This window comes from Petaurus breviceps, unplaced genomic scaffold, assembly GCF_028583685.1.
Source record: "Petaurus breviceps papuanus isolate PSGF00001 unplaced genomic scaffold, PetGlider_PUasm1.0 118, whole genome shotgun sequence".
Lineage (NCBI taxonomy): Eukaryota > Metazoa > Chordata > Mammalia > Diprotodontia > Petauridae > Petaurus > Petaurus breviceps.
Window position 1 is genome coordinate 14,422,918 of NW_027185616.1, and position 72,089 is coordinate 14,495,006.

At 38.6% G+C, this 72,089-nt stretch overlaps 2 pseudogenes; both read right to left on the minus strand.

The window, feature by feature from the left end:
* Nucleotides 1-24,477: 24,477 nt before the first annotated feature.
* LOC138161040 (transmembrane protein 87B pseudogene) lies at nucleotides 24,478-25,282 on the minus strand (annotated as a pseudogene).
* Nucleotides 25,283-25,374: 92 nt separating this feature from the next.
* Nucleotides 25,375-29,433, minus strand: LOC138161044 (transmembrane protein 87B-like; annotated as a pseudogene).
* Between the last annotated feature and the right edge of the window lie 42,656 nt (nucleotides 29,434-72,089).

The window sequence follows — 72,089 nt, forward strand, 5'->3', positions numbered from 1 at the left end:
AAGGACAGAATTATAACTGAAGGATTTCTCACATTCACCATACCTAGAGTATGTTTTCTTTGAGCAGTTTCCATTGCATTTACTTAGGTTTGAATTTAGTCTGAAGTTATTTCTGTGCCTGTCATATTTATGGAGATTCTTTGCTATTTGTTCTCCCTCTTGAGGGGAAGAGACTGGCCCTTGCCTGAAGTTTCTGCCACATTCATTATATTTGTGGCCCCACACTGAATTCAAAGAGTTCCTTTGGGTGATTTTTACTTGCTGAGGAAACTCCTCATTGCTCTGCTGACTCTATAACCCAGCATCACATTTACAGGATTCTTCCAACTTGGAACAACAGGCACCTTCTCTTGAGAGTCTTTCCTGGGATGATGGATCCATAGAAACTCCCAGCTTTGGAGTTTCAGGCCTAGACTTCCAATCTTCTCATGCTTCTCTTGCTTCTTGTATCTGAATGTCAAATTTTCTATTCAATTCTGGTTTTTTCAGCAAGAATGCTTGAAAGTCCTGTATTCCACTGAATGACCATATTTTCCCCTGAAACATGATACTCAGTTTTGCTGGGTAGGTGACTCTTGGTTTTAATCCCAGCTCCTTTGCCCTCCAGAATACCATATTCCAAGCCCTTTGATCCCTCAGTGTAGAAGCTGCCAGATCCTGGGTTATCCTGATTGTGTTTCCACAATATTCAAATTGTTTCTTCCTGGCTGCTTGTAATATTCTCTCCTTAATCTGGGAATTCTAGAACCTGGCTATAATATTCCTAGGAGTTTTCTTTTTGGGATCTTTTTCAGGAGGTGATTGGTGGATTCTTTCAACCTCTATTTTGCCTTCTGGTTCTAAAACATCAGGGCAGTTTTCCTTAAGGATTTCTTGGAGGATGATTTCTAGGTTCTTACTTTGGTCATGGCTTTCAGGCAGTCCAATATTTTTTAAATTATCTCTCCTGGATCTATTTTCCAGGTCAGTGATTTTTCCCATGAGATATTTCACATTGCCTTCTATTCTTTCATTTGTTTGGATCTGTTTAACAGCATCTTGATTTCTCATAAAGTCATTAGCTTCCATTTGTTCCAATCTAATTCTGAAGCAATGATTCTCCTCATTGAGTTTTTGAGATTCTTTTTCCGTCAGGCAAATTTGGCTTTTTAAGGCATTCTTCTCCTCATTGCCTTTTTGGGCCTCCTTTGCCATTTGAGTCAGTCTGTTTTTTAAGGTATTATTTTCTTCAGTCAGGCTGTTGACTCTCATTTCATAATTTTCTTGCATTGTTCTCATTTCTCTTCCCAATTTTTCCTCCACTTTTCTTATTTGGTTTTCAAAATCTTTCTTAAGGTCCTCTATGGCCTGTAACCAGCTTGTATTTTCTTTTGAAGCTTTTGGTGCAGGAGTTCTGACTTTGTTGTCTTACTCCTGTTCCATGCCTTGCTCCTTCTTATCCCCAAAATAGGAGTGTAATGTTGGAATCTTCTGTCTGCTTTGTTTCCTTTGCCTGCTCATTTTGTCACTCAATGATTTGACTTTTGGGCTTTTTGCCACAGTAGGACTCTGCCACCAGACAGGGGAGTTTTCGTCCCAAATGCTGGGGTTTTCTCAGCTGCCGGAGGTATTAGATGGGTGCCCTGTCTGAGGTCTCCACATGTTCTGGCAAGCTGGACACACACCCCAGGACCTCCACCCTAGACTTCAATCCAGATCCAAGCAGGTTAAAGCAAGAGCGATTACCCCTCAGACTGGTGCTTGGTCCCCCTACACTCTGCAGGCCAGGAGCTGAAGCCTCCACGTGGCGCTGGCAGGCTGTGCTGGCTTCTCAGCAGTTTCTCGCCCCGCGGGTAAAAGCCATGCACTCCCACTTACTGGGTCCCAAAGTCCAGAATGCACTGGCCTCTCACCTTGTCCTTCGCATCTATGTGTTGATAAATCTGGAAATGGCCACAGCTGCTGCTGATCTGGAGTCCCTCTGGCAGGCGGCTGATCAGGCCCACCCTGGGGCTAAAGCCTCAGCGTGGTGCTGGGCTTGGCTCCCAGAGCGCTGCGCTGGCCGATTCCTGCCGGCCTGCCGGGCTGTTCTCAGCGGGAGGTTAGCTTCTCTGTGTCATTTTGTGGGTTCTGCAGCTCCAAAGTTTGTTTAGAGTCCCCTTTTTACATGGATTGGGGAGGGTGGAAGCCGGAGCCGCGGGAGGGTTGTGCTTCTACTCTGCCATCTCCCCCCCATTTTTTTTTTTTTAAAAGGGTGTGGATTAGGTAGTAGTTAGAAGTAAATTAGACATATAAGGAGGGATAGGGTAAAAAAGAGACTGAGAAGGATAATTGTGTGGAAAAATAGGATGGAGGGAAATACACAACTAGTAATTATAACTTTGAACATGAATAGAATGAACTTGCCCATAAAACAGAAACAGTGGGATGGATTAAAAACCGGAATCCAACAATATATTTATAAGAAACACATTTAAAAAGGAGAGATACATACAGGGTTAAAATAAAAGGTTGGAGTAGAATTTATTATGTTTCACATAATGCAAAAAAAAACCAGGGGTAGGAATCATAATGTCACATAAAGAGCAAGCTAAAATAGATTTAATTAACATTTTATCTAAACAGAGAAATTATATTGTGATAAAAGGTACCGTAGAAAATGAAGCAACATCAATGTTAAACCCACAAGATTCAAATGCTACAGGATCTAAATTTTTAAAGGAAAAGTTAAATGAATTACAGGTGGAAATAGTATTACAGGAGTGGGGATTTTTTGCTTTCCCCTCTTAGAATTAGACAGATCTAACAAAAAAAGAGAAAGAAGTCAAGGAGGTAAATAGAATTTTTGATAAGCTAGGTATGTTAGATATCCAGGGAGAATTGAATGGGAAAAGAAAAGAATATTTCATTTTCTCAGTGGTATGTGGTACCTTTACAAAAGTTGACCATATATTAGGACATAAAAGATTTAGAGTTAAATGCAGAAAATCACACATATCAAATGCAATAAAAATTGTATTCAACAAGGAACCATGAAAGCACAGATCAAAAATTGAAGACTAAACATAATTTTAAAGAATGAGTGGATTAAAGAACAAATCATAGAAACAATCAATAATTTCATTAAAGAGAATGACAACAGTGAGACAATATATCAAGACCAATGGGATGCAGCAAAAGCAGTAATCAGAGGAAAATTTTTATCTTTAAATGCTTATATCAATAAAATAGAGAAAGAAGACCAATGCATTGGGTATGTAGTTTATAAAAACTAAAAAAAGAACAAATTAAAAATTTCCAATTAAACACCAAATTGGAAATCCTAAAAATTAAAGGTGAGTAAGAAAACTATTGAATTATTAGATAAAACTAGGAGTTAGTCTTATGGGAAAAAAGACCCAATAAAATAGATAAACCACTGGTTAATATGATAAAAAAAAGAGAAGAAAACCAAATCAGTAGTATTAGAAATTAAAAAGGTGAGTTTACTGTTAATTAAGATGAAATCAAGGTAATTATGAGGATAATTATTTTCCTAATTATATGCTAATAACTTTAACAATTTAAGTGAAATGGAAGAATATTTGCAAAAATATAAACTGCTTACATTAACAGATGAGAAAATAGAATATCTATTTCTTTAGAAAAAGAAATCGAATAGGCCATAAATGAGGAAAATTCTTAACATAACTGATATCAATAATAAAAGTAAAAAGAATGATATGATTATATCAATAGATGCAGAAAAAGCTTTCAATAAAATACAGCAGTCATTCCTTTTAAAACACTTGAAAGCATATGTTATATATTAGTTTTTCTTTAAAATAACAAGAAGCACCTACCTAAAATAATGCTTGTAATGGGGATAAGCTGGAAATCTTCCCAATAAGAAACAAGGATGTCCATTGCCACCTATATTATTTAGTATTATATAGGAATCCAAGCAGCAGGAGTAAGAGAAGAAAAAAATAGAAGTAATCAGAAAGGGCAAAGAGGCAATAAAAACACTTTCTTTTGGAGGGGGGAAGGCAAGGCAATTGGGGTTAAGTGACTTGCACAAGGTCACACAGCTAGTGTGTCAAGTGTCTGAGCCCAGATTTGAACTCGTGTACTCCTGACTCCAGGGCCAGTGCACTATTCACTGTGCCACCTAACTGCCCTCAAACCATTTCTTTTTGCAGATGATATGATGACATACTTGGAAAATCCTAAAGATTCGACTAAGAAGTTAGTTGAAACAATCATTTTAGCAAAGTAGTGAGATAGAAAATGAACCCACATAAATCATCAGCATTCTTTTTTTTTTTTTAAAGCAATTGGGGTTAAGTAACTTGCTCAAGGTTACATGGCCAGTTATTTCTGGGTGTGGTGCTGAGTATCTGAGCCCGGACTTGATCCAGGTCATCCCAACACTGGAGCCGGCGCTCTTACTTGCTGAGCCACCTGGCCGCCCCTAAGCAATTGGGGTTAAGTAACTTGCTCAAGGTTACATGGCCAGGTGTTTCTGGGTGGGTGCTAAGTGTCTGAGCCCGGGATTCGATCGATCTCCAGGTCTTCTCAACACTGGAGCCGGTGCTCTTACTCGCTGTGAATGATCAGCATTCTTATATATCGCCAACAAAACACCACAAGAAGAGATAGTAAGAGATACCCCATTTAAAAATAACTGTATATGTGTAAAATACCTGGGAGTATGCCTGCCAAAACAAACTCAGGAACTACATGAACATAATTCTAAGACACTTTTTATACAAATAATGCCAGATCTAAATACTTGAAGGAATATTAATTGTTCATGGTTAGGCAGAGCCAATATAATAAAATTCATTTGGAAGAATAAAAGGTCAAGAATATCAAAACAACTAATGAAAAAATGTAAAGGAAGGAGTTTTAGTGGTACCATATCTTAAATTGTAAGGCAAAAATTATCAAAACTATCTGGTACTGGCTAAGAAATAGATCAGTGGAACTGAGTAGATATACAATACACAGTAGTAAATGATTATAATCACCTTGTGTTTGATAAATGTAAAGATTTAAACTTGAGATAAGAATTCATTATTATTTTCATTTGGTAATCATTCATTGGTAAAAGTTGTTGGGAAAATTGGAAAGCAATCTGGCAGAAATTGATCATAGCCCACTATCTTGCACCATTTACCAAGATAAGGTCCAAATGGATATAATGACCTTGCTATAAAGGGAAACAGAAGAAAATTAACAGAACATTAGAACAGACTTTTGGATAGAAGAACAATTTATGAATAAGCTAGAGATAGCATTGTGAGGTATAAATGGGTATTTTTGATTACATTAAGTGAAAAAGATTTTGTACAAATAAAACTAACGTAGCCAAGATCAGAAGGAAAGCAGAAAATTGAGAAAAAGTTTTTATAGACAGTTTTTCAGATAAAGGTCCAATATCTCAAATATATAAAGAACTTTGTTAGATTTATTAGAACACAAGTCACTCCCCAACTGATAAATAAATGACATGAACAGGCAGTTTTTTGATGAAGAAAACTAAACTATATATAGTCATATGAAAAAATGCTATAAATCATTACTTATTAAAGAAATACAAGTGGAAACAAGCTTGAGATATCATTTTATATCTATCAGATTGGCAAAAGTGATAGAAGGGGAAAGCAACAGATATTGGAGGGGATATGGAAAAACTGGGACACTAATTCACTGTTGGTGGAACTGTGAACTGTGGATCCAGCCATTTTGAAGACCAGTCTAAAATTATGCCCAGAGAGCTATAAACCTGCGCATACTGTTTTATCCACCAGTATCACTACTAGGCTTTTTTTTTCCTATGATGATTAGAGAAAAAGGAAAAGAACTTATATGCTAATATATATATATGTATGTATGTATATATATCAATCAACTCTCTTTGTAGTGACAAAGAACTGGAAATTGAGGGAAAGCCCGTCAATTGGGCAATGGCTGAACACAAGTTATATGGTATATGATTGTGGTGGAATATTACTGTGCCATAAAAAATGATAAGCTCAATGATTTTAGAAAAACATGGAAAGACTTGCATGAAATAATGAAGAATGAAGTGAGGAGAGCCAAAAGAACATTGTACATAGTAGCAGCAATAATGTTCTAAGAACAGCCTAGAACAACTGAGTCATTTTCAGGATTGTAAATGAATCATTTACAAAGGACCTAAGAATTAAGATGCTATCTACCTCCAAAGAAAGAACTGATAAAAAGAAACACATGTAGTATGGTTTTACATACATACACACAACACACATTTCTGTCTAATGTTAGCTTTCTCTACTGTTGAGGAAGAGAGGGAGAAAAAAAATGGGATCAGAGAATAAAAGAAAAATTGGAAGCACAGAAAAGCAAAGTAGCTTTGAAAATGATGTGTAATGCTTATTACATAGTTTTTTTTAAAGTAAATGGTGTGAAATGGAAATTCATGCTTTCATATTGAACCCTTTCTTTAATGTGTGCATAGACATTTATTAGTCTTTATGTATTTAAGTTCAAAATGAATAAAAATTTAAAAATACTCTGTATTCTTTTAGTTCTGCTCTTTCTGCATCCCTTCATGTAAATATTTTTATTTTTCTTTGAATTTTTCATATGTTGCTCATTGTGGTCTGCTAGCAGGCCATTGAAGGGCAGTGCAATATAGAGTTTAGAGGTGCCCTCAGCATCAGCAAGATCTGTGTTCAAGGCCTTACTCTGAGCCACCTTGGCCATGTAACCCTAAGCAAGTCTTAACTTCTCAGTGCCCTAGGCAATTCTCTAAGACTTTCAGTTGCAGAGACAGTGCCAATAAACAAGGGTAGAGGGAATTTATTTATTCACAGTTTTTTTTCAAGAATAAAACCAAAGATGTGAACTGAAAAAAAAAATCCCATTATGTTCTTATATCATCTGTTGTCATTTCCTAGTCATTAGACACCCAATTTATTTATTTATTTGTTTTTATTTTTATTTATTTTATTTTTTTTTAAAAGCAATTGGGGTTAAGTAACTTGCTCCAGGTTACACGGCCAGTTATTTCTGGGTGTGGTGCTAAGTGTCTGAGCCTGGATTCGATCCCCAGGTCATCCCAACACTGGGGCCAGTGCTCTTACTCGCTGTGCTACCTGGCCGCCCCTATTTATTTGTTTTTGTGTGGGGGCTATTACAAATACATGCTGTTGTTTTTTGTTTTTAAGTTGGTAACCTTCATGGTATATAGTTCCTATAATAAGTTGCTTACTCAAAAGTGATGAATACCTTTAACAGAAAAAACATGGAATTAAGCAAAGGTTCATTCAATTTACATCCTACCAGCAGTGTAAAAGCACACATATGATTATACCATTGTTATACCAACATTGGCTTTTCTAGTCCTTAATTATCTTTGTTAATTTGGTGGTCAGATTCCAAGTTACATTATTTTGGGTTTTGGATTATTAGAATTGTGACTTTTGGGAAAACTATTCATTTCCATACCCTTTTGGATTAATTGCTTTGATAATTTTGGATGTTTTATTATTGTTTAAGAGAAATAAATCTTTTTTGCCTCGGTTTTTCATTCAGCTACCCAACATTTATTAAGTGCTTACTATGTGTTAGGTTGTGTGCTAAGCATTAGGGATATGAAGCAAAGCAAAAATAATCCTTGCCCTCTCCCCCTTCTAATGGGGGAGAAAAACATGACAATGTCTAGGTTCATAAGGTGTATGTATGTGTATATACATATATTCACACTCTCACACACATAAATATATATATATATATATATATATGTATACACATGTGTGTGTGTGTGTGTGTGTATCTCAGAGGGAAAGGCACTAGCATTTTAGGGGAGGGGAAGACTAGAAAAGGCCTGCTGCAGAAGGTTGGATTTGATCTGAGCCTTGAAGAAAGTCAGGGTAAATAAGAAAATTTTTTTCCTGTGGATTTATTGCTTTTTATTGGGCAAAGGCTTTTGGTTCACATAATCAAATTCATTTATTTTCTCAGATTCCTCTGTTCTAGCTAATACAGAACTTTTTTCATTTCCTTGTCCTATTTTTTTAAAAATTAGATCACTGATCCAGTTGGAATTTTTTGTGGTATTTATAGTGTGATATTAGTCTGTTGACAATTCTCATCAAACCATTACAACTTGCTCAGCAACCTTTTGTAACCTCTAATTATAAAACACTAGACTATTATATTTATCAGAGTATCATTCATTATTTAATGTATTCTAATTTATTGAAAAAAATCTAGTACCAGATAGTATTGGTTGCTACTTTATAATGTAATTTGACATCTGGTTCTAGAAATTTCTCTTTTTTCTTTTTCTTTCATAGCTTCTCTTGATATTATTTTTAAAATGAGATAGCTATTAGCAATGGATGGGAAAATTAAGCTTAATGACCATAATTTTTCAATTGATTAACTTTCATAAAATATTAGAATATAGCAGAATGGATTAAAAAGCAGATCCCAACAATTTGTTGTCCACAAAAATCACACCTAAAACTGATTCATACAGACTTAAAGTGAAGGGGGAGAGGAATTTACCATATACTAGCAGTAATAAAAAAAATTCAGAGCAGCAATCTTGATGTCAAACAAAAAGATATATATGACTAATTGAGATGGGAAAGTACATTTTGCTTAAAGAAATGATAACAAAAATTTCGCTAAATATACACGTTTATATTTGTTGATTGGTATAATGCCTAAAATCTTAAAATATGTATTAAATTACAGTGAGATAGAGAAGTTACTAATTGTCAGGGATGTAAACACATTCCTTTCAAGTAGTAAGAAAATTAACAGAAAGACAAACTGAGGAAAAAATTAGGATAACTAGACAAAACATTGTTGACTATTGAATGGAAATAGTAATAATAATTATACCTATTACTCAGCACTGTACAGCATCTTTGAAAAGTCTGGTCATGGTTAAGGCCAAGAAGAAATTTTAAGTTAAAGCAAAAGGATATGGGATTATCTGTTTTTAAAAATTTAGAAACATTCCTCATTTCCCCAATGAATTTATGATCTCATCAGTTCATCAATGTGTATGATCCTTTTAGCAATGTTAGTTGTGACATGATCACATCTGCCTGCCATCCTGTGTGACTTATCCATGTCCTCTTGACCACAGGAGACCAACATAATGTCCTAGAGGTTCTTCTTCTTTTTTAAAATTTTATTTCACATTTTTATTTTTTAAAATGAATTAATTTTTAGTTTTCAACATTCATTTCCACAAGATTTTGAGTTACAATTTTTTCTCCCCATCTTTTCCCTACCTCCCACCCCAAAATAATAAGCCTGCTGAATACCCCTCCCCCCAATCTGTTCTCTTTTATATCTTCCTCCATCACTCCCTAACTTTCTAGTAGAACAAGATTTCTGTACTGCAGTGCCTGTATATCTTATTTTGCAGTTGCATTTAAAGAACAATTTTTTTAAACATTTGTTTTTAAAACTTTGAGTTTCAGATTTTTTCCCTTCTTCCCTTCTCATCCAACCCCACTGGGCAGATAAGCAATTCAATATAGATTGTACATGTGTAGTTACACAAATCATTTCCACAGTAGTTATATTGTGAAAGACTAACTACATTTCCCTCCATTTTATCCCACCCCACATTTACCCTATTTTCTTCTTTGACCCTATCCCTTTTCAAAAATGTTTGCTTCTAACTGCCCTCTCCCCCAATCTGCTCTCCCTTCTATCATCCCCCCTCTTATTCCCTACCCCCCATTTTCCTGTAGGGTAAGGTACCCAATTGGGTGTGTATGTTATTCCCTCCTTAAGCCAAATTCAATGTGAATAAGGTTGTACCATTCCCTTTCACCTTCCTGCTCTTCCCTTCCATTGTAACAGTTTTCTTTTGCCTCTTTTATATGAGATAATTTACCCTAATCTATCTCTCCCTTTCTCCTTCCCCCAATAAATTCCTCTCTCACCTCTTAATTTTATTTTTAGATATCATCCCTTCATATTCAACTCATCCTGTGCCCTCTGTATATGTATACATGAACATACATATGCCCACATTCACATATATATTTATATACACATATACCCTCCTATACACACATATATGTATGTATACATATATACACATATATATTCCCTTCAACTATCCTCATACTGAGAAAAGTCTTGAGTTACAATTATCAGTTTTCCATGTAGGAATGTAAATAGTTCACCTTTAATAAATTCCTTATGATTTTTTTTCCTGTTTACCTTCTCATGTTTCTCCTGCTTCTTGTATTTGAAAGTGAAATTTTCTGTTCAGCTCTGGTTTTTTTTTTCATCAAGAATGCTTGAAAATCCTCTATTGCAATGAATGACCATATTTCCCCCTGAAACATGATACTCAGTTTTGCTGGGTAGGTGATTCTTGGTTTTAGTCCTAGCTCCTTTGACCTCCAGAATATCATATTCCAAGCCCTTCGATCCCTTAGTGTAGAAGCTGCTAGGTCTTGTGTTATCCTGATTCTGTTTCCACAATGCTCTAATTGTTTCTTCCTGACTGCTTACAGTATTTTCTCCTTGACCTGGGAACTCTCTGGAATTTGGCTATACTATTCCTAGGAGTTTTCTTTTGGGGATCTTTTTTCAAGAGGTGATTGGTGAATTCCTCTTGTTCTAGAATATCAGGGTAATTTTGCTTGAAAATTTCTTGTAAGATGGTGTCTAGGTTCTTTTTTTGATCAAGGCTTTCAGGTAGTCCAATAATTTTAAAATTATTTCTCCTGGATCTATTTTCCAGGTCAGTGGTTTTTCCAATGAGATATTTCACATTGCCTTCTATTTTTTCATTTGTTTGGATCTGTTTTATAGAGTCTTGATTTCCATAAAGTCATTAGCTTTCATTTTCTCCAATCTAATTTTGAAGGAATTATCTTCTCTAGTGAGTTTTTGAAATTCTTTTTCTATCTGGAAAATTTGGATTCTTAAGGCATTCTTCTTCTCACTGGCTTTTTGGGCCTCTTTTGCCATTTGATTTAGTCTCTTTTTTAAGGCGTTATTTTCTTCAGTGTATTTTTGGGTCTCCTTTAGCAGGCTGTTGACTCACTTTTCATGATTTCCTTGCATCATTCTCATTTCTTTTCCTAATTTTTCCTCCATTTCTCTTACTTGATATTCAAAAACCTTCTTGAGCTCCTCCATGGCCTATAACCAGTTCATATTTTTCTTGGAGGCTTTTGATGCAGGATTTCTGACTTTTTTGTCTTCCTTCTGCTCCATGCCTTGATCCTTATTGTCCCCCCAAAAGGATTCTATGGTCTGTTTATGCTTTCTCTGCTTACTCATATTGCCAGCCAATTACTTGACTTTCAAGCTCTTTGCCACAGTAGAACTGTGCTTCCAGAATGGAGATAGCCTTATCCCAAATTGCTGGGGTTTTTGCAGCTGCCAGAGCTATTAGGAGGGCACCCTCTCTGTGGCCAGCACAAGCTCTGGCACACTGGCCACACACCCCAGGACCACCACTCAAGACAGCGATCCAGATCCTAGCAGGTTAAAGCAAAAGTACTTAGCCTTTGATTGGTCACTTGGTCCCCGTATGATCTGCAGGCCAGGAGCTCCTGAGGCAGCCATGCAGCAGGGCTGCACAGTGACCATGCCTCTGCCACTTCTCATCCCTGGAGCAAGGGCCAGACCATGCTCTTCTGTCCCCCCCTGTTCCAATAGAGTTCTCCACTGTCCTTTTACTTTGTCTTTGGCATTTATAGGTTGAGAAGTCTGGAAACTGCCACAGCTACTGGTGATTCACTCTCCTGAAGTCTGCTCTGTTGGTAGGGGCCACCCTGGTGCCAGAACTGTGGGGCTCATATGGGACTGTGCTTGGCTCCCAGCTCAGTGTGATAGAGTCTTCCTGTCTGCCTGCCTGGCTGCCTTCAGCAGGATTTGTTTCTCTCTGTCTCTTTGTGGGTTATATAGCTCTAAAGTTTTTTAGAGTCACTTTTTTACATGTATTGGAAGTTATTGGAGTGGGAGCCCACACCAAGTTTGTTCTTCTACTCCACCATCTTGGTTCCACCTTGGTTCTTCTTCTTTGTATTCAAAAGATATCATTGGGACACTTGAGCAGTTCATTGTCAGCCTTGCTCTTACTTTGTGTCTAACTATCCAATTTTTCTTGTGATCACGATACCCTATCCTGTGATTCTTCTTTGTAAATCTTTATTTTATATATGTTATAGCTTGCTTAAATTTACCCTGTTTCTCTCTCTCTGACTGAACCTCATTATAATTCTATGGAGAATATAATGTTCTGTGACCCAAAGTTATAAAACAATACCAGGTGGTAGATTATTGTTTGTTTAACTTTAAAATTATTATTATTTTTAATATACTTTAAAATTAATTTTGAGTTCCAAATTTTCTCCCTCTCACACCTCCCTCACCTGCTGAGAAGGCCAGTAATATGATAATAATTATACATGTGAAATCACACAAAACTTGTTTCCATATTAGCCATGTCACAAAATAAAAAAAATAAAATGAAAAAATTATATTTCAATTTCTACTGAATTCATTGATTATCTCTCTGTAGGTAGATTTTTCATCATCAGTCTTTTGGAATTGTCTTGGATCCAAATTGTAATTAATGATCAGAGCAGCCAAGTCTTTCACAGTTGATCATTATTATAATATTGGTGTTACTGTGTATAGTGATCTTCTGGTTCTGCTCCCTTAATTTTACATCGGTTCATATGGATCTTCCCAGGTTTTTCTGAAACTACCACCTCATCATTCCTTATAGCACATTCTTATATTATTCTATCATAATCATATATCACAATTTGTTCAGCCTTTCCCAACTTATGGGCATCCCCTCAGTTTCTATTTCTTTGCTACCACAAAAAAAGTGTTATAAATATTTTTTGTATGTGTAGATTCCTTTCCTCTTTCTTTTATCTCTTTGGTAAACAGACCTAGTAGTGGTATTTCTGGGTCAAAGAGTATGCACAGTTGAATAGCCCTTTGGGTATAGCTACAAGCTGTTGTCCAGAATGGATGGACCAGTTCACAACTCCAGCATTTGTCATTTCTGATAGTTGTGAGGTGGTACATCAGAGTTGTTTTAATTGGCATTTCTCTAATAGTGATTTAGTGCATTTTTTTCATATGAGTATAGATAGCTTTGATTTCTTTTTACGAAAACTGTCCTTATCAGAGAAACTTGTTGTAAAAAATTTTGATGTTATTTCATTGCCTATGGTACCTTTTTAAACAAAAATATGGTTTCCCTGATTATCTCTTTTAATTAGGTATGTTTTTGCTTTTGCTTTGTCTGAGATCATGATTGCTATGCCTGCCTTTTTTACTTCAGCTAAAGCTTAAAAGATTCTGCTCCAGCCCTTCAACTTGTGTGCATGAGTGTGTGTTTCTGTTTTAAATGTGTTTGTTGTAAACAACATGTTGTTGGATCCTGGTTTCTAATCCATTCTTCTATCTGCTTCCATTTTATGGGTAAGTTCATCTGTAAAGCCAATCATGAGCAGTTCTCCTGAGGACTGCTGCTATGAATAACTTTAAAGTTTTAATCACATAGTGTAATAAACTCTATTCAGCAATAAATTAAAACAAAACATTCAAGAAAGTAAAGCATAACATTTACAACAACATAGCATAGCAACTTATTACTAAGGTAGATAGATACATAGTCTGAAACAAAACTCATCATTCAGTATATCTATAGTCATCTTTAAGGGGTAGCAGTAAATATAAACACCATCCACCCTTAGGTCACAGTAAATTCCAGTCTCCTCAAAGTCCTCTTTCATCTTGACTTGAGGTTGACTTCCTAACCCCAGAGGCTGGTTTCCAAAGTTCAGGCTCCTTCTGCATAGGCTGTCTGCTCCCAACTGTTGCCTGGATTCACATGTAGGCAGCTCTCTGCTCCTGTTCCACATCTCAGCTTATGGGGACTGCTCCACTCCAAGCTCTTCACAGTTTCTGTTTCTAGGAGAACAAAGCTTAACAGGGCTACAACAATATTTACACACATTACCCGATGCTATCATCTCAATTCACTTTTAGTGTGAGAAATAAACATAGAACAACAAACAGAGCACCATCATCACAAACATTCTGTCTCTCAGTTCTGCCTGCTCCCAGCTCTGCTTCTGCTCTTATCTGCTTCTTCCTGTTCTACCCTTTTTGCAAGTTTCTCCCACCATGGGCTCCCAGTGAGTACATTCAGCCTATTAAGGGCAGGAAGATCTTCAAACTCCCTTAGGCCTATTAAAGACAATACAATGTATACTGTTTCCAATCAAAGACTTGATACAATCAAAGGTGAGTCTCAAAGGCACTTGATTAGCTAGAACTCAATCCAGAAAACCAGTAAAAAAATCTCATTTTGATTACCATTACGTTATTCCGTTCACATCCACAGTTATGATTAAGAATTGTGTACTTCCCTCCATCCTATCATGACAAAATTTGGTTTCCCAGAGAAGTTCATCAGTATTGTATGCCTGTTTCACAATGGCATGCTTGGAGGGCTTCTGGATAATGGATAATGCCATTGTGCTTTTTCAGTCACCAACGGAGTGTAGAGGGGCTGTATGCTTACTCCCATTTAAAAAAAATGATGTTTCCATTGATGTTACTGGATGCTTTCAACAAAGACAAAGATGGCATCAGAGTCAGCTATGGCACTGACAATAAATTATTTAACTTGAAAGGACTACGAGCCAAGACTAAAGTGCAGGGAGAGTTGGTGTGCAACTTTGTATTCTCAGATGATTGTGCATTCAGTGAAGCCATTGAAGCTGAGATAAAACACAGCATGGATTGATTCTCTGCCACTTGTGATAATTTTGGTCCAATGATTAACAAGAAAACAGAGGTTCTTCACCAGCCAGCACTGTACCATCCATATGTGAAACCACCAGTTATAGCAAATGGAGAAATTTTGAATGCTGTGAATAAGTTCACTTACTTGTCAGTACACTTTTCCAGATGATGCACACATTGCCAAAGCTAGCTCAGTGTTTGAAATGCTACAAAAGAAAGTGTGGGAGAGAAGAAGTACTAGGTTGAAGGGGAGGCTAGGTAGCACAGTAAGTAGAGCACTGGCTCTGGAGTCAGGAGGACCTGAATTCAAATCCGGCCTCAGACACTTAACACAAAAACTAGCAGTGTGACCTTGAGCAAGCCACTTAACCTCAATTGCCCTCCAAAAAAAAAAGTACTAAGTTGCCTACCAAACTGAAGGTCTACAGAGCCATTCTGCTGACCTCATTGTTGTATATTTGTGAAACCTAGACAGTCTACCAGCTCACCATGCTAGGAAACTGAATCTCTTCCATTTGAATTGTCTTAGGAAGATTCTGAAGATCACCTGGCAAGACAAGGTCTGTATAAGGAGATAAGGCAAGACATTTAGAACCTTTCTCAAGTTGAACTGCCAAGCATTCAAACTCTACTGCAGAGAGCTAACCTCCAATGGGCTGACCACATTGTTTGAAAGTCAAGTGTGTATTTGCCTAAAAGACTATCATTCAGTTTTTAGAAGATGGATAGGGCTTCTAACATGTTTACTTGAAAAGGAATTTCAACTAAATATAGTAAATTCTTTCTGAACATATTCACTTGTTTAGTTCTTAGGTACTTGAAGACTAAGAACTACTGGAGCTAGAAAAACAATGAATCACCTATACCACCTCTTTGTTTTGTTACAGAATAGACGGTCAATCTTTTAAGCTATGAAACATAAGAAAATTCTCTTTTGACTTTTCTATGTGTAAAATTACAAAGGCAGCTATTTATCAGGAAAGTAATACTAATTAAGACTGTGGTTTAGAGGACTATTATTAAGTCACTATTAATATGCTAACTTCCTCCTTGAGTGGTCATGAATCTGTAGGGGAAAATTGAATACTTTTGAGTTGGACAGTGAGAAAATGGGAATTCTTCCTTCTCCTGCTTCATCAATAATCCAGTGAAAACAAAGAAATGATAGTAGGGTTAGTTAGAGGCAAACAGACATGGGCTATGTAGTCAAATGACTGAAGATCAAATCCCATGTCTGGTATTCACATTCTGAGTGGTTTGTCACTTACTCTTCTCTGGGCCTCAGTTTCCTCATCTACAAATGAAGGAGTCTAAAGGTTTCTGATGTCCTATACTGTCCCATTAGATTGTAAACTCCTTAAGGGCAAGGACTGTCCTTTGCCTTTTCTTTTTTATCAGTAGTGTTTATCATTAATGTTTTATCACTAATTTTCTTTTTTATCACAGGGCTTGGCACATAAAAAGTGCTTAATAAATGTTTATTGACTAACTTGACTGACTAACTTTCCAGGTTTAGAACTGTGATTGAATTAAGGGGAATGAGAGAGGCAAACCAAAATGTACAGGTAGATCTTGTCAAAAGTCAAAGTCAGAGCTTCTTGTACATCCCCATGTTTGTCTCATGTTTTGGGAGGTTGGAAAAATCTCTGAAGAGTTTGCAAGTATGGAGGAAGGGAGGAGGTATTTATGAGAGGGACTGAGGAAAGGAAGAGAAGAGGGGGGGGTGATGACAAAGAAAAAAGGTAAGAAAGGAATAGTTGATCAGTTTAGAATGCTTTCCACCCCAACTTTTCTCTTCATCCCTTTGTCAATTTACATTTTAGAATATAATGAGTTACAGAAGGCCAGGCTCTGTCCTGTGGTTTTGCTTTATATTCTTAAGGGAATATGCATGCAAAGATCCTGTATCTGGTTTCCTAAGCAAAAAGCATCTCGGATTATAAACCATTGTTTTCCTGTATCTGCACCAGAAGATTCTAATAATCCATATCTTGAGCCACTTTCCTCCCAGCCCCATCCCTTTCCCAAAGCAATGGGTGTCGTCTTCCTGGATGTCGTCTTCCTGGACTCCCTCTCCCCCTTCCCTCCCCTTTCCCACTTCCCCAGGCTTACTCAGTGCATGAGCTCAGTTTACACTCTTCCCTAAGTTATCCCATGTTCTGTGGGCCTCTAGTCCCCTACAATCTGCTCGAGTCATCCTGCCCTGATGATGTGGGAGAAAGATGATTGTGGTGACTGAGGGATTATCGTACATGTCTGGCAGAAGGAAAGAATGACATCTTTTGTTTGAAACTGCTGATTGGTCTATGAGTTATATTACTTCTCTGCAGTGCTCCAAGAATATGAAGCTCACTTTTCCAAAATTCTTTCCTGTTGAAATAACTGTGATTGTAAATCATGGGAGCTCACTGCTGCTTGCAGCAGTGATAGGGGTTCCCTGGCTTGAAACTCCCTTCCCTTTCTGCTCCCATCCCCCACCTTCCAATCTAATTTTCTCAGACCTGCCTCCTTGAGTTGGGGCCAAAGAGAGGTACTTGAGGGGTAAGCATTTTCCTTAAAGAACACAGTTCTTCTAACGTTATTAAAATGATTTACGTCAGTCCTTGCTATGAAGATGGAGTAAATTAATTGCATGTTTAGGAAAGATTTAGTGGATCACCAACAGACCTCTCACAAGTAAATAGACTTACTCTTGCTGAGTGACACTGTTTTGTTTCCTTCTGTCCATGAAGGAGAGGAAGGAGCCTGGTGCTTTTGAGATAACCTTGAACTATGTCAATGTCTCTTTTGCAGTTGAAAGGAAATTACTTGGGCAGCAGCTGGTCTCTGTTTCTGAAATGCCTCAATCCAAACCTATTCTTTTTATAAAGTTGTAGAAACAGGCCTGAATGGTCCTTGGAGTCATGGGCTCTTAGTTCAATTCCTGTCTCTGCCTCTAAATACCTGTGTGACCTTGGACAAATAATTTAGTCTCTTTGGGTTTATTTCGTTTTCTCATCAGTAAGATGAGGCTGTTGGACCAAATAACAGCTAGCTAGCCTTCTGTCTCTAGTTCCACAATCCTGTGAATGAACTGTGAGATCTAGATTATGGAAAAACCTGGAATGGGACAAAATTGGGGAGAATAAAAATTGATCCTAATTTTCATGCCCTGCTCCTTCCCCTACTTCTACTTTTCCTGCTAAGAATATATTTTTTTTTATCAATTTAAAGCATTTATTATCTTTTTATACTATTATTCCCAAATGAACAGTAATCTCATTTTCCTCATCTTTCCTTTTCCACTAGATTTGAATCTGTCATTCAGAGATCTTTTAAAACTTGCATCTATTATGAAATTCAAATTTATTGAAAATGACTTTGGGGGAAAATGTCCTTTGACCAAGTAGTAGAACTAATTGAATATCAATGATGGCACTCTTGTAGGCCCTAGAACCAGAGCCATGAGGAGGGTGGGACAGCTGAGGCTTTGTCTGCGGTGCCGTCATTGGAGGGGAAGGGCGCTGCAATTTTTTCCCTCTACAGTCTGCTTCATGGCCCTCTATGATCCTGTGGGGTGAACATCCAGGGGCAACGTGAGCCCCAGGAGAGGGATAGTTGGGGAGGAAGGATAGGAGATTGATGAATTACTCCTTCTTTCCCTATGACTATGATCGGGCTGACTCTACTAGGCCCTACCTATCTCTTTCCTCTTAGCCCTTCCAGTGACAACAGGAGTACAGACTGGATTCTCTGAAGAACGGTTCCCCATCCTCCCCAGACCCAATATACCTCTATTCTCAACTGAATTTGCCTTAGCTGTCAAGATTCCTAGTTATGCTTCTGCCTAGAATGTCTCAGAAAAAGAGGATTTGGGGCATAGACATCTCACTAAGGTCCCTGGAGTTAGTAAAATTCATCGGTTCATAGATCTAGCCTTGAAATATAGAATAACACCTTCCTTTCCCAGATGAGGAAGCGGAGGCCCTGATTATGGGAATCCTGTAAGACACACCATTTTTTACCTTACTTCAAAGATGCTGTAGGTTCCTTCAGAGCATTCTTTCTCTCTACTCTGTGAAGAAGGCAGTATAGGCATGGGATAGTTGTAACTCTTTTTACATATGGGAAATCTAATATATCAAGAAGTTCCAGACTTGACTTCAATTTAGATAACTTGCTATGGACAGTCTGTCCCAAATGTTTTAGTTCAGTTTAATTCAGTTTAAAATTTAAAATTAGAACTTCACTAAGACATTTGGGATAGCCTCCATAAAGCAGGGTGTTATGGAAGTCATTATTTAGGTCAGCTAATCACCCAGGAGCAAAGGAGTGTGTATGAAGAAGCCATGCCATCCAGAAGTTAGTTCTTTTAACTAGTTTTCCAAATTAGATTCCATGCTGGGTGATTTCTACAACTATAGAAGGAAAATTATGTCACTGGCTTCCAAATTTCAGTACCCTGGGTCAATGCCTCAGGCAGCTCACCCTATTAAATTTAAAATATATTTTCCTTAGCAGCCTTTATGTTTTTGGAATTGTATATCATAGAGTAATTTTTTTCTGTATCTATTTATTTTAAAAATGTATTTCTTGCGTGCAACAAATTATTGCATATCCATTCTATTTTTGTTTTATTGGGGAATTTAATCCATTCACATTTAAGGTTATAGTTATTAGGCTTGTGTTCTCCTCCATTTAAATCTTTGTAGTGGGTTCCCTTTCTCTTTCTTTAAGTTAGTAATTGTGTACTACATTTAGCTTTGCTTCAACTATATTTAATCCCAGTATCCCATTCTCTCCCCCTTTCCTTCCTTCCTTCTTGCTCTAATCCTAGTTTGAATTTACTGAAATCATTTTTTCTTATTTTCTAATTTAGTTTTTAGTCTATCCTATATGAGAGTATAGTTCCAAATCATCCTTGCCCACTTCTCCCACTCTCAATCCCAGGAAGTGTTCATTTACTTCTTTCTTATCTCTTTACCCTTTCAGTTCATTTCTAAAGTCAAAGCTTACATTTGTGAATTATAGTTTTACATTTAAAAATGTTGCTTATTCAAGGTAGAACAAAAATTGTATTCTTTTCTCTTTCCCAATCATCAGTTAGTCTCATAACAAACCAAACTCGTTCCTCCCTCTATTTTTTTTTTTTACTTCTGCCCTCCGCCTCTTCTTTTTTTTTTGAAAAGTCCTTTTTGGACAATGCCCAATTTTGAGATTTTCATGGCTATGGATTGATTGTTCACTAAGTTATAGGACCTGGTCCTGCTCTACGCCCTTCCATTCAATCCTTGTTTATCTTAAGAATGATACATGCTACCACTTGACTTCTATTCCTCTATTTTTGATATATGCTAGGTGATTCTGGAAGTGGACTAATACGTTTCCTCTCCTAGGGTGAGCTAAATTCCTGTGAAACACAACCTTTGCTTAAGAAGGGGAGGGCAGTGGTCTCCTGAGACCTGCTGCTCTTTGGTCGATTAGTTTTTCATGACTCTATGTGACCCCATTTGGGGTTTTCTTGGCAAACACTACAGTAGTTTGACTTCTTCTCCAGCTCATTTTTATAGATGAGAAAACTGAGACAAACGGTATTAAAGGACTTGCCCAGGGTCACATAGATAGTGTCTGAAGATGGATTTGAACTTAGGTACTTCTGACTCCAGGGCCAGCACTCTATCCACTATGCCACCTAGCTGCCCCTGAGATACCTACTACTTCCAAATAAACCCTTTATTGGGCTCTTCATCACCCCCTCCCAACTGTTTTATACCCTAATTTCAGTCCTAATTTCCTATTCTTATCTTTTCTTTTAATTTCCCTATTTTTCTTTTTAACCATTTGCAGGTATGTGGAAGACCCATAGAATGTATTATCTGGTTACTTTTTTCACTGGGGGCATTCATAAAATCACAGATTTAGACCTGGAAGCAATTTCAGAGATCATCAATTCAGTCCTTTCATTTTATAGATAACAAAACTGAGCCCCAGGGAGATGAAATGACTTGCCCAAAGTTACACAGATAATACTTTTAGTTTACTTTCTCTTACATAGTATTTCTTCATTATTATGACCTTTTCTTCTCAATATTTCTTCTTTCTTAGTGAGTCTCTTTGCCAGACTTTTGTTTTAGTTTGGAAATCTACTTGTCCCCAAGCAGTATGACTTCTTAAACTTAGTCCCTTGTCTTATCTACTATTTAATACAGTGGGTTGTAGTTGGCTTCCATACTGGCCACTCCCAAGCTCTCTTGGTCTGGTGAGGTAGCATAGGATCAACTATTTAGTTTCACTGCCTCCTCCCTAAACCACAGTCTTCAAATTTGCTTCCTGTCCAGACCAGGTTTTCAGTAACCCACATACTTTAAGTTGGGGACTAATTGACAGACAAAATGCATGTTGCTTGGCTATAATGTAGTTACGGGGGTAGGGGGGAGGTGTGTGTGTGTGTGTGTGTGCACGTGTGTGCATGCGTGCACACTCAGGGTAGGGGTTTGATCTACTCACTGGTGTGGAAGCTTGATAAGATTAGATTTGTAAATGGATAAGGGTGGTATGGGCTGAAGGTGAAGATAGAAATACAAATTCTTGACTCAGTGCCCTGCTTTACATTGTAAAGGCAAAAGTGGAGGCATTTCCCATTGCCTTTTGGTCTTTCTGAAATGTGACTCTCTCTATCTGGCACATTACGTGATTTGAGAGTGGTAGGTTCTAGCTATTATGCTAGAACTTTGCCATCTCTCCTCATGTCATCCTGTTCACTTGACTTCACTCTAGTTATAGGCCTGAAAGTAGCAGAGATGAAAAATGACACAGTCCCTGCCCTGAAGGAGTTTGGGGCCTGAATTAGATCCAAGTTTCCTGTTCTCCATATCCTTTAAGTGGGCAGCTGTGTAGCTCAGTGGATGGAGTGCCAGGCCTGTAGTCAGGAAGACCTGAGTTCAAATCTGGCTTCAGATACTAGCTGTGTGACCTTGAGCAAGTCACTTTTGTTTTGTGACTATTTGTCTCAGTTCCCTCATCTGTAAAATGAGCTGCAGAAGGAAATGGCAAACCATTCCAATGTCTCTCCCAAGGAAACCTCAAATGGGATCATGAAGGGTCAAATGTGACCAAAACGACTAAACAGCAACAGCAAATATTCTTAAGTATCTTTCTCATGGAAATGATATGCTGATGCTACCTTCTCCTAGTAATGTCTTTCTGGACATGGCAGTTGAACATAGAGACTGAAGATCTTATATTTATTAAATACCTACTGAGTACCTACCTACCTTATGTACAAGATTGCTCTGAGTATTATCAGGGATATAGAAATGAATGAGTAAAACTTAATCCCTTTCACCAAGAAGTTTAGAATCTAGTTAAGAATAATAGATCCTAAGCTGGAAGAGACTATCTGGTCCAATCATCTGATTTTACAGTTGAGGAAATGGACTTATGGAGGGTAAGTGACTTACCCAAAATTTACAGAAAAATGTATAGAAACTTCCTGAAGTTTCAGAAGGCTCTATGATTTGGGAACCAGCATTTATTTTTTCTTTTACTGTACTGAGATGACCAAAGACAAATAACCAGGTGGCATAGAATGTGTCCAATGAGTGGTGCTAATGAAGTTGGAGGAGGGAAAGAGCACAGCTTACTGGTGTGATGTACAAGGGTAGAGTGAAGCTTATGTCCTCGTTGGTACAAGAGGAATTTCCAGTGACTGAACAATGAGACATTTTCTCTGACAACCATTTGGTGTCATGACTTGGTGACATTACTGCTTCTACACAAGGAAAACTCTCAAGTCTCTTGGGGGCAGCATGGTCTGCTCCTAGATCTGTTCCCCCTTCCTGGTTGTCATTTTTGAGCCCTAGTCAGATCTTGATATTACTCTAGGAATAAAGGCACTAGAACATAGCAAATCTCTTTTTAATGCTACTGTTTGAGAATGATAGATATCTGATTTTATCTATCACATATGTGTATGTATGCACACTTTATAAGTATATACATATGTGCATGTATACACACATGTTGTTATTTAGTTGTTTTTCAGTTATGCCTGACTCTTTGTGATCCAGTTTGGGGCTTTCTTGGCAAAGATACTGGAGTGGCTGGCCATTTCCTTCTCCATCTCGTTTTACAGATGAGAAAACTGAGGCAGATAGGGTTAGGTCACTCACTCAGGGTCACACAGTCAGTGTCTGAGCTCAGACTGGAACTAAGGAATATGATTCTTTCTGACTCCAGGCCTGGCACTCTATCCACTGCACCACATCTTGTTGTCCTTTGTCCCTGAAGAGGATCAAAACAGCATCGCTATGTTGGGGTCAAGGTATACTGTGTCCGACTGTGTATCATCACAGTGTGTACTGTGTCATCAGACCGGTAGGAGTTTGGAAGGATCTACCGCAGGTCGGCCACAAACAGTCCATATGAACATTTGAAATAGAGATGTTTCTAAATTTGCCCATCTCACTTTTCTTTTGAGTTACTGCATTTCTGCTGTGCTCAAGAACACAGCACTTTCTTTGCAGGGATGCCATGCTGGGCCAGTGTCTCTCATGTCTCACAATCGATTCCAAAATTCTTCAGAGAGGACTTGAGAGAGTCCTTGTAGCTCGTCTTCTGAAGTCCATGTGAGTGCTTGCCTTTTGTGAGTTTTGCATAAAATACCACCTAAAATACCTCTGCTAGATTACCATGTAAGAAAAACCACATAAATCACCTCCATAAGAGTACCACTAGTTGCTATATATGTGTGTCTGTCTGTATATGTGTATATATATAAACACAGAATGATGTATAATATATATACATACACATATACATCATATGTGTATATATATTATTTGACATCTGACTTACAAAATATGTGTATCAGACATTAGTCTTATATGAATTATGTCTATGTGAATGTATGTAGATGTGTACTTATATATAGGATAGGGACCAGACCTGTGATTTATGTTATTGTCACTGCATTGTTCTCCTCATTCTACTTTCTTTGCTTTGCATCAGTTTATATAATCCTTCTCATGTTTCTCAGAATTATTTCTATTCATTGTTTCTTATGGTACAGTAATATTCCATTGCAATGTGCCATTTCATCCATTCTTTTTTTTTTTTTTTGCCTTTTGGAGGGCAATTGGGGTTAAGTAACTTGCCCAAAGTTACATGGCTAGTTTTTTTGTGTGGGTGTTAAGTGTCTGAGGCCGGAACCGAACTTGGGTCCTCCTGACTCCAGGGCCTGAGCTCTTACTCATTGTGCCACCTAGCCGCCCCTACTTTCCATCCATTCTACAATTAGTGACCTCTTGATTTATTTCTAGTTCTCTCATAGGCACAATAAAGTGCTACAATTATATTTTGGTTTCATGAAACCTTTCTTCAATCTTTGATTTCCTTGGGGTATGTACCCAGTAGTAGAATTGCTGGAACAAAGAATATTAACAATTTATGGATTTTTTGGTATAATTTATAATTGTTTTCCAGAATGGTTGGACCAATGACAACAATCTCTGTCTCTTTCTGGCTGGGAAAATTCCCATTTTCCAGTAGAAAGTCTCTTGAGCTACATATGCATAGTTGATCAAGGTTCCTTGGGATTTGGATTGGTAAGATGGTTCTTTGCTATCAATTGGGCTCTGTTTATAAAGGCTCTAATTTATTATTTTTTTCTGAAGATTACATTTTTGACATTGTATATTTGGTCATCATTATTTTATTTCCTCATTTGAATATAATGAAATAAGACAAGTGAGTTATATCTGTGAATAAAAGAATATTTTCCTCTATCCACTTCAAGACTCCATCAAAACTATTAGAGGCAGGTATGGCTATTCCACTGGAAATGGATTTTGAGACTCAATTTAGCTGAAGTGATAGGTATAATAGACAATATCCCGAATTGTACAATTTCACCATCTCTATCATTTGTTGACGGTGTGAAGACATGTTTTTGATTATTTACTAAGGGACTCCATAGAAACATTATTACTAGATGAATGCTTTGTTATTCTTAGTTCCATCTAATCAGATTGACAGTCTGCTAATATAAACTTTAGTTGTCTACATCATAATTACTATGGAAGCCAGTGGAGCAAAAGTCAGCATTTGTGAAATATCTATGGACTAGAAATTTCACTATATTCTTTCTTATTTAACATCTTCATTGCTTGTGCCCCACTTGGAGCTACATATTAGCATAAGACAGACTCAAGTAAAGCCAAAGGGATGATAGGTGGAGAAACAGATTCAGATCCTTTTGCTCTAATAATTCTCTTGACTAAGTTAAAGACCACCTTTCCAAACACTCAGTTAATGACTTTTCATAAGTGAAGTCTCATAAAGTCAGAACCCAAGCTTAGAAAAAAGCCTAAAGACATGCCAGTCATGAAAGTTAAGGCATTATGATACAGTGGAATAAGTTTTGGACTTAGAATCAGAGGACCTGACTTTGAATTTCAGTTCTGTTACTTTTTGCCTGTTTGAATTTGGGCAGATCTCTTAATCCCTCTGGGCCTCGTTTTCTCATATTTAAAATACAAGGATTAAATTGGGTGATACCTAAGGTCCCTTCCAAACCTAAATCTAAAATCTTTATTGTAGATATCAACTAAACAAGTATTAAGAAATCTTGGGTTGATGGTCTTGGAAAATGTTAATGTTTTGATATTCCTCATTAAACTCTGGTTTTCCTAGCATTCCCAGAAAAATTATACCAGCAATCAAGAACTGAATCTTTCACAAATCCTTCCAGTAATAGGCAGATAACATCAGTCAGAAAAGACCATATAAAATGTAAATATTGCACATCCCCACACAAAAATCATTAATGGACATGTTGATGCAGAGATATATGCATGAAGGCTTATCATGCTAAGGATAAACATTCAAATTCCAGGTTCTCTCTTCTCTTCAACAGAAATAATAAACAAGTATGGCCCATCCCTCCAAATCTTGTCTACAACAACATCCATTGATCCGTGTATGTCTGGAAGTCTTTTTGTATTTCCTACTGTTAGCTCTTTACTATTCTACAAAGAAAACATCTGTAAATCATTATCATGATTTGGATTTTCACTTTTTTTGTTTGAGACATTGTTTTCCATGGAAATAATCAGCACAGAGTCTTCATCCCCACAGACTATATGCTTACCCATCAGCTCTTCTCTGGTATTTTAAGCATAAATTTATGGTAAATTGCATGAGCTCAGGAGAACTAAATGACAATTTTACACTTGATCTCAATAGAATTAAACATAGTTGTTCTGAATATTAGTTCAGTATCCAGTCCTCATATCTACCTATTGAAATTCGACCTTATTCTTCTTTGATCAACTTAAATACTACTTGATCTGTGAAATTTCTGAACAATGTTCCTCAATAGAAATTAAAAATTCTTTCCCATTTATTATTTTATCAATTAGTAAAAGGTAGCACATTTGTAGCACATACTATGAAACTACTCTCTCTACCAATGCCTGCTCACACTAGAAGGTCAAGTCTTCAGAGGCTGAGTGCTGCTTTCCTCCTTCGGGGTGCTAGGGATAGTCCTCTGTGTGTGTGTGTGTGTGTGTGTGTGTGTGTATGTGTTTTGCTTTTTCTAATGCACAAGAGCCTACTAGTGTGCTTCTTTACTTACCCAGTTGTTATCAATTGGCCAGCCAGTCTTTGTTAGTTTTAGATATTTGGATTTAGGATGATGGTTGGTATAAAACATCCCCTCCAATTTCAGACTATAATGGAAAGTGGACATAGGCTTAGATAGCACCAGTGTCAAATGAGTAACTCACAGCCGTCTCTCAGAAATCCTTTTCTTGGAGTCCTCAAGATGTTCCATTGTGGTCTTGGGGTAGTTCTGCTGGGCTTCTTGTAGGGCCTTGAACCTTCTTTCTCTTGTATCCAATCCGTCTTCAGATCCCAAGGCAGACACAGCCATCAGCCATTGTTATCCTAGGGACATGGTGAGGATGCTGACCAAATTCTCTGGTTGCCTGAAGTTCACAGTCCTTTCCAGTCAAGGGGAGAGAGAGAAGAGGAGGCCGAGACTTGGGTTGCTGGTGCTCTCAGTCTTCACCCTTTGCTTTGACTAGAGGTGTCTCTCCAGTTCTGGACTAATCATGGAATCACTGATCCCAAACTCTTGGTTTTATACTAGCCCACAAAGTATTAGCAAGTCAAGAAGTCAAATCAGTTAGCAAATAACTAAGTGCCTACTCTACACTAAGCCCTGGGGTTAGAAGAAAGACAAAAAATAGTCACTGCTCTTAAGATGGGAAAGAATAACATACAATGGACAAAGAAGTTATAAGCAGGATAATTAACAATAATCACAGAGGAAAGTAACTAGCATTAAGGGATATCTGAATAGGTTCATCACAGAAAGTGGGATTTAGCTGGGACTCAGGGGAAGTGAGGGAAGCCCCAGAAATGTAGATTAGGAAGAAGAACTGCTATGCTGTGCATGGGGGACAGACAGTGAAAATGTCCACAGTTGAGACATGGAATGTTCTGTGTATGATTCAGCAAGGAGGCCAGTGTCACTGAATTGTAGAGGAAGGTGGGAGTGAGGGTGGGAGGCTGGGGTTGGATGAGGAGAAGTAAGGTATAAGAAGAATGGAAGGATCAGAAGGGGAACACATTATGAGGGGCTTTAAAAGCCAAAGAGAGGATTTTATATTTAATATTAGAGGAACTACTGGAATTTATTGACTAGGGAGTGACATGGTCAGACTTAGATTTCAGGAAGACCAAATGAAGGATGGGCTGGAGCAGGGAGAGACTTGTGACAAAGACACCACCTGTAGATTGTTGTAATAGTCCAGGTGTGATGAGGGCCTACACCAGGGCAGTGACTGAGTCAGAGGAGAGATGGGGGCTTACAGCAGAGAAATTAAAGATAGAAATGACAGGACTTCTTGCCAGATGAGATATGGGGATGGTACACAGGAGTGAGGAATCACACATAGGTTGAGAGATTAGGTGATTGGGAGGATGGTGATATCCTTGACAGTATGGAGAAGTTCAGAAAGCATGAAGATTTTGGGGGACAAATAATGAACTGGGTTTTGGATATTTTGAGTTTAAGATGTCTGCAGGAATTCAGTTTAAGATGTGGTTCAGGGGTGGCTAGGGGGCACAGTGAATAGAGCACTGTCCCTGGAGTCAGGAGGACCTGAGTTCAAATTCGGCCTCAGGCACTTAACACTTACTAGCCTTGTGACTTGGGGCAAATCACTTAACCCAAATTGCCCTGCCCTCTCCCCTCCAAAAAAAAGGCAAAAAAAAAAAAAAGATGTGGTTCACTAGGCAGTTGGAGATGTGAGGCTGGAAGTCAAGATAAAGTTTTGGCTTGGATAAATAGATCTGAGACTCACTAGAGAAGAGATGATAATTGAATCCATGAGACTAGCAATTGAAACAGTAAAGAAAAAGAAGAGAAGAGGGCCCAGAATAGAATGTCTCAAATATTCTTATAGTTAGTGGGCCTGACCTGGATGAAGATCTATCAGTGGAGAATGAGAAAGATCAGTCAGACAGGTAAGAAGAGAAACAGAGGGGAGCATCAGAGAGAAGAGGTTGATTGTGTCAAAGATTGAAGGAAGATCAAGAAGAAAGATAATGGGGAAAAAGCCCATTAGATTTGGTAATTAAGAGATCCTTGGTAGCTTGGAAAAAGTGGTTTCAGTTGCATGAGGTTGAATGATGAGGTTGGAAGTCAAAAAGTGAAGATTTAAGAGATTGAGAAGAAAAGAAAAGGGGCGGCCTCATTGTAGACCTTCTTGGACAGTTTAGTTACAAAAGGGAGGAGACATAGGATAATAGCAGGGTTGAATAAATCAGGTGACAGTTTTCTTAGGAAGAGGGAGACTGTATGTTCATGGGCAGTTGGGAAGCAGCCAGTAATCAGGGAGAGAGTGAATATTCATGAATGTGGGAATGACAAAGGAGGAAATCAGAAGTGGGGATGAAATGGGTTCCCTTGGCATGTAGGGAGATTAGTATTGGCATGGAGAAAGTCATGGGAGATGGGGTGAAGGAGAAGATATTGGCAGAAGGTATTTGGGTGCTGAGATTAGGCAAGAAGAGAAAACTCTTATAGATGGTTTCAGCTTTTTCAGTGAAACATGGGGCAAAATTCTCCATTGAGAAATTGGGAGGAGGGAGGAGGAGTCATCAGTGACTTGAGGGATGAAAAAGTTTCGCTGTGGAAAGTGAGATAATGTATCAAATAGGTAATTACAATTAAATTAAATCCGTCAGGCAATTAAAAGGATTGCCTTGCCATAGTAAGGGCCCTGCTGAACTTGGATAACTTGTGTAATCTGTAGTGGATATGGTCAGCACAGTTTTGTGATTTTTCTTCAGTTTCTTTAGCACCACCTGAATGGGGGCAAAGGCACCTCATGGTAGCAGGAATCCGAGTCTGGGGCTTGTGTGCAAGATCTTTGACAGGATAAAGAAGGAAGTGAAGAGTTACACTGAACAAGCCCCGCCCCCAAACAGAGCAGACTTCCTGTTGCATCTCGTCAAGACTTCTTGATTAAATTAATGATCAGGCATTATTCACACCTCTGATTTATTCAATTAAGATCTGTCCTCACCTGACAAAGGTATCAGGGTGTGTTTGTCCATTACTTTACCCGGTTTAGGGTGATTGTTTAGACGGAATGCAAACTTCATAGACCAAATCTCCTTAATAAAAGGATTTGTTCTGTAAAACTTAAACTCAGTCAAAAAGCCCCACCCAAGGACCCAGAAGGCCATGTATGGCCTCAAGGCTGAGGGTTCCCCTTCCCTGGTCTAGGCTGATACCTCCTCTCCTTATGCATTTTTGTTTTTTACATATTAACTAGTCACAAAGTAACCTGACTGCCACATGCCAAGCATCTTCTGTAGTTGTAATGATCCTGGGATTGTAGATTTAGAGCTAGAAGAAACTTTACTGGCTATTAACTCCAATATCTTCATTTTATGGATTAGGAAAATGAGGCACAGAGAGGTTAAGGGACTAGACCAGTGTTAACATAGCTAGTAAGTGTCTGAGGCAGCATTTGAATCCAGGTTCTCGTATCCATTATGTCACACTGTCTTTTTAGGAAGATTTCAGGAATATCTTTCATTATAAAAAATCAGGTTTGGTTTCCCATCCTTTCCCAATCCATATAAAATCCCAGTCTAAAATACGTTGAACGGAACTATGTAGTAAACAAAGATAAAGACCAAACACAATAGAACTTTACTCTAAAGTGAGTATACTTATTTTCATGCTGCCTACCTCCTAGAATTCTTATAAAGAGAACTTTTTGTGAACCTTAAAGTGCTATGGAAATGTGAATTATTAATTAAATTGATTTAGGGCCTTCTGACATTGGCGTCCTTACTGTCATGTATAATGGGCATTTGAAGATCTTCCCTGCCCCTTAATAAGCCTAAGGAAATTTGAAGGCCTTCTCTGCTTTGAAGATATACCCTGCCCCCTAGATAGGCTGAATGTAATCACATGGAGCCTGGTTTGCTGAAGGGTGGAGCAGAGCCCACAAGAAGCTGGGAGTTAGAGGAATTAGAGACTGGAGGGAGGAGAAGATGCATCTGAGGGGAACAGTTAGGTTTATGAGTACATGTTGATTTGTGGGAAGGATAAAGGATGCTGTGACTCTCTGTGTTGTTATGGCTTATTAGCCTCTTTTCTACTATGATGGAATTGACTTACTGGTTTTAAGATTCAGTTTTCGGATGTCTGAACAAATGTTTTGCTTCTGTATTCTATGTGGAGAGTCTGTTATATTTTGCAATCGAGCACTATGCCAGCATATTTACAGTGGCCATTGGCACTGTATATATTGCATTGGTGCTACATCATGTCAGACTAGTGTGATCTGATACAAACAAATCCTTCAAAATACTAAAGGTTTTGTCAAGGATGCAACTGTCTCTAGGTTCATTGACACATCATCATTGATGAGCACTTCCATGTACTTCCTGCTTAAGACCTCAGGTAGCCTACTTTACAGCCTATTTTAGAAGACTTTTCTCAGAACTCATAAACCCAGATACACAAGGAAGGAACTGCTTAGAGAATTAGACTCCCCAGAGCACTATTGATCTGTCACTTGATCTCCTTTCTTTAAAAACAAAAAACAACAAAACTCTGAGTTTTCCAGTGGCAGCATAGAGCCAATCTAACACCAATCCAGATGGCTGGACTCCCTCTGCTTTTCTAAGTTGTGCATTTATAGCCTGAAGTGGATGAATACTTTTATTGCAGTTACTTTAAGGAGCCCTTGCCTTCCTGCCTTCCTGAATGTGGTAATCACCTGAAGTCACAATTTAATTAGCTACCATATGGAATGTATTTTTTCTGCATTCTACTTCAGGCTTCATTCCCATTTCTAATCTGGGACAGCCTATAGAGCCCCTATCAGCCTTAATGAGGTTGCACGTGCAGTAAGGAAGGAAGGAACATATCCTAGAGTTTTGCAATGTGCTGGGTCTGTGCCAGAAACCAAATGATTGAAGGAGGCCAAATATAATGGAAGCTGGGAAAGAAAAGCAAACATAGGTGGAAAATTAGTGATGAGTGGAAGGTCTTGGCCACCTGCTCTTTACTTCCTGACTTAGGAGAGAAAACAGTGTTGAAATCCTGGGTCACAGGCTGAAGGGAAACAGTGGCTATCAGCAAAAGTGCCAGACTCCGGAAGAACAAATGAAGCATTTCAATGGTAATATTTTCTAAAAAATGTATATAAACTTAGTAACCATTGTAAAAATGAACATTCAGATGAACAAATTAAGAAATGAAGTCATATATAACCTCCAGATCCCGAGTATTTATAATTTGTTTTTCAAGTGTTTACATTAACTCGAACAAAATAACTTGTTTGTTTCTCTACCACCTTATCTTTTCTTCTGCTTATATTATTGGAATCCGTTGCTATCATAATCATGATTTTTATGTGGTTGTCATTGATATGTATGTTTTGGTACAAGCAATCCACCAGCCTCAGCCTCTCCATGAGTGGGGGATTACAGGCATGTAATTTGTATATTTATATAATATAAATTGTTTTGTATCATTTCACATAAATCATTTTGTATTTCTTTGTATTATATTTGTCATTTCTTGTGGTGTTATGGTATTAAACCATGATTTTAATTCTTTTGCTGTCAGACATATAGATTATTTTAAGTTTTTTCTCTTATGAATATTTTATATAGGTTGGTTCTGGATATTTTTTATGTATTGGTATTTTTTCCTTTTAATACTATTCATAGGAAATAAATTTTAGTAATGGAATTACTGGGTTAAAATAGACAATAATTGTTTAACAATTAGTTTGCCCCAAAATGGCACCGTTCTGTAGTTCCAACAGAAGTGCAATAGTTCTCTTTTTTCTCTCTCTTACCAACATTGAATTTGTGTAATTTTAAATCATCTTTGCTAATTTTATGGTTGTAAGTTGTATTTCAGAGTTGCTTTAATTTGTTTTTCTCCGAAGAGTTGTAAAGGGTTTTTTACGAGGTCATTGGCTATATCTCTCTATAGAGAGATATATACATAAAATATATATGTATACATACATACATAAATATATATGCATGTTTTTTGGGGGGGAGTTGTTTTTACTATTAATTCTTATAAATTACCAATTCTTTAGATTTTGTATATAAATTTTTTATCAGAAAATATTTATGTAGAAGAATTTTCTGCTGATATTTTATATTTTTGTTTTTTCCTATTTATTTATTTAAATTAATTAATTTTAATTTTCAACATTCATTTCCACAAGATTTTGAGTTCTAAATTTTCTCCCCATCTCTCCTCAATGCCCACCCCAAAATGGCATGCATTTTTATTACCCTTTCCCCCAGTCTGGCCTCCTTTCTATCACCCCCCCCCCCCATCCCATTCCCTTTATTTTCTTGTAGGGCAAGATAGATTTCTATAACCTTTGCATATGTATAGCCTATGTATCATATTTCCCAATTGCATGTAAAAGTCATTTTTTTAACATTTGTTTTTGAAACTTTGAGTTCTAAATTCTCTCCCTTCTTCCCTCCCCACCCACCCTTATTGAGAAGGGGAGCTATTCAATATAGGTTATATATGTGTAGTTATGCAAAACACTTCCATAGTGGCCATATTGTGAAAGACTAACTTTATTTCCCTCCATCCTATCCTTCCCCCTTGGCCGGTATTCTATTTTCTCATTTGACCCTGTCTCTTCTCAAAAGTTTTTGCTTCTGACTACCCCCTCCCTCAATTTGCCGTCTCTTCTTTTTTTTTTTTTTTACTTTATCAAAGGCTTTATTAACTTCTAGTTTACATCATTCATTTCTGCAAGATTTTGAGTTACAAATTTTCTCCCCGTTTTTCCCCTACCCACCACCTCAAAATGCGATCCCACTGGATATCCCCTCCTCCTATCTGCTCTCTCCCATATCTTCTCCAGTACCTCCTCCAATTTTTCAGTAGGGCACAGTGGATCTCTATGCCCCAATGCCTGTATATCTTATTTCCCAGATACATGTAAAATAATATTAATAATAGTATATATATATTAACATTTGATTTTAAAACTTTGAATTCTAGATTCATTCCCTTCCTCCCTTGTCACCCACCCTTACTGGGAAGATAAGCAATTCAATATAGGTTGTACATGTGTAGCTATGCAAAACATTTCCATAGTGGATATATTGTAAAAGACTGACTATGTTTCCCTCCATTCTATCCCACCTCCCACTTGTTCTATTCTCTACTTTGATCCCATCCCTTTTCAAAAGTGGGTGCTTCTAACTTCCCTCTCCCCCAACCTGCCCTCCCCTCCATCATCTCCCCTCTCATCCCCTTCCCCCCTACTCTCCTGTAGGGTGAGATATCCTATTTAGTGTGTATGTCATTCCCTCCCTAAGCCAAATTCAATGAGAATAAGGTTGATCTATTCCCTTTTGCCTTTCTGTTTTCCCCTTCATTTTAACCATTTTCCCTTTCCTCTTCTATATGAGGAATCCCCATTCTATCTCTTCACATCCCCTCTCATTATATTCCTCTCTCACCTCTCAATTTCACCTTTTAAGTATCATCCCTTCCTATTAAATTGGTCCTGTGCCCTTTATCTATGTATACCTGTAAACATATATACACACTCACATATGTATTCATACACCCTTATATCCTCCTATATAGACATATACGTATGTATGCACACAAATATACATACACATTTCTTTTCTATTCCCTTCAACTATTCTCATTCTGAGAAAAGTTTCATAAGTTACAATTGTTTTTCCATGCAGGAATGTAAATAGTTCAACTTTGATAAGTTCCTTATGATTTCTTTTCTCTGTTTACCTTCTCATGCTTCTTGTACCTGAATGTCAAATTTTCTATTCAACTCTGGTTTTTTCATCAAGAATGCTTGAAAGTCCTCTATTCTACTGAATGACCATATTTTCCCCTGAAACATGATACTCAGTTTTGCTGGGTAGGTGATTCTTGGTTTTAATCCCAGCTCCTTTGACCTCCAGAATATAATATTCCAAGCCCTTTGATCCCTCAATGTAGAAGCTGCCAGATCTTGTGTAATCCTGATTGTGTTTCCTCAATATTCAAATTGTTTCTTCTAGCTGCTTGTAATATTTTCATCTTGATCTGGGAATTTCTGAACCTGGCTATAATATTCCTAGGAGTTTTCTTTTTGGGATCTTTTTCAGGAGGTGATCTGTGGATTCTTTCAACCTCTATTTTGCCCTCTGGTTCTAAAACATCAGGGAAATTTGAAGGATGATTTCTAGGTTCTTTTTTTGATCATGGCTTTCAGGTAGTCCAATAATTTTTAAATGATCTCTCCTGGATCTATTTTCCAGGTCAGTGGTTTTTCCAGTGAGATATTTCACATTGCCTTCTATTTTTTTCATTTGTTTGGATCTATTTAATAGTATCTTGATTTGTCATAAAGTCACTAGCTTCCATTTGCTCTGATCTAATTCTGAAGGAATGATTCTCTTCAGTGAGCATTTGAGATTATCTTTCCATCTGGCAAATTGGGCTTCTTAAGGCATTCTTCTCCTCATTGCCTTTTTGAGCCTCTTTTGCCATTTGAATTAGTCTATTTTTTAAGGTATTATTTTCTTCAGTAAGGTTGTTGACTCTCATTTCATGATTTTCTTGTGTCGTTCTCATTTCTCTTCCCAATTTTTCCTCCACTTCTCTTATTTGGTTTTCAAAATCCTTCTTCAGGTCCTCTATGGCCTGCAACCAGCTCATATTTTTCTTGGAAGCTTTTGGTGCAAAAATTCTGACTTTGTTGTCTTACTCCTGTTCCATGCTTTGATCCTTTTTGTCCCCAAAATAAGAATCTAATGTCAGATTGCTTGGCTTGCTTTGCTTCCTTTGCTCGTTCATGTTGCCACTCAATTACTTGACTTTTGAGCTTTTTGCCTCAGTAGGACTCTGCTACCAGGCAGGGGAGCTTCATACCAAACACAGGCTTTCTCAGCTGCTGGAGCTGTTAGTTGGGTCCCCTCTCTGAAACCTCCACATGCTCTGGCAAGCTGGTCATATACCCTAGGACCTCCACCCTAGACCACAATCCAGATCCAAGCCGGTTAAAGCAAGAATGATTACCCCTCAGACTGGTCTCTTGGTCCCCCTACAATCTGCAAGCCAGGAGCTGAAGCTGCCATGTGTCAGTGGCTGCATGGCTGCAGTGCCGCCATGGCTTCTTCCTCCAGGGGGTAAAGGCCAGACCGCATTCTTGAACTACTGGATTCTAAAGTCCACTCTGCACTGACCTCTCCCTTTGTACTTAGCATCTATGTGTTGATAATTCTGGAAACTGTCACAGCTGCTGATGATCTGAAGTCCCTCCAGCCCGATGCTGGCTGTGGCCAACCTGCGGCTAAATCCTTGGGCTCACACAGGGCTGGGCTCAGCTCCCAGAGCGCTGCACTGGTCCCTTCCTTCCGGCCTGCTGGACTGTCTTCAGCGGGAGGTTAGCTTCTCTCTGTCATTTTATGATTTCTGTAGCTCCAAAGTTTGTCTAGAGTCATTTTTTACATGAATTGGAGGAGGTGGAAGCCAGAGCCATGCGAAAGTCCTGTTTCTACCCCACCATCCTTACTCCGCCCCTCAGTCTGATATTAAAAAAAATTCTAGTTACATTGCTTTTCATCGTATAGGATCCTTTATTTTTACATACTCAAATCCATCTATTTTGTCTCTTACAATTTATTCTGTTTGTTGAATAGATAAGTTTTCTCATTTCTATATCTATGGTAAAGGTATTATTCCTTCTTTTTAGGGTGTTTCTTTTGTCTGTTTAAGTATTTATATCATTGATCCACTTAGAATTTTAGCATTACATAGTGTATGAGATGTGGTGTTAAGCCCATTTTCTGAGCTATTTCAATATTTTATTTTTTGAAACTGACCTCCTTATCTATCCCAGCTGGAAGTGCAGTAGCCACTCATGGCCACACTCTACTACTGATCAGTACAGGGACATTGATTGGTTCTTTTTCCAAACTGGGTGTGCCAACCCCTCCTTAGACAACTTGAAGGGCTCTGCCTCTTGACCCCTTCTTCTCTTGGGTGCTTACTGTAGCTCAAAACTCCCTTACTTAAACAATCCATCAGCTTCAACCTTTCCAGTGTATGTGTGTGTGTGTGTGTGTGTGTGTGTGTGTGTGTGTGTGGTGTTACAGGCAATAATTCATATATTATAAAGTACTTTATAAACTTTAATCCTGTATAAATGCCAGTTTCTTCCATTTGAATCTAGAAGATTTTTTTAGTCCTTTATTAAAGGACTTGGTAGAGTTCTTGAGCCCCAAACATTTTCCCTCAACCTCTCTATTAGAAATGTGACCTTGTCTTTGTATATGTGTGTGTATATATATATGTATATATATGTATTTATGTATACACTCATATGTGTATGTATGTGTATATGTGTGTGTGTGTGTGTGTGTGTGTGTATAGATAGGTTTTTTACTCTTCCTTGAATGCACATTCCTAGAGACAAAGACCAAATCTAATTTGTGTGTTTGTGTTCATATGCAGACTTTGTTCTCTATATTCATGGGCCCCTTGGAAGATATTTCAGAACCATAGCATGATTTGGCTTTACATTCTCTGAAAATCCTTATTTAGCTAATTCATGAGCTGCTGCCAAGCTCCCCCACCCCCTTTTCCCAAATGAACTAGAAGACTACTAGTTCAAAGCAGAAGACTTTAAACATAATTTAAAAAAATGATAGGTGAAATTATCCAGTACACACAATAGTATATTCTGGCACAGAATTCCACAGCAAACCACTTCTCCACTTTACTCCCATTAGTCTAGTCCTTAAAGCCTCCCCATTGCTTCCCATATAATGGGAGAGAGACTCGGGCAGTTTACTGAAAGTTTCCCTGGTTCTCTAACCTCTTCTTTGTGTTCTTAACACAGAGGGTGGGGGATTACTTAGTCATTTATGGAACATTCTAGGAAACTTTGTGGAGGCTCCTAGAGTTGTCTGGGAATCTCGTAATGGGAATTGTAAAACATTGATTGGAAATGCATGGGATTTCTCTGGATGAGAACTACAGAAAGGGAAAGAGGCACAACACCCCCAAATCTGCCACCTCAGCACTATTGGTGCTTCTACAACTTGGGGTAGTTGCAAGAGGTCATGGTGTTCATATTCTTCCAGCTTCTCCTTCTCAGTTCTCTTTTCATAATGTCCTGGGGTTAGGGAGACATTCTGGTGCTGCTTGGACTGTACGTGGCCCTCTCTGATGTGATGTTCAGGAACCTCTCCCAAATCTTTATGGGAGATGCAGTCCACAGAGTCTATGATTATCTAGATATGAGTTCTTTACATATCTTTACATTTACATACATTTAGATCTAGACATACAGATATAAATTAAAAATGAAGTATTTGTAAAGTGCTCAAAATGGGGCCTGATATATAGTAAGCATTATACAAATTTTAGCTATTATGAAATAACTTTTTTTTTTGCTTTTTGGAGGTGCAATTCAGGGTAAGTGACAAAAGTCACATGACTAGTTAAATGTTAAGTGTCTGAGGCAGGATTTGAACTCAGGTCCTTCTGACTCCAGGGCCGGTGCTCTATTCACTGTGCCACCTCGCTGCCCCATAAATTAACATTTATTTAGCACTTATTTTGTGCCAAGCATTGGGCTGAGTGCTCAGGATACAAATACAAAAGCAGAGCCATTGCCACATTGATGACCAGTAAAGGATATTTTTATTTGGAAAATTATAGGATGAATGAGGGAAGCCATAGGGAAATTGATTAAAACATTCTTTAGATCTATGACAGAAGTGATTTGATTATATTTGATATAAAGCTTCATCAGAAGCTGTCAAATCCATCTATTTCCATTCTTGAGCTGTCCTATTTTTCTTTCTTATGGAGAAGCACCATGTCTTTAAAAGAGAAACCAGAAGGAAAGTAAAATTAACATAGAAGTGATACTCTGTTTTCAAATAATAATAGTTAATGTTTATATAGTGCATTAAGATTTGAGAAGTGGGGGTGGCGAGGTGGCGCAGTGAGTAAGAGCACCGGCCCTGGAGTCAGGAAGACTTAGGATTGGTTCCGGACTCAGATACTTAACACCCATACAAAAAAACTGGCTCTGTAACCTTGGGCAAGTTACTTAACCCCAATTGCTTAAAAAAAAAAGATTTGTGAAGTGTACCACACATGTTATATTCTTTGATCCTTATAGCAATCCTGTGAGATAAATATTATTATATCCATTTTAATGAATGAAGAAACAGGCTGAGAGAACTAATGTGACTTTGAACCTTAGTCACAAGGTCATAGAATTGTAGGTTTAGAGCTAGAAGGAATATATGGAATTTAATTTCTTCACTTTACAGATAAGAAACCTGAGGAAACAGAGAGGGTTGAGCTACTTACTGAGGGTCACATTGCTGGTATACTTCTGAAGTGGGATATGAAACTAGGTTTCTCTGTCTTCATCTAGTACCCCATTCACTATACCACATTGTATCTATGCTGAATGTGTTTGTGGTTTGGAAAATGGGGTGACCTCCTTGGGTACCCCCAAATTATATCACACAGATAGTAATCCCTTCTGTCTCAGCATAGGACTTACTTTGCCTATAGTATTAATTTTTCATCATGAGGAGAGGTAAGCACTAAGGCTCTATGGGAAGAATTTGGAGCATCAGTAGATTTTAGTTGTAGCTGGTTTCATAACAGCTACAACATGATAGAAAAAAATACCAGGTAGATCTGGGTCCTACTGTCAGGTTTGTCACAAAGGTAGTGGTGTGAGCTTGGACGAATCCATTTTTTCTTTGGGCTTCAGTTTCCTCATATGGAACATGAAATGACCCCCTTATCGTCCTTAGCCCCTAGATTGGAAGAGGCAATCTTTAAGGAAGGTCTCTTCCTGACCTGGGGTTCTGTGAACTGCTAAACTAATGATAAGGACGTACTGTATGCATACTGCATATATACATGCATATACACACATATATGTATATATGTATTTAGCCCAGACCCATGATTTCATTAGTTTAGGGAACTCTCCACAAGGAGATTTCCCTTTTGGGAGTTTTTTAAACCGTTTTTTGTTGTCATGGACTTTTTGGTAGATTAGTTAGGCCTTTGTACCTCATATTGGAATACTGCTTTTAAATGCATAAAGTAAAATATATAAGATTACAAAAGAAACCAAAGGTTAGTGAAAATAAAGCTCCCCCCACTCCATCCAATCTATAGATATCCTGAAATTTATTGATGGACTCTTCAATGCCTGGTTAAGAACCTCTGTCCCATATTAATTGATATCAGCATACCTGCTTTGCAACTTGGAGTCTTTGAAGGGGGCCTGGGTTTAATGAGAGGTTAGATGCCTTGTTTAGGGCCAGTACAGTTATCCTTTCCACATCTTGACTTTCACCATTGTCATTTTGACATATCATGGGTTGGCATAAGAAATGGTGTGAGTTCTCCATAAAATAGTCTTTTTGGCAAGTGTATGTTTTGTATTCGAACAATGTGGCCAGCCCATTGAAGTTGCACTCTCTGAAGCAGAGTTTGAAAGCTTGGCAGTTTAATTTGAGTAAGGACCTCAGTGTCTGGTACCTTATCCTGCCAAGTGATCTACACAGCCAGGGTAAAGGCATGGTTGGGGCATCATATTTAAAGCCAACAAGTAGACAAGTATTACTGGATTTTATGTGGAGGGAAGTAAAGTGTAAGAAAAATGGAAAGATTGGAAGGGATCAAGTTATATCATGCTTTAAAAGCCACATAGGAGTTTATATTTGATCCAGGCAGTAATAGGGACCCACTGGAATTTATTGAATGTGTGTGTGTGTGTGTGTGTGTGTGTGTGTGTGTGTAAGTGACATGGTAAAACAGTAACAGAATCCTACCAGCTTTTGAATTTAGTTCAAACCTTTGAAAAGGGGTTATTAACAAATACTTTCCTTCATGGCTAATTAAACATATAATCAAGTGTATTATAATTATGGCGTGTTGAGGGGGAAGCACTGAGGTAGAATTAGGAAGCTTGCATTCTAATTCCAACTTTGCTAGCGATGAATTCTGTGACTTTGGGCAGATCATTCCTCTGATGGTTTTACCTTTTACATCTGGAAAATGAGAACTTTTGACTAGATGATCACAGGGTCCCTTCCAGCTCTAAAAGTCTATGGTTTGAGTTCCATTACAAAGTGATGAAAACTTTGCAGGATCCCTTTGTTACTTTGTGTTTACAAAGTATGCACTTGTGGGCATATCTCAGTTTTTTTGGAAATATGGGTTCAAACAATGTGTGTTGTAATTGTATAGGCAAATGGCATTGGAGGGGATGGTTGAACAGAGGAGCCGTCATTATTGGGAGTTACATAATGCCCTTCTCTGTCTTTTTGCTTTGACCTTGTCCTGGAACTGCCTTGTGGTTTTGAAGTCAGTAGTAACCAGATGGTATAACTGCATTTGTAACATCCTCTGATCCTTGGTTGTTTGCACATGTTCCCCTCCCCCACCGGCGGTCAATTCAATGGGAACTATGTGCTAAGAGGTGATCCTATCAGGAGTCTTCTGATGAAAAGGGACCACTTGGAAAGGAATGTTCCTCCCCTTGATGTTGGCAAACTAGCACCATGAAGGAAATGTAGATTATGATAGATTTTTTGCACATTCCCCAAAGGAGAGGACACGAGGAGGCAATTACGCTGACATAATACTATATGCCCACATGTATTCAAAATTCTTTGAAGATGCTTTAGCCTCTGTGGTGGATAGCACAAGTCTGTCTCTTTATTACACTTTTAATGAAGGCGTTAGATATCATTAGGTGACAAATGAAAAGACCAAACACCTAGTGATTATTAGTAATACCATGTCATGAGGATAAGACAAAACATTTTTTAGTTGTCAGTTAGATGGATGCCCACCCAATCATACTTGGAAGATGCTTAAAATCAGACCTTGGGCTAGTCACTCAAACCTCTCTATGTCTTAGTTTTCCCATCTAGAAAATGAGGGGTTGGTCTGGATGACGTCACAAGATCCCTTGAAGCTCTAGATTATGATCTTATCAACCTCTGTGTCCCAGAAGAGTGAACAGAGAAACAGTAAGAATTATTCTTTGTCTTCACCCCCAATGCCTCATTAATTTCCTTGCAACCCCTCCCCCACTCTTCTTAGAAGCTCATGTCTCACTATAGACAATAACCCACTCTTCTGTGTATAGTATTCCTGAAAGAGGCAATTACTTGTTTCTGCCATTAGACTCACTACCTTACAAGAGTAGAAGTCAGACGCATAGAAGTCTAGGCGGACTGGCTAAACAAGGTTGAGGGTGGTAATCAACAGGCGTCAAACTCATCATGAGTTGGGGAATATCTACCCCAAGCATGAGAAGACTCCCCCTGGCAGAATGGGTAGATGAGAGCAATTTGTTTCAACAGTCGCTAAGGCAACCGAAGTAGGCTCTGTGGAGTGCTTAGAGCTTGGTCAGACAATAGAAGATAGCAAATTCATCCACTGCATTCCTGACCATTGCCAGTTGTCTTGACTTTTGACTTCCCATTGGGCTCTGATGACTCTGGAAGAGAGAGTGAAGCTGACAACTTCATGTAACTCTGCCTCACTTAAATCAAATTCACACTTAAGTCAAGACATGACTCATGCTATTTTACTATGTTATAATTTACCATTTTACTATTTTCCTTCCCTTGAAGTCCTGTGATGATGGTCAAGAGATAAAGCAGCAGGTGCAGATACACTGCACACAGGTGGCCCAGGTTATGGGGTTGTCTTTTTACTGGGCTGACGTGGCAGTAAGACGTGGCAGCCTGCTGGGTGTCTGAGCAGCTTTTTTTTAAAGGACTTCACTGTTCACCTTTTGGGGTGTGAGGAAGGGGCTAGAAAAGGTGCCTAAAAATTGTCTGCTTCACCAACTGGTCTGTTTACCGTGGCAGGCAGGGATCTCACCCTGGGGTAGAAACAAAAAAAAAATGAATAAAAATTTTTGTAAAGATGATTCCACTCATCATTGTTATATGGAATGTACACACTCATAAACAATACAAAATTCAGTAGACCTGAAAGATGAACAATTTTTGTTGTGAGAGAACTCAGCAGGTCCCACATCCAAATAGCAGCCCTAAGTAAAATAAGCCTGGCTAAAGAAGGCCAACTTGTGTTGTGGAGTGACCACTAATTAGACTCAGAGAAGTGCTCTGATCTGTTGAGTTTGAGTTGAGTCTCCTGATAGTCATTGTACCTTGGGCCCACAGTATTGGTGATGAGGAGGTCATGAGATACACAAGTCTTCAATAGTGACCATTACTATTTCTGTTTATGACTCCATTCCTCCCAAGAACTCCCTGCCATGTCTGATAGTCTTCTTTCAGCACATTGATGATGAAGATCTCTAGGTCTTCATAGAATTTTTTGAGACCCTCATCATCAATGTGCCAAAAGAGGACAAGCTTATAGTTGTAGGAAACTGTAATGCCAGACTAGGCACAGACTATCAGACATAGCAGGGAATTTTGGGAAGAATGGAGTCAGAGACAGCAATGGTTACTATTGAAGACTTGTGTGTCTCATGACCTTTTCATCACCACCACTGTCTTCTGTTTACCTAAACTCAACAAAATGTTGTGGATGCACCTTCACAGCACGTACTGGTACTTAATAGATTATGTAATTATAAGGATAAAAGACAGATAGGATGTGAAAGTGATAAAGGTGATGTGTGGCACAGAGTGCTGGACTGATCATAGACTTAGCATCTCCAAGCTAACCTTTCAAATTCAACAAGAGTAGTGTTCTCAAGGCAAGATGAGTATCAGGAGAGTCAACGTCAACAAGTTAGAGCACTTCTCTAAGTCTGAACAGTTTATTGCTAACTTGAAGGGAAAGCTGAACCAACAAACTGGAACAGTAGAACATAGAAGGAAGAGGCAGCTTTCAGAGATTTGGTGTATAGCACTGCATTTACTCATTTGGGCCAGAACACTCACAAACATTAAGATTGGTTTGATAAAAATGATAGGGAAATTCAGAAGTTGCTAAGTGAAAAAAATGAGGACTCCACAGAGTTTACCAACAAGACAATTCCTCTGTCTCTAAGAAGGCTCTGTTTAACTCCATCAAAAGTAAAGTGCAAGCTAAGCTTAGATACAGGATTCTTGGCTCAATAAGAAGTCAGATGAGATTCAATTTTACACTGATAGCAACAATTGGAAGTGCTTTTTATGATGCCTTGAAGACTGCTGGGTGTCTGAGCAGCTTTTTTTTTTGGATTTATGGATCAAATACCTCTCATGCATTTCAACTACTCAGCACTTGATAGAGTCATACTGATTAGTGATAATGACATGATCCTGACTACATTGTCCTAATGCCAAATGTACCTTTATTTAAGGCTATTTTATGGAGAACTCACGCAAGGCAAGTGCTCATATGGAGGTAGGAAGAAGCAATACAAGAACACTCTCAAAGTATCTCTGAAGAACTTTGGTATAAGTTATGAGATTTGGGAGACCCTGGCAAAAACTGCTTGGCACAGCATGCCCACCTTAAAGAAGGACCTGTGCTCAATGAGCAAAGTAGAATTGCAGTAGCTCAAGAGAAGTGTGAAATGTGCAAATATAGAGACTTCTTCATTTCAGATGTTCAAATGGACTGTGTCTGACCTGTGGTAGAATTTTCTGAGCTTGTATTGGTTTGGTAAGCCTCTGTTGGACAAACTTGACCTCCACATTGTGATGTCATTTTGGTCCTTGCTGAAAACGAAAGACAAACAACAATGGATTCAACATACAGCTTTCGTTTGACTGGGGAGAGAGGAGGTGAAGTGAGGTGAGGTGAACAGGAAAGAATAACCCAAATGAAAAAGAAGACAGATTAGCTAAAACCTGTGAGACCAGAGCATGACACCCAATCAGTGTAAATCTCATCCTGGGCTAAGAATATAGTAGCATTTACTTTAAAGACATTGCTTTTAGAAAAATGCTACAGAATATAGCCAAGATCAGAAGGAAAACAGAAAACTGGGAAAAAATTTTATATAAAGTTTCTTAGATAAAGTTCTCATATCTCAAATATATAAAGAGCTTGTCTAAATCACTATTGATTAGAGAAATGCAAATCAAAACAACTCTGAGGTACCACATCTCACCAGTCAGATTGGCTAAGATGACGAAACAGGAAAATGACGAATGCTGGAGAGGATGTGGACAAATTGGAACACTAATGCATTGCTGGTGGAGTTGTGAACTGATCCAACCATTCTGGAAAGCATCTGGAATTATGCCCAAAGGGCTATAAATAATTTCATACCCTTTGACCCAGCAATACCACTTCTAGGGTTGTATCCCAAAGAGATCATAGAAGTGGGAGGAAGACCCATATGTACAAAAATATTTATAGCAGCTCTTTGTGGTAGCAAAGAATTGGAAATTAAGGGGGTGCCCATCAATTGGGGAATGGCTGAACAAGTTGCAGTATATGCATGTTATGGAATACTATTGTGCAATAAGAAATGAGGAGCAGATGGACTTCGTATTTACCTGGAGAGGCTTATATGAACTGATGCTGAGTGAGAAGAGTAGAGCCAGGAGAAATTTGTACACAATTACAGACACAACGTATGTGTGATGACCAACTTTGATAAACTGGACTCTTCTCAGCAATCCAGAGACATAAGTCAAACCCAAAAGACTCATGATGGAGAGAGATGTTTATATACAGAGAAAGAACTGCGATTGAACCCAGATTGAAGCAAACTACCTGCCCCTTTTTGTTTTCTTGTTTGGTTTTGTTTCTTCTTTCCCATTCTTCATTCCATCTGTTACAATCCTTCTTTATAACCTGACTAATGCCTAAGGTGAAAGTATTTGCAGATACTATGCTTGATTGTATGCTGCTATGGGGGGGGGAGGGAGAGAAAATTTGAAACTCAAGGAATTGTGGTAATGAATGTTGTAAACTAAAAGTAAACAAATTAATAAAGACCTATATAAATAAAGAGCTTGGTAAAAATCTCTAAGAAAATGAATCATTCCCCAGTTGATAAAATGGTCAAAGGATATGAACAGTCTTTAGATAAAGAAATCATAATTTATAGTCCCATGAAAAATGCTCTAAATTGCTACTGATTAGAGAAATGTACATTAAAATAACCTTGAGATACTGTTTTGTACCTATCAGATTGGCTAAAACGATTGAAGGGGAAAGTGACAAATGTTGGAGGGGATGTGGAAAAATTGGGACATTAATTCATTATTGGTGGAATTGCGAACTGATCCAACTATTTTGGAGATCAATTTGGAATTATGCCCACAGAGTTATTATACCGGCTATACCCTTTTACACAATAGTATCACTACTAGGTCTGTTTCCCAAGATGACTAGGGGAAAAAGAAAAGAACCTATATGTTCCAAAATATTTATAGCTGCTCTCTTTGTGGTAGCAAAGAACTGGAAATTGTGGGGGTGCCCATCAATGAGAGGAATGGCTGAACAAGTTGTGGCATATGATTGTGATGGAATATTACTGTGATGAGTTCAATGTTCTTAGAAAAACATGGACAGGCTTTCATGAAATAATGAAGAGTGAAATGAGCAGAACCAAGAGAATGTTGTATACAGTAATAGCAATATTGTTTTAAGAACAACTTTAAGTGACTAAATTCATTTTGACTATTATAAACATCCACATTAACTACAAAGGGCACATGAAGGAAGATGCTATCTGCATCCAGAGAAAGAACTGATAGATGTATAGAATGATTTAACACACACACACACACACACACACACACACACACAGAGTCTTATGGTAGCCATTTCTAGGGTGGAGAGGAAGAAAGAAATTTACATGATAACTTTATTATATCTTTAAAAGGAATAGCAAGTTGTACATATTACAGTTTCATATGCATCTATCTCTTTTATTATAATATGATCTGGAAATGCTTATTTTATTCTATAAATTAAATGTGGAATAAATAAATAAATAAAAATAAAAGTGCTACAGAACCTGGTGTACTATGTGATTGGGAAGCAATAGGGGTTCTATGAGAATTTGGGTGTTAGAGACATTTTTTTCCTGAAAGGTATGAAATATGTAATAATAATAGTAATGATGATAATTTTCTTGACCTGTCATCAGGAACTCTGTGTGAAAACTCCCTCCACTGATACAGATTGATAACTTGCCTAGATCTCATTGGCTTGTTGTCTGGGACCACAAAGAGTTTAAGTGACTTCTCTGTGTTCACTTAGCCATATTTATCAGCGGCTGAACTTGAAATCTGGGTTTCCTGGCTCTGGTGCCAGACTTCTATCTAGTAGGCCAAACTGTTTCTCTATGTGAGATTATGAATATGTCAAAATATTTATTTGTGTGGTTATTTTCTACACAAGTTTTAGACTGTATTACCTCAATTTTGTTATAAAATACCTTCCCTTTTATCTTGGGATTATTCTAGACTTCCATGACCAGCATTTATGGGCTCCATTAATTTAGGTTAATTCAAGTCCTAAAGTGTTCTGTGGCTAAATAAATTTGAGAAATGCTACCTTTAAGGTTTAATCAAGTTTAATTATAATAATCCTCATTTGTAAGAGAACAAAATCAATCCTGAACTGCTTCCACTACATGCAATATTCAAGTACAAGGAGCTGAGGCCAGAACTAACTTTGATCTTTAGGGTAACCATGATACATGGCCTACAACAGTTTTATTTGAGGTAACATGTTGAAGCACACTCCCAGTGTGGTTTTGAAGAGAAAAGGAGACAGCATTTGTAAGTCATTTTGCAAACTTAAAGCACTATGTAAATACTAGCTATTATTTGTCAAATAATATGAAAGACCGCAGGACATTTTGTTTCTTCTCTTCCTATTGTTTTTGCAAGCAGGAAGGTGGTGGTTTTGTTTTGTTTTTTTGCTTTTTTGGGGGAGGGGAGGAGAAGACAGGGCAATTGGGGTTAAGTGACTTGCCCAAGGTCACATGGTTAGCAAGTGTTAAGTGTCTGAGGTCAGATTAGAACTCAGGTCCTCCTGACTTCAGGACCAGCTCTCTATTCACCATGCTACCTAGCCATCCCCATAAGGAGATTGTTTTTGCCAAGAACCCTGATTGAGCACCAGCCTGTCCTTAGTATGAAGCTACCTGCGACTAACCTACAGAAGTAAAGCTTTCCCAGACTTCTGGAACAGTGTTTCTAAATTGGTTCTCACTGTGGAGGTGACTGCTATCAGCAAGGAGAGCAAGAGAGCCTGGGGAGACCACCGTGTTGCAGAGGAAATGCAGCCCTGGGGAGTCTCGTTACCTGGGGGGGGAGGCTTTTCACATATATCTAAATCTCTCTTCCTTTGAATTTTGCCAATATTCCTGGGAGAGTCCAGCTTCCCAAGTTGCTGGAAATCTTGAGGTTCCCTGCACAACAAAAAGCTTAGGCAGTGTTAGCCAGCATTGTGGCACAGTGGCTGCTTCCTTTATAACCCCCTCTGATGAGTGATCAATAAGTGTTTATTGAATGATGAATAGGGGTCCCATAACCTCTTCTTGCTATGGGCCTTCAAAGGTCATAGGACCCTTATCAGTAAACATTTATTAAGCCCCTACTACAAACCAGACATGGTACTAGATGTTGGGGATAAAAGTACAATGAAGAGAACAGTCCCTGTCTTCTTTTTTTTTTAAAGCAATCAGGGTTAAGTAACTTGCTCAAAGTTACACGGCCAGTTATTTCTGGGTGTGGTGCTAAGTATCAGAGCCCGGATTTGATCCAGGTCATCCCAGCACTGGAGCCGGTGCTCTTACTCATTGAGCCACCTGGCCACCCCAACAGTCCCTGTCTTCAAGGAGCTTACATTTTAATGGGAAATTTTTAAAATGCATATATAATATATATATATATTCCCATATATGTTTATACATACAGATACATATGTCTCTATGTGTGTGTGTGTCTATATATAGACATATACATCCATAGAGAATAAAGACAGAGGACAAATACAAATAAAAATGATAGTTCAGGCCTGTATAAGTTGAACACAGGTAGTGTGGGAGGAAAGGGTCTTTGTGTATACTTCCTCCTTTGTTTGTCTTGTCTGCTCCTAGAGATTAAATTTACCTCTTCTGCAAATGAATCTGACATTTTCATCTATTTCTGACCTCTCCCTGAGCTCCAATGCTGCATTTCTAATTGCCTGCTAGAAAGATACACTTGAATGTTCCCTCAGCCCCTCAGGCTCAATCTGATTAAAATTGGCCTCATTTTCCTTCCCAAACCTTCCCCTGCTGGGAGCAGGAGTGGTCTAAGCTAGTAAGGGTGGTGGTCCGAGGCCTCCTCTCTCTTGATCCCATAGCCTTGGAACCTATATCCTCAAGTCACCACAACAGTGCTGAAGTCCTCTATTAGTAAGTGTCCAGGTTAAGTAGGGAGCACTCTTGTCTCCAAGGCTCCTCCTGAAACATCTTTACTTTCTTGAGTTCTCCATCACTAGATGTAGGAAGCTGGGGCTCTTGCTTAGGACCTGGGATGGGAAGCTTCCTTTCTCTGGAATCAATCAATCAATTAGTGAAGGAGCATTTATTAAGTGTTTACTACATACCAGGCACTGTGCTGGGTTCTGAGATATAAAGGCAGGCAAAAGAGTCCCTGCCTGTAATACACAGAGATATAGAAAATAAGAATGAATTAGTGTACAAAAATCTTTATAGCGACTCTTTTTGTGGTGGCAAAGAAATGGAAATCAAGGGGATGCCCATCAGTTTGGGAGTGGCTGAACAAGTTGTGGTATATGAATGTAATGGTATACTATTGTGCTGTAAGAAATGAGGAGCAGATGGACTTCGTAATAACCTGGAGAGACTTACATGAACTGATGCTTAGTGAGGGGAGCAGAACCAGGAGAACTTTGTACACATTTACAGCCACATTGTATGTGCACTGAATAACTTTGATAGACTTGGCTCTTCTCAACAATGCAAGGTTCTAAGACAGCTCTGAAAGACTCAAGATGGAAAAGGTTATCCACATCCAGAGAAAGAATTACAGAGTTTAAATGCAGGTTGAAGCAAGCTATTTGCTCTCTCTCTTTTTTGTTTTGTTTCTTTTTTCTCATGTTTCATTCCATTGGTTAAAATTCTTCTTTAAAACTTGACGGTTGTGAAAATATGTTTAATGTGAAGGTAGGTATATGTAGAACCCATATTAGATTACATGCTGTCTTGGGGGGGAAGAGAGGGAAGGAGAGAAAATTTGGAACTCAAAAAGCTTGTGGAACTGAATGTTGCAAACTAAAAATAAGTAAATTTAAAAGGAAAAAAATAAAGAATGCATTCGCTAGAAAGGGAGGATTGGCCAATAGCTGTGGGGTAAAAGGAGAAGCTTATTGGTAAAGATGCATTTGAGCAAAAACTTGATGGAAACCAGGGTCTATAAAAGGTGCAGGTGAGGAGATACGAGGCACAGCCAGTACAAAGGTACGGCCATGGGATGCTGTGTGGCTGTTTATCCTTCATTCTTGAAAAAGAACAGTGACATTATGGGGTGATGTCTTGACTTGTGTGTGAATTGGATTTAAGTGAGGCAGAGCTGTGCAAAGTCATCAACCTCACTCTCTCCTCCAGTCATCAGAGTCCAGTGGTAAGACAAAAGTCAAGACAACTTGCGATGCTGTGTATGAGAAACCTCAAGGAGCTGTTTGATTGGAATGTAGACTGCGTTTAGAGGAGTAATTTGTAATGTGGTCAAGTTGTAAAATCTCCTTAAATCCCAGAGGAGTTTATGTTCACTGCTAGAATATATCTTCCCCCACCTACTGACAAATGTGAAGGTTGAATCTCGTGTTGACACAGCTCCCCATTGTAACTGAACACATAAGCATGTTGGACCTCTACAAACACTGGTGGTCTTGCCTTCTCCATCACTGACTTTAGGAAGGAGAGAGCTCTAGACCTAGCTCTTTTCAGGGACAGATTTTGCTCCAGAAACTTGTAGAAACTGTCTTGGATCATTATAATTGGATGAGAAGCAGTGTGGGTGTGGTGAGTAGAGCACTGGACTGGATAGGACAGTCAGAAAGAGCTGAATTCAAATGTCACCTCTGATGGGAATTGTTTGACCTTGGACAAATCATTTTATTTTACTATGCCTCAGTTTCTTCACCTGTAAAGTGAAGGGGTTGGATTTGAAAGTCTCTAAGACCTCTCCAGGTATAATTCTAGGATCCTATAAACTATGCTGGAACTTCTCTCTGATGTTATCTAGAACTGGATTTGGAAACTTCTTCACTCTGGAACCTACTGTCACAAGTAAAAATACTATTTATGGGGTCATAGATTTAGAGTCAAAAGGGTTGTAAAAGATCTTCAAGTCTAACCTCCCCATTCAAAAGATAAGGAAACTGAGGCCTAGAAAAGTGACTTGCCCAAGGTTGCACAGGTATTATGTATCAGTTATGATTCTAACCCAGGTCTTCTCACTCCAGAGAGCGTTCTTTCTAATGTTCCATGCTACCTCTGAATTTATTCTGCCCTCTTTCACTAAGATGCCTGGCCTCTTGCCACCTGGATTTCACCCAGGACAAGAACCTCAGACACCAGGCCTCTTTCTATCTGGCTCTCATCCAACACTGAAGCCCCAAACACCAAAGCCTTTAATCACTAGGACCCTGTCCAGGTGCTGTGTCCTATGGGGAGCCAAGTTTCTACCCTATATTCATACTATCACTTAGTTATGCATCATCTGAAGAAGCAAAGGACTTGGCACAAAGCATGAGTTTAATCAGGCCCCAGTGACTTGATTACCTGCCCAGTCTCCTGCCCTTATCTCTTTGCTGACTCCATTTATTCTGAGTTGGTGTTTCTGAGAGTGTTGAACTTAGAGCTAGGAAGACCCAGGTTTTAGATCCACCCCTGACATGTACTAGTTGTGACCCAGTGCCCAAAGCCCATGGCCTGGGCTCTCTGAGTCTTCATTTCATTTACCTATAAAATGAAGGGGTTTGGAGTAGGTGGTCTCTAAAGTCCCTTCCCCTCTAAATCTATAATCCTCTGATTTAGGACAGTAGGACCCTAACCCAGACTCTGAGACTTCGCTGTTCCTGTGCTTAGCAAACTCCCAGATCTTCTTCCCCTAATCCCTCTACTTCAGAGTTATCACCTACCAAAGAGAAAGCTCCCTCCACTGGCCTCCATTCCCAGGTGGCTCATCTCTGCCTGCCTCCACCCTCTCCCTCCTGCATTCCTTGCCCCATTTTTGCCTTCCTTTTTCATTGCACCTTATGGAATTATCATTCAATCACTTCACAAACTTTTAAAACCCTAGACCTCTTCATCTTTCCTTTTCATTATTCTCACAAAACCCTTCAAAAGATACTGGATCCCTCTTCAGTACTAGATGTACCTTCTCTCATGCCTCCTGACACTGAACCAGGAGGAGGAGAAGGCTGTGTACTTCCTTGTTCTTCACTGACACCCCAAGACCCTCCTTTTTAGTTGTCACTTGTCATCGCTTCCTCTTTTGAGGTTCACTCTTAAAAAAAACACAAAAAATCCCCCCCCAAACTTCTTATCAGGAGTCTTCTTGCAGTAATGTATTTGCCTGCAATAATTGTCTTAATTTTCCAGGCAATTCAAAATCTTGTTGGCAGTTTTTCTGTCCAAAACATTCCTTAACCTTCTACTTAATATATCTGTTGGCACTTCCTCGAGCACCCTGACTGCCCAGTTCATCAGCTATTTCAACTCCCATGATTGGGAGTTGAAACTCTATCTCAGATGCCCTTATGAATCAATCTCTTTATTACTCACTGAGAGGCAACGTGGTAAGGAAGTTTGCTTTAGAGCCAGGAAGATCTGTATTCAAGTCCCTACTCTGATACATACTGGCCTTGTGACCCTGGGCAAGTCACTTAATCTCTAAGTATTCTAGGCAACTGTCCAAGACTTTATGCAGAAGTGGTGACACCATACACTAGTAGAGAGAGCTCCTATAGCAAGGAATCTACAAGTCCAGTCTCTGTCTCTATTATATTATTCATGAATGGGCTGTCTCCATAATCTGAAACTCTGAAACTCTTCTTTGATCATAATCTCCCATAATTCCATCTCTTTCCCTGGTTTACTCCTCTAAAATCTAGTTTGCATTCTCACTTTGATTTTTGGTCATTCCAACCCTTCTTTTCTCATTCAACTCCCTTTCTCTATCCTTATATTTGTCATCTTTCTTCACAGTTTTTATCCTAAAAACAAGTTCAGCTATGTTTTTTCCTCTTGATTCTCTTGTCTCTTTGTCTTGTCACTGGTGTAGTTTAGAAAGTATTATATTCATAATCCAGAAAGACGTAGTTGAATTCAGATATTCACAATTGGTGTGACCTTGGTCAAATCTCTATCTTTAATTTCCTCATCTATAAAATGAGGGACCATTGGACTTGATGGCTTCTAAAGGTCCCTTCTAGCTCCAGATTGATGCTCCCATGACCTTGAGAAATCCTATTTTTGATTTACTACGTCATCTTCCTTCTCTATATTCATGCATTGTCAACTACCATTACAGGAAAGACACACAAAAGGATCTAATTGCAAATTTGTTACCTAATCTTAACTGAGATTTCACTGCTACACAGATGTATGATTGTATGACTCTTTAGTTTTCCCCAGAAGTCATTCTAAATGTTCTCTTCTTTCCTTGAGGTCCTGCACTACCCATCCATCTCTTTCTTAGCAGAGAGCCTTCCCTTCTACTTTAAGAAAATAAAGATCTTTCATTCTAAAGCTTTTGACACTGTTCACTTGTTGCTAAAATGCAATTTTGAAGCTCCTCCATAATTAGGGAATGCACAATCAAAATCAGTATATACAAAGAATATGTTGCATTTTTATCTAGCATAAATCTGCTTTATATGAGTAAATTAGGAATTATGAAAAAACACTTCAAATAGAAACTTTAGAGCAAAGACTTCGTATTTTGGGCAGAGGAATGGGGGTGGGGATCATGTTACCACCATTCTCCATTTCTGGGAGAAAATCATTTCATTCAGCCTTAGTCCATTCTAGCCACACTTCTTAGGCATGACACCATTCTTTTTTTTTTTTGAGTATGACCTTTAAAAATTATTTTTGCAAATTAATATAGCATGTACAACAGGATCGGATCTTTAGGTGGGTAGATCAAATAGTTGTCTGGAATCCAGTAAAATGGTAGTCATTCATGGTCAGTGTAATCACTAAAGTGAGATCCATAAATATAACAGTCCAATTTGATGAAAACAAATGTTTTTCAAATACTGCTGTAAATACTGGAGGCACATGTTCAGGCCATACTTGTGTATCAAGTATTCTGGTTCAAACAGACATGGCACAGCAGAGACCCCTGGCCAATTTGCGAGGGTGACTCCAGTAGAGTTGCTGGTGACCCATGGCGCCACTAGCAATGACCAGAGACAAAAACGGCGCCATTATTCTTAATCACAAAAATTCTATTTCCTTAATTGAATGCAAAGAATGAATATGCCCAGGTCAACACTCTACCACAGACTGCCCATGAGGAAGAATGATCACAAACTTAATCTCAGCAAAGAAGCCCATGAGTAGGGAAACCTATATGCTCAGGGCATCTTGTGACTGTACAAGTCTGGGTCGTGACATCTTTGTTCTCCTTAGGGAACATTTGTATATAAAGTCATCTTCTGGGAGGGCTACTTCTGGCTGTTCCTTTATAACAGTCTCTTGACTGGGCTTTAAGGCAGCGTTACTCTCTTTTAGCAAAAGCATTTTCTTACATCTACAGAGCTATACAGGTTGATTCTCTTGTCTGAGTTCTGAGGAATTTTTTTTTCTCAAGTCATTGGTGTCAATAAAAGGTCAAGTAAGTCACAGTAAAGGACAGTGCAATCAGGCCTCTCATTTCTCCAATCATTTCTGTCCAGGAGTTGAGGATTCTTCTTTCTTTAAATCAACTGCCAGCAGCAACATGTTTTCTTTCCTCCAATCAGCTTAGTTCCCAGTAGCATATGCAAAGACTGTCTTCCTCCAGTCATCTCAATTGGCAGAGCAAAGGGGTTCAGGAATACATGCTCTAAGCTCTTCTGTCAGCTGTTTTTCTATGAGCCCTCTTTTCAGCTGGACTTGGCTCTGGCTCTCATCAAACAGAAAGATAAAGTTCCTGTTCTGTGCTCTCCACTTCTGCTGACTCCACTCTTGCTTCTTTGGACCCTTGGCTAACTTCAGCTTTATATTATCTCTCTCTCTCTTTTTTTTAAAGTTAACTCTTTCAGGTAAGAAACTCATCAGATGTGATATGCATAGGCTATATACAATTATTCAGTAATTGCCAAGAAAGTTCTAGTTATCAGAGTTTCCTGGTAATCAATCTCATAATAGTTTTATATAATATCTTTAAGTAAATGGACTGCTAGGAAACAACATTCTTTGATAAATTTTTTTTGCCTTTAGTAAGTACTTTTCTTTGAGGGGTACTTTCTCTTAGGTCCTCTCAGACCATAGTCTCTTGTCATATACTTTTCTCTGAGGAGATGTTTTCTTCTTAATACTGTCTTTGTCTCCAAGTACTTTTCTCTAAGGAGCTACTTTCTCAGAGGATCTTCTGAACTATTTTCTATTCCTTTTCACAAATGAAATTATCTATATCTGAAAGGGTCAGTACCTTATAGAGTTGTCTAAGGACTTGGAGATCACTTTGTCTCAAGTTTTCTGTAAGAGATTCCAATCCTCTCTACCTAGGTTTATGACCTTTCGGCCTCTGCTATACCTTGATTTTTTGGCTATGGTTTACTCCTGATAACTGCCTGAAACCTTCCCAACTTTACATGCATTACTTTATTTCTTGTCTGAATCATAATACCTAATGCTGCATTTAAGACTATGAATCTCACTGAATTTTCATATTGTCATGTTTTTTGTCACCCTCTCTCATCTAAGTCTGATGTTTTGGCTAGAACCTATGGTCATTCAAGCTAGTTTAAGACAACTTAGCTGCTCTACTCCTATGCCTAAATATTCACAAGAGTTGAGTTTCAATATGGCGTTTCTCTGATAAGTGTTCTCTTCTGCTACATGTGTTACTGTCTTGACTGCTTACCTTACAGGCAATCATACAGAAAAAAATGAGACTTTATATACAAAAGTACTTTGAAATTTATAACATGCTCTACAAATAAAGGTATTATTATGACACCAAAATTGCTTAATTTTGAGGCTTTAGGTTTAAAGTCTCTGCTGTAAAATACACTCTCTATATCAATAGTTTTCTAAATTCCAAACTGTATTACTGAGTTTGTGTACGTAAGAGGTATCTATATGTAGCGCATAAACATCAATGATGGGGATTTGTTTTAAGAGGGATAAATTTGTAGATGAAATGCAACGTGGTATATTAGACAAATAACTAGCTATTGAATTGGGCAGAGCTGGGTTGAAATCCTGTAGGTGAATCTCCAAAAGTCACTTAACTTCTCAGAGTTCTAGGCAACTCTCTTAAGAGTCTCTCTTCATTTCCCATGAGCGTCTCTGTTTGATTTTGACTCTGTGAACATCATGGCTCCCCTAAGATAAACTCATAAGCCCAAGTCTTGCCATCATAGAGATTGTTTTGGTTTTGGTACTCAACACCTCAGCACCCTCAGTTGCCTCTTTCCTTTGACTGGAGGACAGAGTAATAAAGTCCTCCCAAAGCATCCCTGGTTTTGATTCCTTTTGGGTATTGTCTTCTTTCCTTATATTGTAAGCTTCTGGAGGGCAGGGACTCCAGAAGTCCCTTCTTTTCTTATTTGCATCCTTAGCATTTAGCACAGAGTGGGCATTTAACAAATGCTTATTGACTCATTATTCACCATATCTTGCAGAGGAGGTGCTGATTTATATTGATAGCAGAAGTTTCTCCCTGGGACCTTCCAACTCTGATGAAACCACAAATGTAGTTAAAACAAACAAACAAACAAACCAAGCAAGCACCATAGATGTATGGTGTATTTGTGTCACTTTTATTCTTTCCATCATTCATACTCTTTGAGGTACTAGATTCAGTTCCCATCCTCACACCATCTCCCTTCCCCCTTTAGTGTATTGAAATGAGTGAAGTGAGAAGCATGATCCACCTTTATGGTCAATGCTCATGGTGTCTAAATGATGGCACTGTATTTATCAGATTGTAGCTATTCCTACTATGTCCCTGATGATTGTTTAGTAACATTTGCCAAATAACCAGGAATTTTTCCCTATAATGCATTTGGTAGAGGAATGAGATGATAATTTATATCAAAAGCACAAAATTCTGGGGTGGTCTTGGTAAGTCTCAGTGTTAGTTTATGAATTATACTGAAACTAGAGATCTAAATTCCCTTTAAACTGAGCTCCATACAGATCTAAACAGGTTCATGTAGCAAATAGCTCAAGAAGTGTGTAGTTATGGAAACTTAGTAGATGCCAAACATAATGTATAGTCTATCAACAAAGTATAGTCTGTTCAGTATAACATAGACTAGGCTAACTTAATGTAGTAGTCTCTCATAGAAATGATGTGAAAGGTTGTATACCTGGTAAAGGAAATGTGTGTCTCAGAAATCATTTATTAGGCACTTACTGGTCTAGAGAATTAAACAATATGTGTGACTCATCTCTTTAATTTTAATAAATATTTAGACTATGGGTGTATCTAGTTGACAGACTGGGATGATGAAATCTGTTGCGTACTTTACACACCCCAGTGAAAAATCATTTAAGCTGCTGTATTTTGTGACTTGCATATCCCTAAGATGGCTGTAGAAAATAAAGCTAATTCTTGCTGTCAAAAAAAAATAAACATCCTATCATCCTGGTTAGGTGGGCCTGCTGTTTCTTCTTGCTTCTCTTCTTGTTACTGGCCTCGGCTTTTTGGAAAGAAAACTGGTAATGCTTAAACCAGAAAGCTTTTTCACTTCATAAGTGTGGAACTTAGATACTTGCTTCAAAAAAATGGGAAAGAGTTAGGTCTTGGAATCCATCTTCGGACTCTTACTATAGCTGTGTGGCCCTGGGTACAGTTTCTTCATGTGCCTTAGTTTCCTCGTTTGTAAAATGAGGAGTTGGTCTTGATGACTTCTAATGCCTCTTCCAATTCTAGATCAATGATCCTATCACTCTGTTCAGGTGTGGTTATTGAAGATGGGTACTAAAATTGATCATGGATCTGATATACACTTATGCAATATTTACTGCTCAGAAGGTAGCATGGTCACTCCAAGCCTCTGTTTCTGTCATCTAAACAATAAGAGAGTTGTAGTACGGCATGATCCAAGGTCCCATCTCTTATCAGGAATCTGTCTTCCCTCTAAAGACCATTAGCTTGGAATGGTAACAAGAAGACAAGGGTTTCTTCCTTCTCCATCATCCCTCCTCATCCAGTCGGTTGCCAAGTTTTCTTGTTCCATTACATCTCTCATATTCATACCCTTCTCTCCATTCCCATAGCGGCCATCTAATTCAAGGGCTCATTACTCTTTGCAGGGATTATTATTTTTTCAAATTATATATTTATATAATCAGCAAAAATCTGCCTTTTTGCCTCCTCCATCTATTGAGAACATAGGAAAAACAAAACCCTGTTAGGAACATGTAGAGCCGAGTAAAACAGATTTTAACATTGTCCGTGTCCAAACAAAGATGATCTCATCCTACATGCTAATTCCTTCGTCTCTGTATCAGGAGGTGGGTAGCATGTTTCAGCATTCATCCTTTGGAATCTACTTGGTCATTATGTTGATCAGAGTTCCTAAGTCCTTCATAGTTGTTTGTCTTACTCATATTGTCATCACTGTCTAAATCATTCTCTTGGTTCTGTTCATTTTGTTCTGCATTAATTCATACAAGCTTTCCCAAGTTTCTCAGAAACCATCTCCTTTATACTTTCTTTTTTCTTTTTTTTTCACATGCTTTATTAACTTCTGATTTACATCATTCATTTCTGCCAGATTTTGAGTTACAAATTTTCTCCCCGTTTTTCCCCTTCCCACCGCCCCAAAATAGCAGTCCCACAGGATATCCCCTCCTCCAATCTGCTCTCTCCCATATTTTGTCCCATACCCCTTTCCACTTTTCCAGTGGATCTCTAAGTCCCAATGCCTGTATATCTTATTTCCCAATTACATGTAAAATAGTATTAATAATAGTATATATATATATATATGTATATATATTTGAATATTTGATTTTAAAACTTTGAATTCCAGATTCATTCCCTTTCTCCCTTGTCACCTACCCTTCCTGGGAAGATAAGCAGTTCAGTATAGCTTGTACATCTGTAGCTAGTGCAAAACAATAACATAGTACATATATTATAAAAGACTGACTATATTTCCCTCCATTCTATCCCACCTCCCACTTGTTCTATTCTCTACTTTGATCCCATCCCTTTTCAAAAGTGGGTGCTTCCAACTTCCCTTCCCCCCAGCCTGCCCTCCCTTCCATCATCCCCCCTCTCATCCCCTTCCCCCCCCACTCTCCTGGAGGGTGACATACACTATTTAGTGTGTATTTCATTCCCTCCTCAAGCCAAATTCAATGGGAATAAGGTTGACCCATTCCCTTTTGCCCTCCTATTCTTCCCCTTCATTGTAACCATTTTCCCTTGCCTCTTCTATATGAGACAGTTTACCCCATTCTGTTTCTCCCCATCTCCTCTTATTATATTCCTCTCTCACCTCTTAATTTCACCTTTTAAGTATCATCTCTTTCTATTCAGCTGATCCTGTGCCCTTTATGTATACCTATACACATATATACACACATTCACACGTATTCATATGCCCATATACTCTCATATATATATATTTCTATTTCCTTCAACTACTGAGAAAAGTTTCTAAGTTACAATTATTGTTTTTTCCATGTAGGAATGTTAATAGTTCAACTTTGATAAGTTCCTTATGATTTCTTTTCCCTGTTTACCTTCTCATGCTTCTCTTGCTTCTTGTATCTGAATGTCAAATTTTCTATTCAACTCTGGTTTTTTCAGCAAGAATGCTTGAAAGTCCTCTATTTCATTGAATGGTCTTATTTTCTCCTGAAACATGCAACTCATTTTTGCTGGGTAGGTGACTCTTGGTTTTAATCCCAGCTCCTTTGCCCTCTGGAATATTATATTCCAAGCCCTTCGATCCCTCAGTGTAGAAGCTGCCAGATCCTGGGTTATCCTGATTGTGTTTCCACAATATTCAAATTGTTTCTTCCTGGTTGCTTGTAACATTCTCTCCTCAATCTGGGAATTCTGGAACCTGACTATAATATTCCTAGGAGTTTTCTTTTTGGGATCTTTTTCAGGAGGTGATCGGTGGATTCTTTCAACCTCTGTTTTGCCCTCTGGTTCTAACATATCAGGGCAGTTTTCTTTGAGAACTTCCTGGAGGATGATTTCTAGGTTTTTACTTTGATCATGGCTTTCAGGTAGTCCAATAATTTTTAAATGATCTCTCCTGTATCTATTTTCCAGGTCGGTGGTTTTTTCCCATGAGATATTTCACATTGCCTTCTATTCTTTCATTTGTTTGGATCTGTTTAACAGCATCTTGATTTCTCATGAAGTCATTAGCTTCCATTTGCTCCAGTCTAATTCTGAAGCAATGATTCTCCTCATTGAGCTTTTTCCATCTGACAAATTTGGCTTTTTAAGGCATTCTTCTCCTCATTGACTTTTTGGGCCTCTTTTGCCATTTGAGTTAGTCTATTTTTTAAGGTGTCATTTTCCTCAGTCAGGCTGTTGACTCTCATTTCATAATTTTCTTGCATTGTTCTCATTTCTCTTCCCAATTTTTCCTCCACTTCTCTTATCTGCTTCTTAAGGTCCTCTATGGCCTGTAACCAGCTCGTATTTTCCTTTGAAGCTTTTGGTACAGGAGTTCTGACTTCACTGTCTTCCTCCTGTTCCATGCTTTGCTCCTTTTTGTCCCCAAAATAGGAGTCTAATGTTGGAATCTTCTTTCTGCTTTGTTTCCTTTGCCTGGTCATGCACCTCAGTCACTTGACCCCTGGGCTTTTTGCCACAGTAGGTCTCTGCTACCAGACAGGGGAGCTTTCGTCCCAAACACTGGCATTTTCTCAGCTGCTGGAGGTATTAGATGGGTGCCCTCTCTGAGGTCTCCACACGCTTTGGCAAGCTGGACACATACTCCAGGACCTCCACCCTAGACTGCAATCCAGATCCAAGCAGTGCAAGAGCGATTACCCCTTTGACTGGTGCTTGGTGCCCCTACACTCTGCAGGCCAGGAGCTCAGCGGCTTCTCGCCCTGGGGGCAAAAGCCAAGTACTCCCACTTACTGGGTCCCAAAGTCCAGACTGCACTGACCTCTTACTTTGTCCTTCGCATCTATGTGTTGATAAATCTGGAAATGGCCACAGCTGTTGCTGATCTGGAGTCCCTCCGGCCAGTGGCTGGTCAGGCCCGCCCTGGGGCTAAAGCCTTGTCGTGGGGCTGGGCTCAGCTCCCAGAGCGCTGTGCTGGCCAATTCCTGCCAGCCTGCTGTGCTGTCTTCAGCGGGAGGTTAGCTTCTCTGTGTCATTTTGTGGGTTCTGCAGCTCCAAAGTTTGTTTAGAGTCCCCTTTTTACATGGATTGGGGAAGGTGGAAGCTGGAGCTGTGGGGAGGTCCTGCTTCTACTCCACCATCTTGACTCTGCCTCCTTCATAATTTCTTGTGAACAATAGGATCCCATCACATTTGTATATCATAACTTGTTCATTCTCCAGTTTATGGGCACCTCCTCAGATTCCCATTTTTTGCCACAAATATTTCTGTACATCTTTAGTTAGAGTTTGTTTTGCTTAGGACTAATCCCTCTCTTAAACTCCTCACCCTCTGATTTTTGTCTTCTCCTCTTTCCTTCTTATTGCTTTGTTGAGTAAAATAAACTGGTGTATGTGTGTGTATGTATGTATTCATTCTTCCCTCCTTTGACCAGTGCTTCATTGTCTGGTTTCAGCCTGTTTTCCCAGAATTCATGTATTATTTCATCTCAACTGCCTTACTTGTTTCTCTATGGGATAATTCCATATCACCATGCTTTCCTAAGGTTGTCTCATCTGCCTGTAAAGCTCACCATCCTCACTTCTACCTTTTAAAATCTCTTCAACTTTCAGCTCAAGGGCTTCCTCCTCCTCCCCCAGGCCTTTCTTGATCAACCCCCTGCTACTGGTGCCATCCTTTCCAAAATTGCTTTGTATTTACTTTGAATGTAGTTTGCATTTATTTATATATGTAAACATTGTTTTTCCTAGTGGAATGTAAACTCCCTGAGGATTGGGACTATTCTGTTTGCATATTTGAATTTCTACTGCCTAGCACAAGGCCTGGCATTAAACCAGCATATATTAAGTGTCTATTATCTTCTAGTCATTGTGGTATGGAATGGAAAAAAAAAACCTACTACCCAAAATCAAAGAACATCTATTCCACTGTGTGTGTGTGTGTGGGGAGGAGGGGGGGAACAATGTGCAAGCAAATATGAACTATAGACCAAGTAAATACAAATCAAATAAGAGAAAATGAAGTGTTTTTGAAAATTGAAACACTTCATATAATTTTTAGTGATTATCATAACAAGAAACCACCTTTAAATCCTTAAGAGAACAATATATAGTCATTTAAAGTGGAGAATATTATGTGTTTATCAAATATGTGTCATGTATCAAAGTTCACTATGTGTTATGCTATTGATTCTCAATTTCACGTGCAAACTTTCTGTATTTTTATGAAAAGGAAATAAATATTGTGGGTAATGTTTCCATTATTTATAGAGTCTCTGCTGAAATAACTGTCAGTTTTTCTTTTTTTTACAAAAATTAAGAATCAATTATTCTTTTAATTTGGAAGAGACAGGGGCTGTGTAGTCTAGCTCTCCCTTTATTTTTGTAAACAAGGAAATGGGCCATTTTGGGGGACACTAGCAACTGGAGGACTCGAGATACATTCCTCGTAGGAGGCAGCTTTTGTAGAAACAGAATAAGTTTTTAGAGAGCACCTACTGCTGTTGTACCTGCCTTTCCCATCTCCCAACCTCAGCTCTCCCTCACGAAAGTGAGCAGACTCCCAGGTCAGCTCCACCCTCCCCCAACCCATCTCTGCTCTTCCCCAGTCAGCTACCTTCACAGAGGTGGGCGGGCTTCTGGGTCTGGGAGACTTGGTACGGGTAGGATTTTCGAGGTGTGTACTGACCAATCACTGTTTTTGGCCTCTGCAGGTTTCTGCTTGCATAATACCTAACCGTTGGCCATGTGGTGTCCCTTTAAAAGCTGAGGCTTTACCTGAGATGGCTGCTGTAAGACCCTGGACAGTGGGGTGGTACCTTGTCAGCCTGCCATGTGGCCTGATCAGCCAACATGGCATATAACAAAAGGTCCAATTCTAAATTGTTACTTGGGTCTTGCTTGCATTTTCTGGGTACAACACTATATGCCAGACAGGGGCAGCTAGGTGGTTCAGTGGATAGAGCCCTGGGCTGGGAGTTAGGAAGAACTTCGTTCCAATCCATTCTCAGACACTTACTAGTTATATGACTTTGGGCAAATCATTTTGTCTCAGTTTCCTAATTTATAAAACAAGCTAGAGAAGGAAATGGCAAAACACTCTAGTGTCTTTGCCAAGAAAACCCCGCATGGGATGCTTTATAAACATTCTCATTTGATCTTCACAACAATCCTGGGAGGTAAATGATGTCTCCATTTTACATTTGAGAAAACTGGCAGAGGTGAAATGACTTGCCTAGAGTTGCACAGCTAATAAGTGTCTGAAGTGAGTTTGGAACTTGGGTCTCCCTGATTCCAAGCCTAGAGGTCTAGCCACTATACCATCTTGCTACCTTGTAGGAGGTAGCCTTAAAAAAAGCTAGGTGTCCTGAGAGGTGGGAATGAGGAAAGAGAGAATTCTAGGCATGGAGGACAGTCCATTCAAAGGTACAGAGATTAATACTTGGCTTTCAAAATTGATTAAGCAGGATTTGGAACAGGAAGAGAAGCTATGGTATGGTTAATTTACATTAGATCTGGGGATGTCAAATTCCAAAGGTCAGATCTTAGTCTGAGTCTTTGTCTAGATCTTGGAATGGAGTTTTTCTGACCTTCCTCTCCATCAACCTTTGCATCTGGACTTTGTTGAAAATCCCAGGCCAGGCAAGTCTGCAATAAAATAACATCGGAGCTACCTTATGCAGTGTGACATCATGTCTCCTCTGTTTCTCATTATTGAACAGTTTCACGTTTTAACTCCACATCTCCTTCTCTGCCTCTTCCCACTCCCCAACTGGGTAGTGGCTTTACTTTTTACAGTAGTATTTTTAGAGCCAGATGTGCTAAATCATTAACTTGCATTTTGAAAAAAAAAAAAACCTTTTCTGCTTAGGAAATAAGTTTCCTATCATTTCCTATACTGTAGAACTACTTCTCTATTGCCAATTTCTGTGCATCACCTAAAAGGCTATTTCCAATGCCTATTGAAAAAAAATAAAAACAAGAACAAAACAATTTCACTTTTTAAACCAGGGCAGCAGAATGGTGCAGAGGGAAGAATAATGGATTTGGGATGAATCCCACTTCTTCCTCTACCTGTGTGCTCTACCTGATTCTTAGTACTCTGCCATCTTGGCTCTGCCTCCTTTATATGGATTATTGTGGTAACCTCTTAATTGATCTCTCTCTAGTCTCTTCCCTCTTCATTCTATCTTCCATATAGCTATGGGCGTTATTCTTTTTTTTTTTTTAAGCAAATTGGGGTTAAGTAACCTGCTCAAGGTTACACGGCCAGTTATTTCTGGGTGTGGTGCTGAGTATCTGAGCCTGGATTTGATCCAGGTCATCCTGACACTGGAGCCGGTGCTCTTACTCGCTGAGCCACCTGGCCGCCCCTATGGGCGTTATTCTTAAAGCAAACATATGACCATGTCACTACTTGGCTTAAAAACCTCTAGGGGGTACTGTGGATAGAGCACTGGCCAGGAGTCAGGAGAACCCAAGTTAAAATCTAGCCTCAGATACTAACTAGCCATGTAACACTGGGCAAGTCACTTACCTTGATTTTAACATTTTGGAGATACTTTCTTCCCTTGTGAAAAGCTACTGTTGATGTAGTATTTTTTTTCTATACGATTAAAGAAAATTATCACTTATATTTTTAAAAAAAGACTCATGATATTATTGTGCTGTCAATTCAGTGGGTAATGTTCTACTTTTAGGAATTGCAAGTTTGAAATGATGTGTCCTCTGTCTATGTCGATAGAGTAGTGGGTCAATTTGACATCAGTAATGGTTAAAAACACCTTTTAAAATATTAATGGGTTAGCAATAGGCATGTAAGTATTAGATAAACTTGACTGGTGTGTATCAAAAGGTAAGTGGCTTGTTCCTACCCATGACCAGTAAGATAGCAGAGGAGAGGAGGAATATGAGAAACCTTCTAAGTGTTCTTGGGTTTGGCAAATATGAAACTCTCCAGAGTTTTTAAATAGCCCCCATCTCTGCCTATTTGTATTGATACATACTCATTTTATATCTACTCACATATAAAATATGTGAGCTTCTCCTGACTGTTTTTACCTTTGTATCTCCAGCACGTAACACTTTTCCTGACACCCAGTAAGTGCTTAATAAATACTTGAGTGATTACACACACACACCTACAAATGTGTACGTTACACATGCATCATTTTAAGAATATAAGTTTCTCGAGTACAGGAACCATTTAGTATTTGTCTTTGTATCCTTGGTACATTGTACAGGGCTTGCCACATAGTAGGTATTCAATACATGCTTGTTGAATAGATTGATCCTTCAGGAGAAATTGGTGTCCTTCCATCTTCTCTTGGATGTGCTATAGGATAAGTTTAGGAAATGTAGAAAAAAACTGTTTTTGCTTTTCTCTGTACCCCTAGTGTAGCATAGTGTCTGGGACATTACATGCACTTGACAAATGCTTGTTGTTGATGATGATGATGAAAGAGGAGGAGGAGGAAGAGAAAGAGGAGAAAGAACGTGGATGACAGAGTATGGTGACTTGAGATTTGGAAGATTTGATTTCAAATCCTATTTCTGATACCTGCTCCTTGAGTGAATTTAGGCAAGTCATTTAGCCTCCTTGGTTCTCAGTTTCCTCTGGATACAGTGAGGAAGCTGCACTAAATGGCCTCTGAGTTCTCTCCAGCTCAAGATCTGGGTTTTGATGACTCAGAGCGAGTGTAATTAGCAATTGTTTCTGTTCTCACCAGAAACCCTGAGGATTACTCCCCACCCCCCCCCCCTTTGATTTTTTTTTTTTTTAAGCAGGCCAACTAGGCCGTCCTTTGCCTTTTTTTTTTTTTTTGCCTTTTGGAGGGCAATTGGGGTTAAGTAACTTGCCCAAGGTCACACTAGTTTTGTTTTGTGTGGGTGTTAAGTGTCTGAGGCCGGAACCGAACTCAGGTCCTCCTAACTCCAGGGCCAGCACTTTACTCATTGCACCACCTAGCCGCCCCTTCTTATTTCTTACCTAGCCCTAAATCACGGAATGGATGTTGCCTCAGACAAACTGATACCTGGGAAAGGCAAGGTCTCCCACCGCATCTAGGGGCATCTCCAATCATTCTGATCTATGACTTGCCATTGGATTCAGATGACCTTAGAGGACAGAGCGAGGCTGATCACTGCACATCCCTGTCCTACTTAAATCCAATTCACTTGCAAGTCAAGACATCGCACTCCTGATGTCATTGGTCCTCTTCAAGAACAAAGGACAAACAACAATCTGAGCTGAAGATCTATGATCCTCTGGTACTGAAATTACCTCTAAAGCAATGTCTATACAAAACAGATGACTGAGTTAGATATAGTTTAACAGAGCTGGTCTGTGGAAGGCTTTCTTTCTTATTTTGAAAGAATCTGTGTTTGGTGGATTAGTCCTGGGCAAAATTGTGAATTAAGTAAGGGTTGTCCCTGGTATCTCTCTAACCTCTATATTCTTTCATTTCTTCTGCAGACATTCAATGCTCTTGTGCATCTTTGAAATGATGACATAAATGGGACAATAGCAGTTGATTTACAAATCATCAGTGTACATGTAACTATTTAGAAGCACAAACTTATGCCCTTTCCATATGTCTAAAACTATTTTCACGTCATTCTCTGAACCATTATCCTGTGGTTACAATTAGATTTTGTTCCTGGCCTAGGAGAAGTTTCCCTGGCAAAGTTAAAGGGAAAATGCTTTTCTCTTGTCAGTTCTTACCTGTGTTTTTACCTTTATTCTTATATTCTCCCCCTTACATTTTTCTTATTAATAATTCTTATTTTATATTAATAATACTTATATTTTAGAATAATATTATTGTTATTTTTACATTAAAGTAACCATGACAAGGAATCTATGCAGTTCAATTCTGATTGTATCTCTGTTAGTTACAATGGCCATTGGAGTCAAAGCATTTTGAGACCTCCCTGAGTTTTAGATTTTCTACCTGTATGGCGGAACAATGGCTACTTAATCCTACCTCACTTATAGCATTCAGTTGAGGGGGCAGTAGAAGTTAGATTACAAATACCAAGTGTTGGAACCATCTGTACTGAGGAGTTTAGATCAAGGAAACAATAGAAGGAAATCAAACATGTCTGTAGAAAGGAATGATCTTTAGATGTGTCCCTAAGGGAATACTGGTTTTGCCTTTTCTCCTGAAATTGCAACCAACTAGGCCTGAAACATTGGATGGATTAAATTTATTCAATGTGACAGCTCCTCTTTCCCTTCTTCTCTTTCCCCCTCCCTCTGTCTTTCTCAACTACCCCCCAAATATGCACATCTCTCTGGACTCTACATTTTCAGTGATTAATTCTGAAACAGATGCCATAAGAGAATCAGAAATTTGAAGGACTAGATTGTAAAGTACATAATGTATTTTAGTCTTCATTTCCCCTAATAGGAGTCGAAATGTTTTATTTTGTTCCCCCCCCCATTCTACTCCCTCCCAAGACATTCCTTACCTTTGGGGGTTGATTACAGGAGCTAATGGGGCTTGGGGCTTTAACTTGAAAAAAAATTATCTTGTTAGTCATCAGACTGAGAGTTCTCCATTTCCATCTGTCTGTGTGTGGTGTTTGAGGAAAAAAAAAGGGGGGTACCCTGGAAAGGGCCTTGATTAGGAAAAGTTGTTCATGGAAACTGGTGATTACAAATCTTCTATATTTGGAACTGAGAGATAAAGAGCTTTAATACCCTAGCAGAAATAATCCCTCCTTATTCTGTGAACTCTTTAGATGCAGCAAGGCCCCAAGTGTCCTGCTGAGTTAAGTGGGAAGGCCAGAAATACTTGCAATTACCAAGAAGAGGTAGCCAGGATAGGGGGAGGAAGAAAAGTAGATTCAAGACACTTAATCAGTGGAAACTGAGTAGTTTAATGAGCTGGTAATTTACGGTTTTAGGGGTGGTGGTGGTGGAGGGTTGAGAGTATGGAATAGTCTCTGCCAGGAATTGGGCAGGCTCTTTAGAATCCCAAAGTTTAATTAAAGCGATGGAGGGTGGATTCGTATAGCTAAAGACGTGTGTAATTCCATCTGCTCCGCTCTTGGAACGGGTCAGGAAGCAATTGACAGAGCACTTGGGGCCTACATCTGGAAACAACATGTTTCAAAGAGTTTGTAAATCCTGTACTCAAGAAAGGAAAAAAAAGAGGAAAAGGTAGGGGGGTGATGGCAACAAGGGGGAAGTATATCAAACAACGGCCACTTTCTTTGGAAGATATGCTGTGCAAGTTCTTGATTTGGTTCAAGGAATACATTTTCTAATGTTGGGATCTGTCACTGATAATCATTGATTAAGGAGGCTTGTGGTTCATGATAGGAGAACAGGAGGCATTGCAAGCTTGTCCCCTCCAGAACTTTGCTCCCCACCAATGAGGTCTGAGAGGAACCAGGTCTTCATTCTACTCTGCTCAGTCTTTTGTTCTTGAATTACCTAAGGAATCAGCCCAGAGATCAAGGGTGTCTTCTGTTTCCCCATTCTGTTGTTGCTGCAGCCTGCTTCATGGTGATCATTTCTGGACTCCCCGTGCGTTTGTGATTATTTCTGTTTTCTATCTACCATTAGCCCAGGAGAGGTGTGTGCTTGTCAGGAAGGGGGCAGGAAGGAGACTTTCTTCTCTCTTGACAAGAATGGGTACCTCTCTACATATTCTTCCCTGAAGCTGAAAAAGAGTTTTATTTATTTATTTATTTTTGCATCTAGGATTTTTATTGATGGCTATGGCATTAAGCAAATTCATTGATTTGTTTCATGATAAAACTCTGTCTACCAATGTAGGTCAGCATCTGTAGTACACATATTTATACACAAATTATTTTCCCAAGGTCCCCTTAGCTAGTATGTGTCAGAGCTGGAACTTGTATTCAGGCCTTTCTGACTCCTAAGCCAACCTACTTGATGTACATACATACATATATACATATATGTATATATATACACACATATGCACACACACCTTATTTAAGAACCCTCATTTCATTCTTCATGAGTATATTAGAGAAATCTGATACAGCAGAATGAATGCTGAACCTGGAGTCACAAGACTGACTTGTAATCCCACTTCTTTCACTTACTACTTTTGTGAACTTTGGAAAGTCTTTAAACTAAAGTGTCCTTGACCTTAGATTCCTCATTAGCAAAAAGAGGTAGTTGGACTAGGTGGGCTCTTAAAGTGCCTGTGTAAGAACTCCTTTAGCAACTTCCTGTAAGTTTTGATGTTTCATTATTGCCATTTTATTTGTTGAAATTCTCTATTATTTCTAGAATTCGTTCTCTGATCCACCAGTTCTTTAGAATTAAATGATTTAGTTTCTAATTAATTTTTAATTCTTTCTTCCAAGGCCTTTTGTTGAATATAATTTTTATTGCATTGTGATCATGAAATGATATATTTAATATTTCTGCTTTTATACATTTTTGCTGAGCTCCAATACATGGTCATTTTTAGTAAAGGTGCCCTGCATAGCTAATATGCATATACATTTCTTTCTGTTCCCGTTTAGGAATTGCCAGAGATCTATTATCTGTCAATTTTCTAAAGTTCTGTTCAAGTCTTTAAATTCTTTTTTGCTTTTCTTTAGTTTAAATTTGTCCAACATCCCTTTCAGCTCTAAATCTATGATTCTACTTCTAAAAGCTTGCCATTCACAATACTCATTTCTAAACTCTCAAACATCCTCTTCCATGTGTGAAAGTTCAGCCCCAACGTCTTCAATGCTTTCTCTTCTAGCTTGATGAAATAGAGTCTTGAATCTGGAGTCAAAGGGTACTTGAGTCCCATTTACAATCCATTTGATATTGGGCAAATTCTTTGCCCTTCCTGGGCTTCAGTTTCCCCCTTCTATAAAATGAGGGGTTGGACTAGATGACCTTTAGAGATCTATTCCAGTTATAAATATGTGATCCTGTGGTCTTATGCTGAGCCAGAAAAATGAATGGTATTCTCCCCCTTTCCCATCATCCATTGTCTTTGAGAATTGGGAAGTATGTCATGAAATGCTTCCTCTCTTACTTCTCTCCATTTCATCTCTTCCTTCCTCAATGGTATAGATCAAGAAACTAGGATGATGCATAGCAAATAGAGTTTGCAGGTTTTCCCTATGAAGGTTATGCTTCATAAAATTTCTTCTCACCCTTTGAATTTAATCCAACAGCTAATTATTAAGTACCCACTATGTTCAAGGAGCAACGTGGTTTTCTGGATAGACAGCTGACCTCAGACCCTGTGTTTGAGTCCTTCCTTTGTCACATCCTTGCTGAGTAACCCTAGGCAGAACATTTAACCTCAGAGTGTCTCCAGTCAACTCTCTGAGACAGCAAATTGCAGAACAGGTGCTGACCTGAATTGGTATAGGGAATTTCTTCATTCATGAATTCCTTTTATTAATAACATCACATGGCCACTCTCTATCTTTATGTTCAAGGGATGGTGTTAAATGCCAAAGATACAAAGAAATATTGAACAATCAGTCTTTGTTCTCAAGGAGTCTGCTTTCAATTTGGTGGGGCTGGCTGATAACAAAATGTAAAAAGAGTATAACCTGGTATCTATGTACATAAAAAAATAGATGACTATTTCAACACAATTAATTTCTTTAGTAATCTTACGTATTTTAATTTATGCATTTAAAAACATTATTCTGAGGGGCAACTAGGTGGCACAGTGAATAGAGCACCAGCCCTGGAGGGAGGAGGACCTGAGTTCAAATCTGACCTCAGACACTTAACACAAAAACTAGCCATGTGACATTGGGCAAGTTACTTAACCCCAAATGCCCTACCTTCCCCCCTCCAAAAAAGCAAAAAAAAGAAAACCCAAACCAAACCAAAACAAAATATTATTCTGAGAAGGGGTGCATAGGCTTCTATGGCCTTGGCCATAGGCCAAACAGATTTATGATGCCAAAAAATTAAAAATCCTTGATGTAAACAGATAAAAATATATGTGATAAGTTGAGAAGGAGGGGTAGTGAGGGAGCACTCACAATGAAAGGAATTGGGAAGGGCTTCTCAGAGAAGACAGCACATGAGCTAAGTAATAAAAGAATAAGAACTTTTTAAACTAAAGCTATGAGGAAGGATAGTCTCTAAGAAATTCAGGTAAGGATATGAGGAAGGCAGTGCCTTATATGCACAAGTAACAGCTTGTACAAAGCATGATAATAGGATATGAAGTAATAAATCAGGAGAATGGTAAGAAGGCAAGTTTGGATAAGTGATCTTTATCTTCATAGATCCTCCATTTGGAGGAATTTTAGTTTAATTTCTTGTCTTAAATGTGCTCCTAAGATACCAGTACTTTAAGTTTGCAGCTCACATAGCCAATCCTCTAATGCATCTCTAACTAGTAGTTAGAGATGGAATTAACATGTAGGTTTTGATAAAGGCATATTGAGCTGTGTATAATGAATGGGGAAAAATTGAGTGTGTGCTACATATTGAGCACCATGATAACAAATACAAAAGCTGAGAAAGTCTCTGCCCTCAAGGAGCTCTAGTCTAATAGGAAGAGACTGCATATAGGGGAATGGGAGTAGATAGGCACCATTCTTCTGAATAGCAATTGCAGTATTGATTTTTAATTCTGTGATTCAAAAGAGGTGGTAGAAAGGGACAGAGAGTACTTTGCTCTCCCAGGTAGCTGAGGAGTAAAGTGAACCATGGTTGAAACTCGCCTACACAGAGTGGGCTATATTAGCCAATATGACATTGCCTTGCTCAAAGCGAGAATGTCTCCCCCTGCATCCTGGGCCATTTCCAGTTATCCTGATCTATGTCTCCCATTGGACCCAGATGGCTCTGGAGGAGAGAGGGAGTCTGGTGACCTTGCACAGCCCTCCCTCACTAAAATTCAATTTAAAAAGAAACTTTCCACAAGCAGTAGAATAGAGAAAAGGATTGTACAAGAAACCGAAATTTTCTGTTATGTATAATTTGCTTTTCTTTTATGGCATATAATAAATCCTATCTGTAATTTTCAAAGCTGACCTGCTTATCTTTGATTCTTTCTGGTTTTCCTTCTGTGCTCTTCTGTGCATTAAAAAAAATGCTTCAATGACTTCCATCCCTCTGTCCCTCCTGAATGCAAGTCATTGTCAGGAATATATTGCAGCCTTCTAATACTAATCATGACTCTTCCCATTGCCTTTTGGGTCACTGGTAATTTGAATTCTTGTGAAATTGTGGTATTTTGGAATTCACAAGGGGAATAGTTTGTGTTTAAAGTATGGGCTTTTATGACAGAGAATAACTTGGGATTATTAAAAGTTCTACAT